At 32.8% G+C, this 71,066-nt stretch overlaps 8 protein-coding genes across 11 annotated transcripts; 5 read left to right on the top strand and 3 right to left on the bottom strand.

The window, feature by feature from the left end:
* The first annotated feature begins 1,941 nt into the window (after positions 1-1,941).
* LOC133293025 (gamma-glutamyl peptidase 5-like) lies at positions 1,942-3,481 on the top strand. Of its 2 annotated transcripts, none has more exons than XM_061491540.1 (4): positions 1,942-1,963; positions 2,378-2,679; positions 2,850-3,179; positions 3,270-3,481. In XM_061491540.1, the coding sequence occupies exons 1-4, from the start codon at positions 1,942-1,944 to the stop codon at positions 3,366-3,368; spliced, it is 753 nt and encodes a 250-aa protein (XP_061347524.1). In that variant the 3' UTR covers positions 3,369-3,481. The 2 variants fall into 2 exon arrangements, with proteins under 2 accessions (XP_061347524.1, XP_061347523.1); XM_061491539.1 differs by lacking the exon at positions 1,942-1,963 and adding an exon at positions 2,129-2,134 and having other exon boundaries at positions 2,309-2,679.
* Positions 3,482-13,839: 10,358 nt separating this feature from the next.
* Positions 13,840-16,293, bottom strand: LOC133293040 (AP2-like ethylene-responsive transcription factor At1g16060). Its single transcript, XM_061491555.1, has 8 exons — positions 16,133-16,293; positions 15,918-16,000; positions 15,777-15,785; positions 15,602-15,690; positions 15,418-15,491; positions 15,268-15,318; positions 15,020-15,096; positions 13,840-14,366 (listed from the first exon to the last, which is right to left on the bottom strand). Exons 1-8 carry the CDS (start codon positions 16,291-16,293, stop codon positions 13,840-13,842), a joined length of 1,071 nt encoding a protein of 356 aa, XP_061347539.1.
* A 9,098-nt stretch (positions 16,294-25,391) lies between these two features.
* LOC133293001 (heptahelical transmembrane protein 2-like) lies at positions 25,392-38,852 on the top strand. 2 transcript variants are annotated; one of them, XM_061491513.1, is made up of 4 exons: positions 25,392-25,743; positions 25,884-25,976; positions 26,088-26,157; positions 38,051-38,852. In XM_061491513.1, exons 1-4 carry the CDS (start codon positions 25,508-25,510, stop codon positions 38,684-38,686), a joined length of 1,035 nt encoding a protein of 344 aa, XP_061347497.1. In that variant the 5' UTR covers positions 25,392-25,507; the 3' UTR covers positions 38,687-38,852. The 2 variants fall into 2 exon arrangements, with proteins under 2 accessions (XP_061347497.1, XP_061347496.1); XM_061491512.1 differs by having other exon boundaries at positions 26,076-26,157.
* A 1,908-nt stretch (positions 38,853-40,760) lies between these two features.
* LOC133293053 (uncharacterized) lies at positions 40,761-41,365 on the bottom strand. The gene is made up of 2 exons (XM_061491572.1): positions 41,142-41,365; positions 40,761-41,046 (listed from the first exon to the last, which is right to left on the bottom strand). The coding sequence occupies exons 1-2, from the start codon at positions 41,357-41,359 to the stop codon at positions 40,914-40,916; spliced, it is 351 nt and encodes a 116-aa protein (XP_061347556.1). The 5' UTR covers positions 41,360-41,365; the 3' UTR covers positions 40,761-40,913.
* Positions 41,366-41,531: 166 nt separating this feature from the next.
* LOC133293008 (nuclear pore complex protein NUP43) lies at positions 41,532-45,205 on the top strand. Of its 2 annotated transcripts, XM_061491519.1 has the most exons (5): positions 41,532-42,183; positions 42,385-42,454; positions 44,137-44,374; positions 44,541-44,614; positions 44,821-45,205. In XM_061491519.1, exons 1-5 carry the CDS (start codon positions 41,555-41,557, stop codon positions 44,869-44,871), a joined length of 1,062 nt encoding a protein of 353 aa, XP_061347503.1. In that variant the 5' UTR covers positions 41,532-41,554; the 3' UTR covers positions 44,872-45,205. The 2 variants fall into 2 exon arrangements, 1 of the variants encoding a protein (XP_061347503.1); XR_009749003.1 differs by lacking the exons at positions 44,541-44,614; positions 44,821-45,205 and adding an exon at positions 43,138-43,577 and having other exon boundaries at positions 44,137-44,273.
* A 13,596-nt stretch (positions 45,206-58,801) lies between these two features.
* LOC133293027 (uncharacterized) lies at positions 58,802-62,208 on the top strand. Its single transcript, XM_061491543.1, has 4 exons — positions 58,802-59,046; positions 59,150-59,242; positions 60,693-60,859; positions 61,956-62,208. Exons 1-4 carry the CDS (start codon positions 58,917-58,919, stop codon positions 62,007-62,009), a joined length of 444 nt encoding a protein of 147 aa, XP_061347527.1. The 5' UTR covers positions 58,802-58,916; the 3' UTR covers positions 62,010-62,208.
* Positions 62,209-63,260: 1,052 nt separating this feature from the next.
* LOC133293019 (large ribosomal subunit protein bL35c) lies at positions 63,261-66,781 on the top strand. The gene is made up of 3 exons (XM_061491533.1): positions 63,261-63,621; positions 63,696-63,812; positions 66,419-66,781. Exons 1-3 carry the CDS (start codon positions 63,358-63,360, stop codon positions 66,494-66,496), a joined length of 459 nt encoding a protein of 152 aa, XP_061347517.1. The 5' UTR covers positions 63,261-63,357; the 3' UTR covers positions 66,497-66,781.
* A 1,025-nt stretch (positions 66,782-67,806) lies between these two features.
* On the bottom strand, positions 67,807-69,360 carry LOC133293039 (uncharacterized). The gene is made up of 2 exons (XM_061491554.1): positions 68,899-69,360; positions 67,807-67,950 (listed from the first exon to the last, which is right to left on the bottom strand). Exons 1-2 carry the CDS (start codon positions 69,358-69,360, stop codon positions 67,807-67,809), a joined length of 606 nt encoding a protein of 201 aa, XP_061347538.1.
* Between the last annotated feature and the right edge of the window lie 1,706 nt (positions 69,361-71,066).

The raw sequence follows: 71,066 nt of genomic DNA, 5'->3' as shown, positions 1-71,066 counted from the left end.
CAAAGATATGCGTGAACGGAGAGATCATCGCTTGTTGGCTCCACCACTCGGTATTGAAAGGAACATCTAAATCATACAAAGATATGTTTACCAAAAAAATAAAAAAATAAAAAATCATACAAAGATATGCGTGAACAGAGGGATCATCGCTCGCTGGCTCCCCCACTCGGTATTGAAAGGAACATCACCAAACCTTGAATAAAAACGACTTTGCCCTCTGTGCACTTCTTATTACGAATGTAAACGACAGGGAATGAACGATTTCACATTTAAATATATCTTCGCTTTTCTACCGTCAATATAGATAATTTATTTATGTTGAGTCTAAAATGACGTCATTTTGAGATATAAATCAGGATATTTTTGTAATTATAATTTATTTCAGGATTATAATAGTCATTTTTATTATAATTTTTTTATTTTTCAACCCAAAACGACATCATTTTGGGAGCGAATGTAGATTACTTATCTACATTCACTATAGAAACATTAAAGCCTATATAAGGGAATAATGTTTCTAAAATTATTTTAGAAAAATTTGTCTAATGTTCACCAAAACGACTTAGTTTTGAAGTTGAAAGATTAAAAATGATAAAGATTATTATAATTCTGAAATAAATTAAAATTACAAACACATAATGATTTTTGTCTCAAAACAACGTCGTTCGGTAAATATTAGACAAATTTTTCTAGAGTAACTTTAGAAAAAATGAATCCAAATTATAATTACAAAAACACATTAATTTCCATCCGAAAATAATGACATTTTGAATTTAATGGAGATAACTTATTTTCATTCATTACAGAAAAATAAGTATAAGACTTCTAACTCTTACACCAGTGTAAGAATATCCTGCCCTATATATATAAATATAAATCTTAACTGTTAGACGCAAACAATTAATGGTTAAGATTTGATGTAAGACTTATTATTCTTACACCGGTATAAGATGATCCTGCCCCATATATATATATATATATATATATATATATATATATATATATATATATATATATATATAGGGTTTTATAAGAGTTATGTTGTAGGAAAAATGATTGTGTAATGTTATAGAGATTCGTTTTACGTGCCATAATTCTTTTCTTTTCTTTTTTCTTCAAAAAGTGTGGGTCCCACAAAATATTGTGTGTGTAAAAAAATTTGTTGTGTCATATTAAATGACAAATGCAAACCCCATATATATATATATAATTGTTTGAGAGTACACTCTTGAGTATATGTATTCCTCAGAGTATATAGTTGAGGTTATAAGAATTGTAAATAAAAAAAAACTGTAAACGTAAGCTGACCAATAAATAAACAATCAAAATTCTTATAATATCCTTTATTAATTCTCCCAATTCCTCAAACAATATAATTTTGGAGCCGTTGGAAATAACTTTATCTACCGAAAAACAATAAACCCATAAGATAGTTTTAAATTAAAGAAAATAACCGGCAATAATTGATTTAAGTCATGTAACTTATTATTTGCATGTTGTTCAGAACTGTAATTCAGGATCAGCGTTTGATTCTGTAACAAAAAAAATAAAATAAAAAAAATACCATTGTGTTTCACGTGTTTGTTCGTTGCTGCCAAAAGCAAGATGAAGGAAAATTTGCTGAATACATTCAACGGCCGAGCTAACGCGGATCGCAACGCTTTGCGTGGTTGGGTAGAACGCGGATGATTACACTAGGAGTAGGCAATTTTTTCTTTAAAAAATAATCATTACTGTTTTATTTTAATAATTAGTTAGCATTAAACTACATTTTGATTTATCTATGCATTTATTGTAAGGAAAAATTATTTTCATGCTACATGAAATAAATTTTTTATCTTACACACCCTTCTATAATTGTGCCACCATTTTTTTATTTTTTCAGGTGGTGAAAGTCCACAAGTTTGTCTATATGACACAAGATAACTTATTTCCTTTAACATGAGATTAATAAAATCTTATCGTAATTACACAATATTATAATTACACAATAAATTACAAGCAAAGGGGTTGTATTCATTTGTGGCCCCACCAACGGGGAACCATAGCATTGAACTTCCCCATTATATGGTTCGAAAACTTCTTTAGGATTTCCCTATTAATCTATTATCTACTCCTCAATGATTAATAACTGGTGAGTTCTAATTATTTCTCCATTTAGTAAAGGAGTAATTAATACGGGAGTGCCCGAGATTTACTCTTTGGTCCATGCCTCAATTGCATCTATAAAAGCCATGTTTACTCTGAAAACTAGTATGCTACACACAATTTGACTCTCTCTTTCTGCTTTCTCTATTCCAAATCACAGGTTCTTATTGCTGCCAATTCAGCTTAATTTCAAGCACAGCTAGCTTGACGATGGTGATTAATGGCGAAGGAGGAAGATATGCTCTGCTGCAAGCAGTAAAGGATTCTGACTATGTGAAGAAAGTATATGGTGGATACTACAATCTCTATAAAGAAGCTTTTGGAGAAGAAGGTGAGAGATGGGATTTGTTTAAAGTCTACGAGGGAGAGTTCCCTGACTTCAATGAGCTTCATAAATATGATGGGTTTGTCATCACTGGTAGTATCAGTGATGCTCATGGAAATGATTACTGGATCCTCAAACTTTGTTTCATGTTACAAACTCTTGATGCCATGGAGAAAAAAGTTCTTGGCGTTTGCTTTGGTCACCAGGTATGTTTTCTACACCTTCACTTTAAATATATTTAATTTTTAAAGTATGTTTTTTGACTAGTTAATTTGGACCCTGATTAGTATCTAACAAGTATATAATACATCATATATTTCATGATTATATATGAAATAATATTGGTGACAATTTGTGAATGGCCTTGATCTTATAGGTACTATGCAGGGCTTTGGGTGGAAGGGTAGGTAGATCAAAAACAGGGTGGGATATTGGCATAAGACAAGTGAATTTTGCGAAAGATCTAGCTCCATGTAGTTACCTAGAGCGCCATGAAATGCCAGCAACACTCTCCATAGTTGAGGTACACCAAGATGAGGTTTATGAGATTCCTCTAGGTGCAGAAGTTATTGCGTCATCAGACAAAACTGGGGTGGAAGTGTTTGCAATTGCAGATCACATTCTTGGAATTCAAGGTCATCCTGAGTATACCAAAGATACACTGTTTGATTTGATTGATCGCCTTGTCAATATGAATGCCATAAAGGTAACATTAATATATTTCAAATCTACTAACTATATTAAAGGCAACTATATATCTCCAAAATGTCATATAACTTTTATTTCTGTGATACAGAAAGGATATGGGGAGGATTTGAAGTTTCGATTCGAGTTAGCTGAACCAGACAACAAGTGTTGGGAAAGGATCTGCAGGAACTTCCTCAAGGGAAAGTAGAGCTGGGGAACTCCTTATATGTATGAATCTCAATTAGGATTTGCATTCTTTGTTAGAAAACTAGGGAAGGATGTACGCCATTTGAGGTCAAATATTTCTATTGAAGGAATCAACAAAAAATTATTTATTTGCTTTTCTACAAATATAACAATTGGTATCATAAGAAAATGATTATCTTCCAGTATATAATTAAATTTGCCATTTTAATCAAACTAGAAGTTGTTCCTATTTTTCTTGAAAGAACTATTAGCAAAACATGTTATCCAAAAAAAAAAAAAAAAAACTATTAGCAAAACAGATGCACGGCATAATAAAGGTAATGATCTGGTCTACCAAAAAAAAAAAAAGTAATGATCTGAAATTAAAAAAGTATTTACGCTTACAAACGTTTATATAAAGGAGAAGCTTATAATAAAAGATAATTTTTATGGAAAAAATGAATATAGTACAAAATGTGATATAAAACCTATTATTAAGAAGGGAAAATATCTTCTGCATTTGTGGCAAAAAAAAAAAAATGAGGAGAGATATTCTTACTACCAAAATCTTTTACTACTAACTTATTACTTATCTAATCATCATTGGATCAACATTTTCTCTTTTTTCAAAAACTTTTTAGCATTCTCTCTCTTTGATTCAATGGTGATTAGATAAGTAGTAAGTTAGTAATAGAAAATTTTGATAGTAAGAATATCCTTCCTCAAAAAAAATTTATCTGTCACATAGAGAAAAAAAGAGAGAGAAACTCATAAAGAGAGAACATGATAATTAATGGATCCCATTTTCTTATTTCTCTTTGTGGTAGATAAAAATTTCCTGCCATATATGCAAACAAATATTTTTCCTATTAAGAATAGGAAAATCATTATTTCATTTTATATGAGATAATTATTTCATATTTCTCTCACATAAAAAGTTGTGCCATCATTCTTTTTTCTTTTTTTAATGGATGGTGGGTCTCACCATATCATGTGTCTATGATAGGAGAAATTTATTAGGGGTGGCAAAACGGGTCGGCTCGCCCCGACCCGCTCCCAACCCGCCAAAAGTGGTTGCCGCCCCCCTCTTGAATTTGGGTTGAAAACCCCAACCCGCCCCGTTTTATGGTGGGTTGGCGGGTCAACCCGTTTAAAAAATAAAAATTAATTAAAAAAATAAAAATTAATTAAAAAAATAAAAAAATTATATTTTATTAATATTATAATATTAATTATTTTCATATCACATTTCCCTTAGTTTTTTTTAATCTTAAATCTAATTGTATGTTAATATTTAGTCAGATATTCTTTACAAACTTGTTTTTATCTCCATACATAAATTTTCTTTGTCATAAATAAAGTTTTTCTTCTATATTTTTTTCTAGAGAGTACTAAGATAACAAAAAATTGGATATCACAAAAGCTTAAAAACAAATAAAACATTACCTAATAGTAAAAAATAAAAAAATAAAAAAATAAAAAATTTGACCTGCCAACCCGCCCTTACCCGTCGCCAACCTGTTTTGACCCACACAATCCAACGAGGTGAGTTGAGGCGGGTTGATGGGTTGAAATATGTAACCCAATCTGCTCCGTTTTGGCGGGTTGGCAGGTTGACTCGTCGAGTTCAACCCATATTGCCACCCTTAATATTTATGTCCAATGACAAGAGAAAAATAGAATCCAATATCATAAGATTAGCGGTGGAGGGAGGTAAAGGGTGGACAATCCCCTCGAGCTCATACAAGTCTTTAGGCTTTTTGTTTTTGTTTTGGAGATAGTCTTTAGGCTTTAGATATGAACTTCTTGTCTATTTTTTTTAAGGGTGTTGTTTGTATTCTGTTGTAGAAAAAAGCAACATTCTTTCTTTTCTTTTTTTTTTTGGAAATAAGCAACATTCTTTCTGATTGTCGTGATTTTTTATTTTGTTTTTTAAAATTTTTTTTAATGAGTGGGACTCACAAGTTTTTATTAGTGTATAAATGACTTTCATTTTTCCAGTAACATAACATTTATAATTTTTTTTTTTTTTAATCATATACATAGTGATTGACTGGCGATGAACTTTAGAGTAGGAGTAATGTTGCTTCTTGTGATTGGAAGATCACCATAACATGGGAAATAAGTTTTAAGTTTTTTACAAAATGTAAGAGTAAAACTGTGTATAATCGACACTCACCATTACACCCATATTCTATCTTTGCAAGTCGCATAAGAAGAATCATTAATGGCAAGCATAATTTATATTAGTGAAAAATATTTATCCTTTTAAATGATATAATTTGTGTCTTTTCACTCTCACAAAAAGGTGAAATCCATAACTTTATTTTTTTTTGTCAACTCTCTCTACTCCTTTATCTATCTCTTTCTCTTTCTTAAAATGACACAACTTTACGTCCTTTAAAATAACACACATTTCCCTTCATATTTTTTTATTATATAAATATTATAAGCTACGAAGAATAATGCACTTGTCATTTCTCTCATTTTTCAAAATTTTCTGATCCTGTCATTGCGCAAGAATATAAAATAAACAGAATAATACAACATATAATTTATGTATAACAAATAATAAAAACTTTTAACTCCGTGATTTATTTGATCATATTTTAATCTTTGTTTCTTATTTTTCTGGGGAATTTTTTTTTCGTTAAAGTTAAATTTACTTTACATAAAAATCGAAATAAAAACTTATTGCATAAAAATATAATAATAGAGCCTTAAAAAAAATATACTTCATATTTATGCTTTTAAAGAGAGTCACACAATTTCACCAAAAAAAAGTAAAAATAGAGAGTCACACAATCGAATGCTTCATTGTCTTTTAAATATCTAATTAAAGTAAGAGAAAATAGGCTTGAAAATGAAGTTTGTAGAACATTATGCTTTATAGATATTTTTATCTTCTTCAAATTCCTCAATCAAAAATGAAAAATTAAGGATCATTCTCAATTTCTTCATTATTATTTAGTACATCAATTATGAATTGTTTGAACGCATTTGATAAACTAATTTAACTTTTAATAATATAATTAACAATAAATAATGCAAAAAAAAAATAATCGCATTTATATGCAATAGCACCAAATTAATTGTATAATAAACAATAGCTAAGGGTATTATTTACAATAATCAAATTCAGAATACCAAATGGTGCACCACATATTTAAATATTACTTGTTATTAATTGTTTACGTATTAATGAGTTGATCTGATATATAAACTAATTTTTATTATGATAAGCATTTTAAATTGATTATATTCATTTCTGCTGAAAAAGAAATGTTAATGTTCTGAAAGTATATCAAAGTTTTAATTAATGTTTCAACCACCATTCAAAAAAGGGACCACGGTATAATTATAATGGGATTGCCCACGTCCTAAACGTGGAAATATACGTCAAATCAAATATTAATTAAAACCGAAAAAATAGAGGTAACTTCTTGGTAGTGTTATCGTAAAACCCTGATAGTTATTAATTTGGGGATGGCAAAATTTCATATAATTGGGTTATTTGAAAGAATTTTTTTTTTTTTTTGTCTATCTCTCTTAGTTAATGTTGACAAATTTTAATATAAAATATTTTACATAATCAAATCATATGAATTTTTTATATCAGAGAATTCATTTCTAAATAAAAATTTATTTTTAATTTTTTAAATTTTAATTATTGCTGTAATTTTATAAATTATATAATTATAATATTTTTAAAACAATTTTGCCATTAAATTTCATTAAAAAACTAGAAATTTACTCGTTATACATTTTTTTAGAAAATAAATAAATCCCATATCACAATGCTCACTAAAGTGAAATGGTGCCTATTAGACTTTTTACCGAAAAATGAGTATAAAAAGGACCTAGTGGACCTATTGAACTAACCAATTCATAAGACTATCACAATGTTATGATTGAAACTCACAGCAAATTTTGTTCTTGGAAAATATTTAAAAGTGTAAATACATAATTAAAAAATTATATTAAATTAAAAATGAAAAGAATAAGGGCAAAATATTTAAAAATTATAATTTAAATAATAAATTACAGAATTAATGTCATTTTTAAATATTTTACAGAAACTAACAAAATTAGTTACACGCAATGCATATCGATATGGGCGCAACTGCCACATGACACTAATGGTGCCTAAATTAGGCAAACGACCACCATTAGTGCAACACGGCAATTGTCCCAAAATTGAGTATAAAATATTTGAAGATGACATTAATTTTGGATTTATTATTTAAATTATAATTCTTAAAAATTTTAACTAAAGAATAAGACTCAAGTATCTGATATCTTGCATTAATACTTTATCTGCCACTGGTATATTTTTAACAGGTTTTGCATGCGGATTTTAATATTAAAAAAAAAAACCAAAATGCAGATTCTAGTAAAAATGTATGGCAGACAAATTTTTCTGCCAAAGAAGCAGATCCGATGAACCCATAATTATAATTCCAGGTCAAATATGAATAAGTTCATATTTTTCCGTTGATATGAAGTTTGAATAAGCAGACGTCTTTTCATACGAACTACCATGAATCCATGATTGGTTGCCTTTGCCTTATCCTTTAAACAAAATTGGATAAATGATACCTCAGCTACCATTCCACCTGAGCTTCAAACATGTAGATAGATACCTAGATGGGGTTCTTAAATGGAAAGTTTTCCTTTTATTTTTTCCAAGGTGAGCAGAAAGGTTTACATATTAAAAATTGAAACATCCAGTATGACGAGGATGGAATTCTGGATAACATGGTTGGTCACAATCTTGTATCAAGAAAGCTTGAACTCACTTCCGACCATTTCTAACACCATTGCCCATCCTCCCCTCCCCTGTTCGTGTTAATATTTTCACTTTCATTTTTCTTTTTCGAAAGAGTTGTATTCTGGATCTTATTTTTGCCTACATACAACAGTGATGACATTGACAACAGACATAAATAGAGGCAAATCATACAGTTGTCTTGTTACCATCGCAATGCATGCAGCTGACGTTCTCTTACACTAATAAAGCCACTAGTTGAGGCAACCCTCGTTGTGTTACAAAAGATTTGATTCTAAAATACCACAACAGATCATTGCTACTTCTTATTTCTGCTGAGTTGTGTTACCATATATATCCAGAATAGAGATATTAAAAAGTAGATGAGCATTGAAGTCTTGTAAGTACCAACCAGAAACTAGAAAAAAAACAAAAAACAAAAAAGCCATAATAAATACCTGTGATCATACATTAGTGGCTCCCCTACTTGTCCTGAAAGGGCAGCTAGGTTCCACCATAAACTTGTCTAGAAAACCCCGAAAGAGTTACACAGAAACATAGCAAGGTAGTTGGCATTGAATAAATAAATTGTTTCTTTTTCGTGATCCAGACAAGGTGAATCAGCCGTGGTAAAAAATTCAGTATCTGCTCGCAGAGTATGATGCCAAAACATGTGTATAGAGCAGATCTTATTTGCGTAAGCAGATCTTTTCCTCCTTGTGAAATGGCCTATTATTGCAATTTTCCCAGCACCGACAAGAGTTTGAGCAGCTTATGCATTGAACAATTGAACCTGATAAGTGTCACACGTTATATTTTCAACGTGAAATATAGTTCAAATAATAATTAATATGATTAAGAATATAGTGTTAATTAGTAAAATTTTAAAAGATATTAAAATATCTATAACTAGATAAGATTCTAATCCTTTTTATTATTTCAGATTATTTCAGACTTGAAGGAACAAACCACTAATCTGATGGGAAAAAAAGCAGTTGGCATCATTTTTAAATATAAAATAAAATAAAATAAAGATTTGATCTTTCTCGCTCTGTAGATCGCTTCAGCGAGCAAGGTGAGCGAGACATTCAATTAAGCTCGTTCTGTAACTCGTTGAGCAGTTCGCTTCAGCGAGCTTGCCCAGAAATAAAGACCCAATTTAATTCTTTAAATAGAACGAGACGAGAGCTATGAAAACACACTCGGAGGACGGAAGAAGGAAGAGACTCAGAAGAAGGCAAAGAAGAAGTTCTGGAGCATAATTGAAGAGAAAAAGAAGGAGAATATCATCAAAGCTTCATCATTAATCAAGTTTTATCATGAACTCTCTTTACTTCTCATCATTTGTTAATTCTGATTTCATGAACATGTTAGGCTAAATTTATGTAGGTAGTTAGGGCGAGACGGAACCAATGGGTTCTTAAAACTGTTTATCCTTTCTTATAATTTATATTCATGATTTAAGTTATGCAATTAATCTGTTTCCTCATGACTAGCTTTGTTTATGAATTGATCACTCATAGATAAACACATGAATCTTGCATGACAATAGGGATGTTGATGTATTGATTTCGATTGATTAATTTCTAAAGTTTGTATGATCTAGGGATAGGCTTACAAATTCGATAGGTTTTTGCGTTAATGCTTACTTTAGAAAAAGGTACTAAGAAATTAGGCTTTTGAATGAAGTAAATGATCAAATTACCAAGGAATTGGGATTTTATCAAATTTAGAAAGAATCGTTAATAACTTAATCTTGAATGTTAATTGAAAGAAGGGGTAGACTTGTTAGGAAAACATTGAGGAAGTCGAGTTCCTAGCTACGTCTTTTTGTAAAAGTTAAAAACCAATTTTCTCGTTTATAAATTCTATTTTTACAATTAATTCTCTCAATAAAATCATTTAGGATAGATCCAACTTTAATTGCGTAGATAAATTAGTGATTGATAATACTTTGTAATGTCATATGACAATACTTAATTAGATGATAGCGTGAAAAAGTTTAACATTAACAGTGGGTTAAAACAAAGGGTTTTATGTTTGTTATGTTACATAACATAAGTCTACTTTCCTACACACACATATAAAAAGTGGGATCTACATATTTTTCTTTCTCTTTTATCATTCCACTTTCTCTTTCCCTTTTATTGTGTGAGTAGGAAAGTAAACATATGGTATGTAACATAATAAATATAAAACCCTAAAACAAAACTCTATATCTACAAAAAGTTTCATAAAAAAATAAAACAAAATAAATACTAGAAGATGATTCACATGTACCTCCACACAATCCTCAAAGCAGATAGAACTGCAACTGATGCACCCTGCACCATCATCTGCATCATCACTGTTCTTCTTAATTAGGTGTCCATTTGATATTAATTAAGGTTTGCAACATGAAGATCAGCGCAATAGTCAACCCCTGTTAATGTGGAATCTAGTTCCTAACTGGAAAACTAGTGATCTATATTCCAACCAACAGAATATCTAATTATTTTACTTAACATTCTCATAGATATGATTATTTATTCTTTATTAAATATAGTAACAACTTCAGCATAACGAATAAGGTGATGTAGGATACCGCGTCTCATGTGCACACATGGTGGCAGTTCCATCTTACTATCCATGTCTTTCCAAGTAGCATCAATTTTGAACTCCTCATTGGCACAGGGAAGAGGCAAGCGACTAAATACCTCCTGGAAAAGGCAGGGAAAGTCAGCAAAAAATAGCCAGAGAATCAGAAATATTTAAAAAGTACAAAATACTAACGCAAAAGACATAGTGATTTAGTTTATTATTTTATAGTATTCTAAACATGCTAGGCACCTGCACATTCATGATCAAGAAAAGTCATTATAATACATAATCCTACAGAATTTTTAGCAGTTTAATATAAACCGCTTCTTTTGTCAAGTATACTATATGTTATCATTTGATATCAGGCATCCCAAAATGTAAACTATACTTTATGTAAAATTTGCCCTGCACTTAAATATGAAGCATATTCCAAATGTGACAATCTCTTTTAAGCTCCAAATAAGTTTGTGGTGTATCTTTGCCTTTGGAGTTTGGATCAATATGTAACAAAAATCTGATAGTGCATGCTCTATTAAATCTACGAGCAATTTCTTTCGCACAGAGTATAAGACAGATAAGTGAAGAAATCTACACATAATTAGAGGCCTCATAGTCTATAGATTTTAAAAAGTTATAAACAAGTGCCCAATTCCCCTTTCCACTCACTCATCCTCCCTTAATAGCTATAAGGGGAAAAAATTATAGAGACAAGAGAAGGAAAACCAAAGAAAGAAAAAGAAACTTGAGAATAGCACACAACAGCACAACAGCAATCAGAAACCACTTAGTAAAATGAGAGCATACATTAAACTGGAAAATTCCAAAACCTTAAAAAGAAAGGGAAAAAAAAAAGATATGCGGAGTAAAGAAAGAAACAAAATCCCAAACAGAACAAAATTAAAACTGAATTTGAATATAGCAGGGCATCTAATAAAAACATGCATTGCTTACAACGCATACAACGAATATAGCGTGTCTTGTATGATCTTTTAGAGGCGTCACAGATTCTGGCCATGGGGCACACTTATGATGAAATGCCATCGTGCAACGCATACAATACAACGCAAGTGTAATTATTGTTCGCAAATGAAGCATATCTCCTTGTTGAAGTACTTTAGGTGACTATGCAGCAAAACCGAGAAAAAAAATGAAAAAAACTGTTTCCAAGTTAGAATTTATAGCATGTGGAAAATAAAATCTTAATTATGAGTTGCAACTCTGAACACTTGTATGCTATGAAGCACCGATACGCGTTTTCGATACGTTATTCGATGATACATGATGTAGATTATCAAACAATACGTTTCCAATACGCGTATCCGATACGTTGGAAAAAAAAATTAAGGAGTATCGGTGCTTCTTATCTTGTATGTAGCCTACTGACAAACAACAGAGTTTTTGTCTTCATCAGCCAAAATAAAGAATATCTAAGCAAGCTCTTTATTTATCTGTCAAACGAAGCTAACTCTATTCTCCAGAAACTATACTGAATAGCTAGATTTGAGAAATGGGAGCGGGGAAGTCTCGCATAAATCCACATTTTAGAACTTTTGTGATCTTATCCTTCACCCGTATTACTCGTAAGGGAAAAGAACTTTTATGTTTAGCAAAATTGTGGATAAATAGCAGTAATTGACAAACACAATCCATACATATGTATGTGTATAAGTATAACACTGCTTGATGCATCCATTTGAATACATAGGTTTATGTATAAACAAATTTATATAATACTTTTGCATAAAGCTAAAAATAGAAATAGTCACCCAAACCCTTTGGCAGAGTTGGTCCGGAGGCGGTCTTTCCCTAACCAGTGGTTTCGAGTTTGAGTCTTGAGTATGGAAAAAAAGGATTGGGTAGAGCCGCCCCCACAAGGATCCTACGGTGCTCGGTTTGGGATTAGTTTCACCCCCGAAGGGGGTGGGGATACCCTTCAGTTACTGAAGAAAAAAAAATTGAAATAGTCAAACAGACATGCGTGCAGACCGATAAGAAACTCTGATTAAATATTGATTAAAATATACATAATTCTCTCCGACTATTAAGTTAATTATAAAAAATCATATCTGGTTTAAAATAAACCAACTCAACCACTAAACTTTTCAAATCTCATGGAATGTGTCAGATAAGAATATAAATCATTGATAGGCCTTATCTTAATATCTTAAAGTTTTGGAAGAGCCTCAGTGTTATGAGTCCGATCATCACCGTTTTTCATTTTTTTTTTAGAATTTCTTAACATAAAAATAGCTTCATACATCATTTCCTTTCAAGTCCAATGTACTCTCTTGGATTGAATTAATTTTTTACCGAATGATGTAAATTTTATCTATAGGATACGGCGAAAACTTTGTGAGATGTCAATATATATACTTCGATAAATCTACAGACTCAAATTTCCAAGTTTTAAATCACAAAAGATATTCTATAATTTGCTCATAGTTAAATGAATTTTTCATTTTAACCTTAAGACAATACAAATGCTTGAATGATGATGAAGAATTGTTTTTTCTTTTCCTTCCCTCTTCCGCCTCCTCACCATTATTTGAAGCAAATAAGTTTTCCCACCAATTCATTAAACCTCATCTTTATCACATCAGTAACAAATTATTTTTCATATTCACTTACTGAAAATAAGTCCACGCGCGTATAGGGGGTGTTTGGTTTGTAAAAGATGAAGGGCAGGATAGCACAAACGTACTTATTCCATATTTGATTTAAAAAAATGGTCGTGGGACAAACAAAAACAAATTAAAGATGATTCATAGAATAAAAGTTTATTACTCAATAAATTATTTAGAAGACAGGTTCTTGTCGCCCATATAACACCAATTAAAAGTAAAAAATGTCCAATCATTTCTTCGTCTTCTTGATATCCTTCTTTGTCAACTATCAAGCACTCCTCAACCCTCCTCCACTAACTTTTGTTCCCTTGTTCTTTGTGCGTCCCTCATGAAAATCAAACACAAAATTATTTGTGTCATGGACCACCAAGTACCTAATTAATTATAAGTTGTTCTCCTTGTGCTTTCCTTTCTAAAAGTTAGAAAAAGATTATGAATTTTAACATAATTAATAAATTAAACAAATCAACAAACATATCAGAATTTTCTCTTTCCATGCACTGTAGAGTGTAGACCTCTCTTCAACTCTCATCACAATGGAACATAGGCACAAAGGAATTGAGCTCGTTGAACATGACATCATCCCCCTCGTCAAATTTATTGGAATATTCACACTCAAAGTACGTCTGAATTTCATCAGGAAATGTGCATTGTAGCAACTCAGACTCCAGAGGTGTTGACATATTGGCAACAGATGTCATCTCCATCATTTCCTTGAACTTAGATGACTGAAGCAGAAGTTCTAGGGCTGATGTGGCACCAGCTGGCCGAGGCTGAACCAACATGGCTTCTTCTCCATTATTATTATTGAGTGGTTCCTGATTGTGCAAGAAGCTAAATTCCTGTTCTTGATTAGGGTTTGGGGTCAAGTTGGTATTACAATTAGGGTTAACGTCAAAAAGATTGTTACTGTTAATGTTGCTATTGTTGTTGTTGTTAGGCTTAAGCCACTTAATATAACGGCTGAGATCGAAATTGGTTACAGCATTAAGTCCACGATATTCAATAGCTGCCATGTCATAGGCCGTGGCAGCTTCTTCTTGGGTAGCTACAAAAATTATAAAGATGATCGATTAAAATTTTATATTAATGATAATGACATATCAGTATAAGCGTAATACGAAAAGGTTAAGTTAACAAATCAGTTAAAGTTGGACTCCCTATCCTATTGAATGCGACCGATAAAATCTTCCTTATATGACACAAGTATATCCGTCGCATGGAGATAATTTAATATAATAATAATAATTGAGCTGAATTGAAGTAATTTATTATAAGGAAAAACATTTCTCATATTGCAATAGACATTTCTCATGTTATGACCATTCAATTTACGTGTAAAGCTCTTTTTTTATAATAAATGTGGGATCCGTTAATAGTTGAATCACAACATGAGAAAATAATTTTTATGAAATATGATAAAATCAAAGCCCTTTATTATATGACATTTTTGTAAGATTTTGGTTTACAATAATTGGAAAAGTTCTTTCATTTATGTTTGAGAGGAAACAAACACCAAAATTTAGATGGATTGATCGATCACTCATTAGAGTTGTGCAACTTATACTACCAAGTAATAAGAAAAAAGAATGTGTTATATAAGTTCCATACAAAGCATTTACGTATATTGCCAATGTTAATGTACTTTCCCATATATATTTCATCGATGCTATAAAAGAATTTTAGGTGATGAGAACTTACCATAAGTTCCGAGATAAAGATATTTATTTCCAAAAACTTTGCCAATCCGAGCCTCCCACCTTCCATTATGATGATGTCTGATTATTGAAAAACAAAGTCATGAAATTTTGATTAGAATATGATGTCTGCGACTATAGTTGATGTCGAAGAGTGAATCAGCTTAGTTAATTGGCAGATACACTTCAAAATTAATTTGATTTTCAGTCCGTAGGATGAATAATGTGCTGATATATGCATAACATATATACCTTGCGACACCTCTGTATTTAGAAACTCCCCGAGAAAAACCACTGCTTTTCCTGCAAATATTTTTATAAAAATGCCCCAATTTAAGCTAAAATTTTAGCGAAAATCTTTTTGATTATAATAAAAAAAGCATGCTTATGATCATTAATTACCTTCTTAACGATCCAATATACTCTTCCCTTGAATGACCATCCATTTCTTTCAGTTCGTTCTGGTAGTTTGATAACTGCAATTTGAAGACAAATCTGGCGTGTTTAATTTTTTTCATTTTCTAAACCAATCTTACACCATAAACAAAAGAAAAAAACACCGTTAATAAAAAGTGCTTTAGAATACCGGAAAATTAAGAATGGTATCTTGGCCCCAGTATTTCAGTGCTGCTAGATCATAAGTATGTGCTGCGGCCTCTTCATTGTCATAAGCACCTGAATATATGCACAACTTGCTTAGTAAGTATAGAATGATTCTTTTGGTTTCGCTTAATAATCAATAAATTAAACAATATACGTACCAAGGTAAACTGAAGTAATTATATTTGAAGAACCACCATAAGATTGAGATGCCACAAGAAAAGAAATAAAAGTATTAATTAGCTAACTTCATCAAGCCACATAAATAAATTGATGCTATTGGCAAAGAGCATGAAATTAACCTTGTCTTCCTTTTTTGTTCTGTGATTCATTCCAGCAATTCTTGTCCCACAAATGAGCTTCATATCGACCTGTCCACCTGTGCCTGCAGATGGTGATGAACACCCGTTTTATTTAGCTAATAGGCTTAAATGGGACCAAGGAGTTGAGAGAGAGAGAGAAAGAGAGAAAGACAATAAATTAATTATATATATATATATACACAAGGAGACCAAACCTCGTGACTCCTCTGTATATTGAACTGCGTTGAGGTGGGGAGTCTCTAGGAACACTTTTCCTTGTTCGTTTCACCTTGGTGGTGACAGTGTTAGTTGCATTAAGATTATTGTTATTGCTTACATTGTTTTTTTGAGCTTGTTGCTCTGATATTTTCGCCATGGAAAATTAAGAAGCAAATAAATTAATGGTGCATAGAAAATAAGTTAAGAAGATATGAAATATAGTGATGGAGTGAAGAGGGTATTTAAAGGGATGGGTTAAAAGATGGGGTTAGAATAGATTGTGCTGGCAAACATGGGGATAGCCGGCTGAAATATGGTTGTTTGCATGCGGCCGTCTGTAAAATCGGCTCTATGTTAAATTCTTTCCCCCTTGTCTTCACTTGGAATTTGTGTTATGTACCTTTCAATAGGTTTCGGTATCTGTTTCATATTTCTTTTCATTTTTTAAGATTTATGTAAGTTTGTCCTTTGTTTTGATTCTCATGAACAATTATTTTCGGTTTGCATTATTTTCCCACTTTTTACCATTTTATACGGGGGGGTTATTATCAGGTCCTTTTATTTTTAAATTGTGGTATAAGACTATAAGTTGTTTTTGCAAATTTGAAATAATTCATTGTCACCGACAATACTGGAATTGTTAGTTAGGTTGTGTTTAAATAAGTCTAATTAAGTCTGTTTTTGTAAAATATTCACTTGACATGCTATTTATCTTTGTAAAAGCATAACTTAAAATTTTATTTAAAAACTTACATAACAATATTCTATTTGGTAAATATCCAAAAATATATATATATTCTATTTGGTAAATGATATCGTTTTGGGTATTTTTCGTGACTGGACAAACATTTTACCTTATAATAATATATAATTAATAAATTATATAAGTATTAGAAATTTTTAATTGTTTATCTAAATCATAAATAAATCGACTGATTTAGTATGGTAAATAGACCTTTTTATAATCCTAACCCTTAACTTACATAATTAAATAGATCTTTTGAAAAACTTAAACCTGATTTGTGTATTAAATTAACTAGATTAAAATTAATATACTAAAAATAGACTATGATTTAAATGTCTAATACGTCATCTGACTTATTCTAATTCCCAGTGGTTAATTCTTCAATATTTGAATTTTTTGTCTCAATTTTATTAGGTACTTCCATAAATTTATGCAAAGAAATAAATAAAGTATTTTATTAGTGTCGATAATGTAAAGGAAGTACTTAAATATAAATTCAAATGTACATGTTTCATTATTGATAATAGGTAAGTAGCAGCTCGAATTCACCACACAAGCATGGTAATCCTCAGAGAAACTAAGCTCAAAACTTTTGATCAATTAATAACATCCAAAAACTTTTGGGGGGAAATCCAACTTTTAAGATTTAGTTAATTTACACTTTAACTAATTAATTAATATTTTTATTTACTACTTTTAAAAAATTTCGAGTTGAGTAATTATCATTTAACTTGTAAAAGTCATAAGCTGGTTAATTAAGTATGAATAGTGTTAGTTAGACCGGGTAAACTTCAAAATATGCTTTACACCTAATTATTATTATTTTAAAATATTTCAATCGGTTCATCAGTCCTATTTAGAGTGGGTCCAAGATTAAGACATTAAATTTATTCTAAAAGTGGTACGGTAGAGAATGGAACACGTGCTCTTATCTCAGCTTAGCTTTCATACGCCTTTACACCTAATTATCACCATGTACATATGATTCAACCATTAATCCATTGATTATTTCTTTAGAGAAATTTCAAACGCGTCATGGATTGAGAGATATGGATAAAAGTTTTCACGTGACAAAGTTGAAATTTTAACATGAGAAATAATTGATTCGCGTTAGCTGGTAATGTCTCCTAAGAAGTTGGACTATAATCCATGTGGACACTTATAAAGGACATGCATGGTGGTGCTTTTAGGATTACGGGTCCCCTTCTATTCCCCCATCTCTGAATTTGCAAGCTTTCTACAAACTTTAATGTTGGCGGGGCCTAAAATTTAAATCATGGTAGCAGTAACCGTTTACTTCTTATGGTGGATGGAGATGCACATGGATTGCCATGCATACTTAATTATTAATGGGTAAACGACGACATATGCATTTATCACCAGAAAAAGACATATACATTACGAGAAATATTACTCTCCTTTCACATAAGGTAATTTATCTCGTTTTCTCTCACTTCGATTTTCGCACCCTACTTTTTTCTTCTTTTTCTTTTTTCTTACAATGGTGGGACCCACTCATTTTCTCTCTACCACATAAGATAACTATCTTATGTGGAAGGAGATTAATAAAACCCATACATTAATTAGTCATGCTTCAGTGTTTAGGAGAAATTTGGTAAGCAAACCATTGCTCACTTTCATACGCAAACACAGAGTTTCTTTGGGTCACCTAATAGCCAAAAACCATTAAGCAATCTGCCTAATACCAGTCTTCATTATTTTTTTTTTCAAAATAATCACATTTTCGACCTTAATTAAATAAATATTATATTCTGCGCTACATGCATGCTTGCGCTTACTTTAGATCTTCCTCTCATGCAGATGCTTTATACTTCTTGACGCTCTTATTAAAAATGAAAACTGAAGATCAGAGGAATGAACATATAAGATAGATATAATTTATAAATCAGAAATAGAATTACATGCCTATATAGTATATCTGATGATAGAATAAGGCAGTGGCGAACTTGTCTATATGCAAGTGTGTGTGCAAGTGCACATACAAATTTTTTGGAGAAAAAAATAAAATATATTTTGGGTCATCAACAAAAATTAGAGGACCCAATTTAATTTTTTTAAAAAAATTTGACTCGTGATCTTTTTAAATTCTAAAATAGACTCATGTTAGTCCTTTTGACGGATTAATGTGGATTTTTTTTGAATTTCAGAGATCATGATTTTGATTATCTACGTTTATTTTTTAATTCTGAAAGATCACAAGTAGACTTTTTTTTTCCTAAGATATTAAATCGAGGCCCGTAATTTTTGTTGAGGACCCAAAATGTTTTATTGTAACAGTTTAGTTGACTCTTGATTACTTTTTTTATATTAAGTTAAAGTTTTCTTTTCTTTTTTTGTTTATTTCTTTTGTATTTTAATATATTTAAAAAAAATTAAAAAAAAATTTCCTTTATTTTTTTATTCAAAGTGTACAGTATTAAAAAAAAATTTAGGTCCGCTATTGGAATAAGGGGAATAAACGAAAACGAATTGGGTAAGACATTTTCATTCCTTTCACAGCAAATATCTTTACCTGAATTTTATATAAAAAAATAGATAACCCAACACGTTAAAAGTAATATAACTATAAATATTTTCATTAGTTTATTATTGTGTGCAGACGTGCAGTTAAAACATTGCTTTCAATATAGTAAATGTCATAATTATGATAATTTTCTATTATTTCTCTATTTTCTCTCGAACGAGGTAATAGAGTTGGAATATGATATTTTGAAGGATTGAACGACATTAATACTAATACTACATATACTGAAAAAAAATCGACAAGAATAATTGTGAATTTGATACTCCAAAAATAATGTAACATCATATTATTTCTTCATTTACAAATGCACTAAATTATTATCAAGCATGCATGTGGATCAACCTGCTAGGATTGTTTTAACTTAATTAATGGTTTCGTGTTGGCGACCTGATTATTTATACTAAAAAAATGTACTAAATTAGTAAATTATTTTTTAATGTCATATTCTTGTAATTAAAGTAATTATTATATAATTACTGGGTTGTTAAAAATTTGATAGAAAATATTTTGTCATCCATATAATTCTACCCTACTCAATCGGATTACAATTTGATAAATAATAATAATTATTATTATTAAATAATGAAACTGATTACATTGACTACAAAAGTCAATTTGATTTCTCCATGAACAAAAGACCTAAGACAACAGATACCCTTATAGCAACTCTCAAGGTAGTGTTTGATTGGGGAGAAATTTTTTTAAAGTGGGTAATTGTCTTTACTAGGAAAGACGTTGGAAAGTTAGTTTAGTAGGAAAATGTAAAAAAAGTTATTTGGTAGCGTAAAATATTACTAGGAAAATTAGGTTAAATATCCTGATGTGGGTTTGGTTGAAAATAAAATTGTGATGGGAAACATAATGCAAAAGACGAAATTAACCTTCTTATAAAATTATGTATTTTTACTCATGTATTCTCGATTCTTTTTTCTTGGACATGTGCATTGAGGTCTCCATCCTGATGTGTGGATGATGAGGACCTACATTTCTATTCACATAGTAAATAATCACTGCTTTTTCTGGAAACTTTTTCTTCACCAAATTTATATTTTCGAAGATCAGAAAGTATTATATAATAAAAAGAAAATAAGTGGATGATGGCAAAATAGTATATGAGAAGATCAGATTTTTACAATTCAAGAAAATATCTCATGTGATACAAACATAAATTTCAATTGGAGCTACTGTTAATCAAACCAAAAAATTGTACTGGCCCAATCAATAATATTAAAAGAAACAACTAAATCCAAACATATTCATCGGATAAGAATCTGTTGCCTTGTTGAAGACAGAACCCAAACAGTAGGATTTTTATGAGCAGCAAGAGATACAAAAGAAAATTTGAAAAGAAAATAAGCCAAAAATAAGATGACAGAAATGATAAAGTGTTTTGGATTTCCTCTCAGCAGTTTCGAATCCACCCAAAAAAAGTTGGTATTATAACCTGTTTCAAAAACAAAAAAAGTTGGTATTATAACCTGTTTCATTTGCAACCTATACCTGATTCCATTCATCTATACTTTTAACAGAACACAAAGCTTAGCTCCTCGTTTTTTTTTTCGTCGTGGTTTAACAGGGAGAGGGGTATATTTGTCAACCCATTCTCCATCTTTTTCACTTATCCGATACCCTAAACGAATACTACATGTTGAAACGGCTTATTCAACAGTGTGGAAATCCAATTTTTACACTTCTTCTTGGATTGCAAGGGAAACAGTCTGATGGGAAAATTTTGCAAAAAAGTTCATCCAAACGTGATTGGGTCAGATTCTCACATGCACTTACTCACCAAAATTTTAACTTCTCCCTAACCAAACACTACCCCAAAGAAATCCCTGACGAGGTCACTACGTCCACATCCAAAAGGAAGAAGCCCAATAATACGATCCGCCAAAAAATAGTTGGACAGTAAATACTGGTTTAGCTGAAGTTAGAGCCTGGCCTAGCTAAATAGAGATGCAACAAAATCATAGGGGAAAAAAAAAATCTCAAAAGCGAATTTGTCTTTATAAATAAATGATTATTACTTTCCCCACATTCAAAGGACACGATTTGACACACATATTTTGGTCATTATAAATAAAATTATAGTGATAATTTGTCACGTAGTCACAATTAAAAATAATATTAGTGGTGATATAAAATTTAATTATCATGATATATGACCAAAAAAATGTGAGTTTAGAGTAAATAAGATATATTTTATTTTTAATAAGTTAAGATCACGAATATTTCAAAATAAAAACAAATATAACCTTATTTTATTTAATTTGAAGGAATTTTTACATAATAATTTTATTATTATTTTCACCAAGAGATCAATAACATAATCCTCAAATATGAAGTAACCTGTTACTTATATAAATAGTTTTTGGTGTGTTAAAAATTTAATTAATTTGTACCAGCAAAAAACGTTATGTTGATGTATATGAACTTAAGACTTGAGAGTTAGATTATATATTTATATTTCTTTTATATATAACTTATATGTTGTTTACACTTATGAAAAAGTAAGCTAGGTAAATATTATTTAGCACAAATCTTGAATTAATGTAATAAGCCCTGAAATAATGATTTCAAGGAGAAAAAAAATTCTGTCTTAATTATTATGAAATAACATTGCCTCTCCTTTTTATATTTTCAGTTCTGTTCTTTCAATAAAATATTATTAATGTAATATATTTTCTTTAATTGATAGTATTTTCAATTAATATTTTTTTATTAAATTACATTACTATAAAATTTGAGACGACCATTACGTGGGTGACCGGGGAGTCTCGAGGCACCATCTAACCTTATAATGAGAAAATAAAAACTACAACTATCCTTAATAAGTGTTCACATTGTCCCAATTAGGCCTTTCATCCATATTCATTCATCCATGAGTTCATTTCTTAGCTTTTGAATTGATGACCGTGAGTTTTCCATTTATTTAAATTCATACCATTGTAATCCGACAACTAATTAAGGGGGAATGAAGGGATGATGTTTGATAGAGGAATTTTTTTTTTTTTTCTAAAAAATATGATTACTGAGGATATGTTAGGGAAGTAAATTTTTCGAAAAATATGAGAAAAAAATTATTTGATAGGACGAAATATTATAAAAAGACTGCACTAGTGACGCCGGCAGGAAGAAGAAATCAACAAAATGAACTAGGCTCTAGCTTCCACACCACCGCGCCACTAACGTAAGAAGAAGAAGGAGCAATATGGACTTAGTGCTAGTGGCGGCATTATCGCACCCAGTGGCGAATCCAGAATTTTTTTTTTTATATCTGTATATTTTAGGGCAGGGATTCGGAGCGACGACCACGAAGATTTTTTAAAGAAAATTTAAATGTATTAAAAAATAAAAGAATATAAACAAAAAATATTATATTTGTAGGTTTTAGACATTTGAAATAAGTTTGTATCCCTCACAAATTATAATTTAACTTAAATCAATTATACTCATTATGTTATTGAAACAATTACAACCTAAAAATCCAAAAGTAAATATCAATTATACCATTTATTGCTATTAAAATAGTTATAACAAATAAATAAATATAGAAAGTTACCTTTCATTGAGACTTGTCAAATTACTACGAACCCAAATTTTTTTGCGCTCTCAATGTTTCAATATCATGATCCAGTTTTTGCTTCCACTTCAAAAGCAAAGCTTTGAAGAATCAACCAAAGTTTTAAAGAAATAATCGATAATGATAATTAAAAAATAAATAAACACCACAAAAAGACATTGTAAAATATAGTATAATTGTATGGGTTAATTGATCAAAAATTCACCTTTGTCGATGTTTATTTGATCTAAAGTTGACCACTTTTGTTTCACAAAAAAAACGTGAAAAATCCCGTGCGATTCTCCTCCACTTGATGAAGATTGAATTTCAGGAATCATCAATGTTTATTAAGATGTGGAGCTAATAAGGTTTATATTTCAAAAAAGAAAAAAGGAAAAATAATGAGCTAAGGTTTAAGCTTTAAGTTTTTTATTGTAAGGGTTGAATAAGTTGGGCCTATGTTTACTTTTTTCTTTTCAATATTTCTATTTTCTTTTTTCTTTTATTTTTACTTGATCTAAATCATCCACCCCTTTGATTTTTTTTTTCTCCCCAATTTTGTGTCTGCAAGTGGAGACAATTGCAACAATGTGTGTTCACTATTGATCGCGCCACTAGTGTGGAGGTCAAAAATACTGGGAATCTAAAAATATCACTCTCGCATAATAATATTATTGGATGCTATTTTGGCTTAAAAATTATTCAAAAGTAGAATCATGAAAAATTCAGATTTTTGAAAAATAAATTCACAATTTTTGTATTCAATATAGATAAATAAAATTATCAATCTCAGTTTTCTAGGAATTCAAAAAAATTTATTGTACCAAAGTGTCCTAAGGTTCATGCATGTGAAGAAAAAATATCAACTTGTTTTGGGAAAATGTCAAAAGTATTCATATCAATTACCAACTTTATTGAAAACATTTTGTCCTGGCTATTCCTAGATACGTCGTTAAATTAGAGGAGCATATGGAATTGGTGACAATGGTCAGTACACCAAATCTCACCAAATAGCAATGGCAGAAAAAGTGGCATGATTCGTCCGGTTTTCTGTGAACTAGATATGGGTCATAATCTTTTATTATAGTTGGCCCAATCAAATTGACTCATACCCGTTCGCAAACAAGATTGCTTGATTTTGTCACCTCTTAACAAAATGGATTCATGCCGTTCAAGTTGCTCAACTAACAAGGAGGAATAAGTTTCTCGTATTATAAAAAATAAAATTATTTATATATATATATATATATATATATATATATATATATATATTCATATATTTTTTTTTATATAAAATCATATGAAAAAAAGAAAAAATATATATGAATATATATATATATATATATATATATATATATATATATATATAAGTAATTTATATCATATATCTGAGAGAGATTAAATCCAATAACAAAAGTGCTTAATAATAATAACACAAGTTATAAGAAGAAATTGTTAAATCAATTCGGATAAATTAGCTACTAAATAACTTTTTATGTGAATAGGTTTTAGATTTAATAGATTATATAGAGTAGTTTTAATCAATTAATAGTTTTTGTAAATATACTGTGAACAAGTTTTTTCATTGTATATGTGTGTCTTGTGTATTTATTATGCAATATAAGTGAAAAGAAATTAAGTCGTAGTATTTACAATAAATTTAATGCCAACATAGTTGTTATACTTATGCATCCCTTATAAAATCTCATAAATCGGGACACATTGAACATTTTTAAAAACAATATATGCTAAAATTATTTTAAAATTTGATTTATCAATAATTAATGTCATGTTAAATTTATAGTAATTGATAACAAGAAAATACTACATAAACGTTTATAATCTAAAATTCTTAGTCAATCAGTTTTTTTATAATTCTAAATTTGAGTTCATTTTTTCTGCGATTAATATAGATGAGTTATTTATATTGAGCTCAAAATGACGTCGTTTTGGAATGAAAATCAAGATATTTTTGTAATTATGATTTATTTCAGAGTTATAATAGTCTTTCTTATTATAATTTTTTAATTTTTCAATTCAAAACAACATCAATTCGAAAATAAATGTAAATAATTTATTTACACTTAATGTAAAAATATTAAAGCGTTTAAATTTAAAGAAAATAGACGAAGCACACAAATATTTTGTCTTTTCATTTTTGTGAAAATGGAAATTGATCGATACAAGCCAAACGAATATTTTTTTGCAATAAATAAATTGAACTAAATTCTTTTATACTAGTTTTATTTATAAAATACAAAAAAATATTATTAATTCAATTTAAAATATATGATGAAGATGAATGCCCTTATTTATTAATTTTTAGCACAGTTTTTATGCAAAATTGAAGTGTTGAAATGCCTCTGCCCAAAAAAAAAAAAAAGTGTTGATATGTCCTGTTTGTTGAATATAAAATCTGGTAGGAGATCTGCCAGAGAACAACGAGTAGGCTAATTTTTCTCCCGAAACGGAGTCGTAAGAAAATTTCCGGCGAGGCTGCACTATCACGACGAACGAGGATGAACAGCCTTCGTCGGAGTGGCAACAAGAACAGCCGGAAAGAAGGCGAAAGCATCCCGGCGATTGAGGAAGTGAAAACAAAGAGATTCGAAAGGCGATTGGTGAAGTTCCAGGAGCTACCGGAGTACTTACAAGACAGCGAGTTCATCCTTGACTATTACCGCTCCGAATGGCCCGTGAAGGAGGCCTTGTGGAGCATCTTCGCATGGCACAACGAAACCCTAAACGTTTGGACGTGAGCAATTTTAACTTTCACCTCTCTCTTCTGTCCGATTCTGATCCTTTTATTCATTAACCGTTTTCTACAAACATTTGGCGTGCGATTTCCGCAGTGTTTGATATAATCATCCAAAATTTTATTCATGGTTGGTGCAGGCATCTATTGGGATTTCTGATATTCGCAGCGATGGCAGTGATAAGCACGACGGCGCAGCTCGGGCTCGGAGATTTACTCCGGAATTTGCTAAGGTATTTACGGTTTTATAAACGCAGGAACGCGGCGTCGTTTTGATCTTTGTTTGTAGCGTTTTATGGTATAAGAGAGAATGAACTGATGTTGTGTGTGAGGTGGACCACCAGAGCACCGGCGGCGCTTGGGTTGTTGACGACGGCGAAAGTGATGAACGGCGCTAACAATGATCCATTCGTGGTAAGTTTTTATATATAAAATTTAATTTAATTTTTTATTGGTACATATAAGGGGCATAGCCCCAGAACAAGAAAACAAAAATAAAACAAGAAACTAACAGAACAACTTAACAATATAAAATTTAATTTTAATTCATTGTTTGATATGATAACAGTGATCATTAGATTTTGATTATTTATATTTTTCTCTCCTCTTTAGATTCTGATCTAATGGTCTTTTAGAATGGTAGGCAGAGAGAAAGATAGATAAATGTTTATTAAGATTTTGATTTAATAGTCTTTAAGATTTTGATCTAATAGTCTTGTACAGTGGTAGACAAAGTTAGACAGAGAGAAAGATAAATGTTAATTAAGATTTTGATCTAATAGTCTTTTAGGGCTTGTTTCGTGGACTGAATAGGATAAGAGAGTTGGATAAGGGTGAGATATGATATGGGATTGATAAGCTTGTATCATGTCCTGTGTTTTGGAAGGGAGGTAGCGTGGGGATATATTGGATATCTAATATTGGTATCCTAACCTGTTGAATTCTAACCTAGCTCCCCCCATAGGATAAGAAATCATGTATTGGATAGGATAAAATGAGACAATAGGATAAGCTAATCATAATCATATCCTCTTGACCTACCAAACAAGAGATAAAAGTAAGATATGATAAGTTATCCTATCCTATCTTCTTTATCAGGTGCTTCAAACAGGCCCTTAGAGTAATAGGCAAAGATTAGGGGTGTGCAAAATAACCAAAAAACTGAACCGAACCGCCCTTAAAATAATCGGTTTTTAAAAATCGGTTCATGAAACGAACCGGTTTTTAAACAACCAGTTCATGAATCGAACCAGTTTAAGAACCGAACCGTTTTCAAACTGAACCAAATTGATTTTTATAACTTTATTTTTTTAATTTTTTTTTTCTTTTCAAAATAGGGTTGATTCGAACCAGTTCCCAACCGAACTGAACCGTTTCCTACCGAACGGAACCACTTTCGAACCGAACCAGTTTTGAACCGAACCACTTTCGAACCGAACCATTTAAACCAATTTGGTTCGGTTTTTCAAAAAAATCAGTTTGATTCGACCCTTGCACATCGCTAGCAAAGATAGACAAAAAAAAAGTTAAAAAGTAAGTAGAATAACTTGTAATTTGTGTCTATTGACTATTACTTCTCTAAAAGGGGACGCAAACGGTTTGAGAGAGTAAGAGTGAAAGTCAATTGTAGGCCCTCTTATAGTTTGATTCCTAAACTTGAACTCCACCTTAAGATTTTAAAAAGAACAAACTTGTTCTCTAATTAGAAAAAAAATCTAAAAAAATAAATATTTGTAAACAACAGATCATGGAGAACAAATTATTAAGTCATTACGGGCTAATCCAACCGGTTAAACTGGAATCGGATCACCAACCATCTGATCCAGCTGATGGATCGATTCTTCAAGTGGCACGGTATGAAATCGGTACCAATTTTTAAGAGGATTGATTTTTAGACTATTGATGCAAAATATTGGAAAACTGCCTATGCTAGATACCGAAACCGATAACTTTACATAATTAAGTGACAATAACTTATTACTTATAATGATTTTATTATTATATTTATTACATAATCATATATATTCAGTTTAAGTGATTTAATTAATAACACAATACCTTAATTGAGTTGATATTCGAGTTTAATAACGCTAATATTATTATATAAAATTATTTTATATCTTATAATCACTTTGCAGTCTGATTGATCATTATAGCCAAAAAAAATATTTATTTTAATAATTTTGGAAACATACTTGATATGCTGCGAGAATGACACCTGAGCCAATGAAACACGAAGAGACATTAGTCCATTTAGCATCACTCCCTTTAAAAAAAATAAAAAAATAAAATAAATGACACGTAGCAACACTCAATGGAAAATTTTTTCGGTAAAGTAAGGCAACATGAGTCCCACTTATTTATTTTATCTATTTTTTTATAATTAAGGCAACATGAGTCCCACTTATTTATCTTTTTGATAAAGTAATAGATGTTATGAAATAAATTTATGGATGTTTCACCTCCCTATCTCTACATCTTCTCTATAATGAGTAGTGTAACCATTTGTATACGCAGTTACTATTCATGGTTACGGTTCATACGCGTTTTATACGAGGCTACTGTTCATGGTTACTGTTCATACGCGGGGGCTACTGTTCAGTACTGTTAATGGGTATTGAGAGCCTCCCAATCCCTAAGTATCCATGGGTTAGTCATTTCATCCATCCTCGTCCAGAGCATTCCACGACATCACCCTCGCCTTTTAGCTCTTTTCCAGATGACTCAAACAATTATCACCTATAGATACTTAAAGATAGGATGATCGTAAAACACATGGATCATTACAAATTCTGCATTCTGATACACATGATCCTTTAAAATGGGCAAGTGTAGGGCATATTTGCTTCTCTAAGAGCGGTGACAATCCTGGTAACAACATTATACTTGGCTTTCAGAAAAAAGAAAGAAACTTAGAAAGTATTCTTGGATAAAACACACTACTTTATTTCTCAATCCAACTCTGAATCAAATTATGAGTTTTACAAACAAAAACTTCCTTAAAAACTTCCTTTTGTAGAAAAGGAAGTCAGAAACAAACAAAAATACAAACATCATCACTTACATCACAAGCTATCATGATTATAGACATGATAGTGACATCCTAACTACTACTTTTGACAAAGTAGACATGATAAGGACATATCATCAACTTCTTTTGACAAAGTACATAATAATCCAAAACCTAAAGATAAAGTTTGGTCGTGGAATGGACCAGAACGGGTGAAAGTGTTTATGTGGATGACTTTGCTTGCTAAACTTTCAGTGCGCAGCAGAACCAGTAAGTGGAGTGGAGGTTCAAATGTCTGTCCCAGTTGTCCAAATCATGAGGAAACTATTATTCATGTTCTTCGTGATTGTAGACATGCTAGGAAAATTTGGCAATCTTGGTTTACAGGTTCGATACCCAATTCCTTTATGAATTCGAATTTGCAGGATTGGTTGACTTTAAATATTGATAACATGTGGTCCTCCAATAAAGTGAAGGACTGGAGGGATATTTTCTTTACTACTTGTTGGTTTTTGTGGAAGTGGAGAAATTTGGAGATCCATGAAGATCATTTTGTCATGACGAGCAATCGCAGGCTTCAATTTGGATGTTTGTCCAACAGATTCTGCAAGCCCGAATTTATCAGCGCCGTGGTGATTCCAAGGATAGCGTTTGGATAGCCCCCAAGCAAGGGTGGGTTAAGTTGAATTGTGATGGAGCTTCTTCTAGTGGCATGAAAAAAGCTAGTTGTGGTGGTATATTAAGAGATCACAATGGATCTTTTTTGGGAAGCTTCTATTGTAATTTAGGTTCCTGCAATCCTCTTGATGCAGAATTATGGGGATTACTGAAAGGTTTGGAACTGATTTGGGGTACAGGATTAAAAAGAATAGAGCTAGAATGTGATTCTAGCCAAGCCATCCAGATGTTAAAGGAGCAGCATGAAGATCCTAGGGACTCTCAAGTCACTAGCAGATTGAGATTATGGTTAAAAGCAGATTGGACTATTCATCTTGTTCATACCAAGAGAGAAAACAACAAATGTGCTCATTGGTTAGCTAAAGCTGGGCAGACTGATAATCTCCATTTCAAGATTTTTAAAGATCCTCCTCCTCAATTGATGGAACTTATAGTTGCTGATGCTAGAAATATGTCTAGCTTGTTAGTTTCTGAATTGTAATTTCTTTCTGTTTCTAGGGCTTAGCCCCTCTTTTTTACAAAAAAATAAAAAATAAAAAAGATAGCCTTTTGACTAAGCAGACCAGGCTTTTGACAAATTACACTAGCCTTTTGACAAATTAAGCAAACATGATAATGACACGACAATTACTTTTGACTTAGCATACTAAAATCCATACCATAAAGTAACTTTTAATTACAACCTCAAACTACTAAATTAGCTTTTGACTGAGATGGCTCCTGAAAATGACTTTGAAAATCACTTTGTCTACTAGTCATTGCTGCGCAGGATTGATTGGTTGGGTGTCAGATTAAGCTCTCTCTTTTCTTTTAAATTGACACTACCATAGAAAGTATGAAACCAAGGCTTAGACTCATCAACCTTTGTCTTTTCCTTCATGATCTCATTCATGACTTCTGCATTAGGATCTTGACAATCTACAAAGAAAGGATCAAGATAAGGATCAAACTCTCCAGACTTATCTGATTCATCAACTGTGTTATGAAAAGGAATCTCCATTGGGCCTTGGATGAACTTGCTTGGTTGTAAGATTATCATCAGGGAACGTAAGATATCATCAATATAGATGAGTATACTCTCTAAGATGGGATCAAATATCTTGGTCTTTTCCTTTTGAAACAATGAAAGAGCAACCTTGATACCAAAAGGAAGTACTTTCCATTAGTAATGTGCATTTGGAATGCAGAATGCCATTTTGTATCTATTAGCAGGATTGATACCAAGTTGCCAAAATCTAGATTTGAGATCAAATTTAGAAAAAATGTGGGCATCTTTGATCAGTATTGGAAGTGTCGAGACTTTTGGAATAGGAAACTTATCATCTTGCAGAAATTGATTTAGTGCCTTGTAATCAATCACCAATCTCTTTTTGCCACGAAGCTTTTCAAATCTTTTTTCAACATAGAAGGCTTGACATGCCCATTGAGATTTAGTTGATTAAATCAAACCTTGTCTTAGGAGTTCTTGGCATTCTTTTCTAGCAAGCTGGAGATATGAAAGAGTCATTCCTGGATGAGTCGCCTTCGTAGGATTGATATATCCATTCAACTTAAAGGGAAGTTGGTAAAAACTCTTCATTTTTCCATAAAGGATTAGGATGTGAAAATCCTTCATCATTATCTGCACAAAGAGGCTTAAGTTTTTTTTTGATGTAGTCAAGATTAGGTGGTGCTTCAGAAAGTGCTTACAATCTCATCGTCTCTGATAGGATTTGAAATCCTTTTTGAATTTTATGCCATGTGGGAGAATCTGAAGTCTATGAGCAGCGGAATAGATATCTATACCAATAAGAATACCTTTGTTTGGTAGTTTAGTTCAAATGATCTTGGTCCAAACAATGCATTCAGGGAAAAACGTTATCCCAATAGGATTTCGGTGATCAATTCAGTTTTGAAAATCTTTCCATCAGTTGCAACAAACTAAGCTGCTTCTTTCTTCTATATTTTTTATGGTAGAATCTTTGGATCCATCATAGGTTTCTCAGCACCAGTATCCATATAAGCAATTGATATTTGGATGGAAGAATTTGAACTTCTACACGGGGTTGTGGTATAGTATGGTTGATCTAATGAACTTCGTGTGCTGAAAAAAACTGGTCCTCTTCTGAGAGACTAGACTCACGGGAAGAGTCTTGTAGAGCGAATATTATTTGTTTAGAATATAATGATTATGCATCATCATCATCATTAAGATTCAAAGCATTGATCATCTTTACTGCTTTGTCAGATTTGTTAGGGCAATTCTTTGCATAGTAAAGAATGCCAAGAACTCTTGAGACTAGGTTTGATTGAATCAACAAAATCTCAATGGACATGCCAAGCTTTCTGTGTGGAGAAAAGATCAGAGAAACTTTGAGGCAAAAAGAGTTTGGTGATTGATTACAAGACATTTAATCATTTCTACAAAATGATAAGTTTCCTATTCCAGAAGCCTCAGCAGTTCCATTACTGATCAAATACCCACATTGTTTTTTCAAATTTGATCTCAAATCTGGATTTTGGCATCTTGGTATTGATCCTATTGCTTGATACAAGACTGCATTCTACATTATGCACAGTACCAATGAAAAGTACTTCCTTTTAGTCTCAAGGTTGCTTCTCACTGTTTCAAAAGGCAATGAGCAGGTTATTTGATCTTATCTTAGAGAGTATACTCATCTACATTGATGACATTCTGCTATTCTCTAAAGATATGAAGTCTCATAAGAGGTTGCTTGATCAATTTGACGAGATAGTTCAAAAGCATGATTCAGCTGAGAAGAAGATTCACTTAGCCCATTCTGAAATTTATTTTTTGGGCATGTTTTTCTCTAAAAGAATGTATCAACCTTACCCACACATTGCTGAAGAACTTCTCAAGTTCCCTAATGATAATCTTATATTCTGGCAAGTTCAACAATTTCTTGGAATTGTCAATTACATCCGAGATTTCATTCCTCGTGCAGCTAAGTATACTAGCCAACTTTCCAAGCTATTGAAGAAGAATCCTCCTCCTTGGAGTCCTGAACAGACCAAAGCAGTTCAAGAGCTCAAGAAGATCGCTCAAAGTCCTCCTGCTTTGAAGATACCAGGAGCATATAAAAGAATTCTCCAAACTTATGCAAGTTATCATTTTTGGGATGATGTTCTCATTGAAGAAGTTGATGGCAAAAGATACTACTGTAAATATTCTAGTGGACAATTCAAAGATTCTGAGAAGCATTATCACACAACTGTCAAAGAAGCATTGGCGGTAGAAAATGGAAACAAGAAATTTGATTTTCATCTTCGTTGTCACAGTTTTGGAGTCTAGATGAATAATTCATCCTTTCCAAAGATATTGGAATTCAAAAACAAAATGCCCCCAGATCCTCAGACTTAAAGATTGGTTTTCAAGGTATGATTTTACTTTTAAACATATCAAAGGAAATCTCAATATAGTCCCAGATTTCTTGTCTAGACCTCCCAATATTCTCCAAGCCATTTCAAAATTAAACAGTTTTCCTCTGATATTCATACACAATCCTTTACCAAGGATAGCCAAATCTCAGAAAAGTTATCCTCATGAATTAGGGCAACCTGTTTTGGTTCAAAGATTTGCCAGAGATAACTATTTATATTAGCTTCACAAAACCATGAGAGCATAAAATGTCATACCTAGAGTTTTTAATCCTGAAGTTCATTATTTAGGAATTTTAGAAATATTTTGTCAACCAGGTTTTGATATATGTGAACTATGATGCATCGACACTTCAAAAAACCTAATGTGTCGTATTCGACACTCCGACACTCCAACAGGCATGATTTGTTGGATTACGATTATCATTTTAATGAGTTTAATATAAATATTTGTGATATCTTATGCTTCTTTGCAAAAATTGATGGATATTATAAGCTTAGTTTCATTTTTTTGTTAAATTTTGAATTTTACATATAATATACACTACATAAATTAAAAATGTTATTTAATATCCAAATTTGTCCTATCGTGTCAAAATTTAACATTTTTTAGAATTAACCTGTCAGAGTGTCGTGTCGTGTCCCGTGTTAGTGTCGATGCAACATAGTATGTGAATATACTCTTTGGAGTATATGGTGCATTACAGTTCAATATTCAGTTCCTTTAGCTTTGAAGGGTACTGAATATATATTGGATTCTCACTGATCCAGAGAAGGCAGACTATTATTTGCGGACACTCTTAGAATGCTATTCTCCATTATCGTGGTGGAGAAGAGAATTGTACAATATCATTCATTCTAGAGAAATCAATGGAAAGACACATGAACAAATTGCCAAGGCAACTACTATTGTCATTGTTCATCGTCCTTACTGGCAGACACCAACTGGACTCTTACGGTGTTAGAATATAGCTTATCTATGGAACACATTTGAAGATTATCCAATAGATCGATGCTATAAGATCCAATTGTCTCAACATCTGAAAGAGATACATTGATATGTTGTTACACTTGCTAATTGAGACGACCCAAGTTCATCACAAGGCCCAATGGAGATTCCTTTTCATAACAATATTGATGAATCAAATAAGCTTGGAGAGTTTGATCCTTATCTTGATCCTTACTTTGTAGATTCTCAAGATCCTAATGCGGAAGTCATGAATGAGATCATTAAGGAAATGACAAAGGTTGATCAATCTAAGCCTTGGTATCATACTTTCTATTGTAGTGTCAATTCAAGAAAAGAGAGATCTTAATCTGTCATCAAACCAATCAGTCCTGCACAACGATGACTGGGAGACAAAGTTATTTTTAAGGAGCCATCTTAGTCAAAAAGCTATTTTAGTAGTTTGTGGTTGTAATTAAAAGTTACTGTATGGTTTGGATCTTAGTATGCTAAGTCAAATGTAATTGTCGTGTCATTATTATGTTTGCTTAATTTGTCAAAAGTCTAATGTGATTTGTCAAAAGCCTAGTCTACATAGTCAAAAGGCTATCTTTAGGTTTTGGATTATTATGTACTTGGTCAAAAGAAATTGGTGATATGTCCTTATCATGTTTATTTTGTCAACAGTAGTAGTTAGGATGTCACTATCATGTCTATAATCATGATAGCTTGGGATGTAAGCGATGATGTCTATATTTTCTTTTGTTTCCTACTTCCTTGTCTATAAAAGGAAGTTTGATGTTTGTAAAACTCAGAACTTGACTAAGAGTTGGATTGAGAATTAAACAAGTGTGTTCTTAATCATGAATATTTTCTAAGTTTCTTTATTCTTTTTTAAAGCCTAGTATAATGTTGTTACCATAATTGCCACCTCTCTTAGAGAAGCAAATATGCTTTACGTATGCCTTTTTTAAGGGATTCTGTGTATCAGAAAGCAGATTCTGTAATGATCCATGTGTCTTACGATCCTCCTATCTTTAAGTATCTATGGATAATAGTTGTTCGAGGCATCTAGAAAAGAGCTAAGAGGCGAAGGTGATGCCATGGAATGCTCTGGATGAGGAGGCTCTCCGCTATATTGGCATCAAGGCCTATTTTCTTTCTCTGTATCAAAAACTCAATACATTTTCTTTCTTTCTAGAATTCTATTCCTTTCTCTTATATTCCCTTTCAATTTTATAACATGTTATCAACACGATATAGCCTCTACGATATCAAACTAAGGTTAACAGACCTACAAACAAAGGAGCAACTTGCACAATATTATCCATTTGCACTTATATTGACAACTTCAGGTGTCATAAATATTCATATTAGTTATAGAATAATAAAATATTAATAACTAAGAAACATTTTATAAACTCATAAGCATTTCAGTAATAATCATACTAAAAACAACAAAGATTAAAATACATAATACGGAAACCAAATAGAAAGGAATGGAAGAAATTAGTTTGCTCAACAGTCAAGAGCACAAAAATTAATTTTGAATAGGTAGTTTGCTCAACAGTCAAGAGCACAAAAAATAATTTTGAATAGGTAGTAAAGTGGCGTTGCCGGTATTGTTGTTGCAATACTATGTAGAGGCATCGAAGGTAGAGAATGTTTTCTAATAGTTCTGTTTCAGTCAGCTTGACACCGCATAATTCAAGCCAAGAGACAATGTCATATAAGGCTGAATTGTAATCAAACACTGATTTTAAAATCCTGCAGCCTTAGATGCTGCCAATCATACTGAGTCGGTCCTGGCTGATATGATCATATTGATCCTTCAACCTTGTCCAGAGGACTTAAGGACCCTGCATAGACAAATACTGAGTCTGTAGGCTTTCATGCAAATGGCGGCAGATAAAGGTCAACGCATTTGCCTTATCTTTTTCATTCGATGTACCAGGTTTGGAAATCGCAGGTGCGAGGCCTTGCCCTTGAAGGTGTATCTCTATGTCCAGGCACTAGGACAAATAATTGTTACCACTCACTTTCAGGATGTAGAACTTGGGTTTTTCAATATTTGGCATAATATATTTATCTTGGAAAAGATCCTTTAATTAACAGAAGTAGGAATGGGTAGAAGAAGATGAATTAGAAATCGATAAAGAATATCAACCTTGGAGACGCAAGTTGCTCCTTTGTTTGTAGGTCTATTAACCTTAGTCTGATATCATAGAGGCTATCGTGTTGATAACGTGCTATAAAATTGATAGGGAATATAAGAGAAAGGAGTAGAACTCTAGATAGAAAGAAAATGTATTGAATTTTTTATACAGAGAACTATGTAGGAAGCTCCTAAGAAAATTCACTATCTGCATAGTGATTTACGCATATGAACAGTAACCATGAACTGTACTACACGTATGAACAATGCTAAACAGTAACCCGCGTATGAACAATAATCATGAACTGTGCTGAACAGTACCATGAACAGTACAGATCATCATTGCTGAATATTCATTGTAGTCATATTGAATGACTCTGCCTCACTAAAAAACGTAAGCCTGAAAAATCCATTGGGACAAAAACTGGACAAAAGAAAGAGTACAGATCATCATTTATAATATTTCCCTCTCAATTGAGCCATATAGCTACTGTTGGAGCTAATTCATCTTTCATCTTATGTACTCACCACATACCAATGCCATATACTAACTTTTCAAAACTTGATGTTGGCAATGATTTGGTAAAAAGATATACAAGATTATTCATGCATTGAATTTGCTTTACATCAATTTGTCGACTTTCTTGAAATTCACGAGTATGGAAAAATTTCCGCAAGATCTGCTTAGTCCTATCACCTTTGACATATCATCCCCTAACTTGTGTAATACAAGCAGCTTAGTACTGTTCAGTATTGTTCATGGTTATTTTTCATACGCGTAAATCACAATACAAATAGTGATTTTTTTCCCTATGAATAGGGGCTTCCTCTATAGTTCTCTGTATAAAAAACTCAATACATTTTCTTTCTCTCTAGAATTTTATTCATTTCTCGTGTATTCCCCATCAATTTTATAACAATAGAGTAAATATTTAATACTACTCAAGTACGAACACGTAGAACACCTCAGGAGACACTAATCAACCTAATGCGTTAAGCGGCCTAGCATCTTTCTAGGAGTCTAGGGTGACTGCCTGACCGCCGTGTCCCACCTATTATAATAAAAATTATTAGCAATTGTAGCTTTAAATGGTGAGAGGGAAACAACCTCTCCTCGTTGGAAATTAGTCTCAATCTTCCTTCAGTGATAGTGGTCTAATGCTCCCGTTTCAATGAAGAGTTAGCTTTAGGGGCTATACTCCGAGGACGAGGTGGCTGGAGGAGGTTGTGTGAGGTACCTTCAAAGTTTCTAAAAAAAAAAAAGAAATGGTGAGATTTACCCTTTAATGCAAATATTACGAAAAATTCAGAACAGTAGGAACCCAAGCAAGACTCCCCATTGAGATTCCTCTTCTGTCCTGCCCTATATTGTGAGTCCCTCTTCTCCGGCAAAAACATCGAGAGCGATCTTTCACGTGAGAGGCACTGAACAACCATTAAAAATAGTAGCTTAAGAGTATTGGGAACGATCCGTCACTTGAGAGGTAAGGAACAGACATTAAACAATAGTAGGGAAACAAGGAAGTAAAATCTAATATACATTAATTGAGAGTGAGTCTTCGTTTCTCTTCCCTTAACCTCTCTTGTAAGTGTTAATATAAATTATAAACTGAGAAAGTTCCTAAAAAGAATTTTAATAAATGCATTAGAATTAGAAATGCTAACGGTTAATCATAAAATCATTAATATTTTTTGTTTTGTCATTTTGTATGAGTAGCTCAATGATTTAGTAAGTGCTGTCATCTTCTACTTCCAGATTTTCATTTAAAATTTGAGTATATTATCTTACATTACATGTAAGCTTATACATTCTCTTGGCTAGTAGCACTTTGTTCCGATGGATTTTAGACCAAATACATGGGCTCCTATTAGAGCATCATTTCAGACTTGCTAAGAAACTCGATGCGCATTCGTAAATCGTGTAATCATGTTTTCTATATCTGTACTTTACTACCATAATAAAGGTAATGTTTGACTAGAAAAAAAGATGTAAAAAACAACCATTGTTATCGGGGTGGATTATGTGAGCCCTAAACATAACTGAAGGATTCTAGCTATTACCATTGTTATCGGGGTGGATTATGTGAGCCCCAAACATAACTGAAGAATTCTAGCTATTCTATTTTTATTTATTTTTCAGGATATGCATTTATCTGGTGTAGAAACAATTCCTCGATGGCCATGGTTCGTTTTCTTAGCTGGAGGAATGGGCTGCCTGGCATGCAGTTCTCTTTCTCATCTTCTCGCCTGCCACTCCAAAGGCTTTAACCTATTTTTCCGGCGTCTAGATTATGCTGGCATTTCTCTTATGATTGTGGGTTCCTTCTTTGCTCCAATTTACTATGCCTTTTACTGCAATCCTTACGCAAGGTTATTCTATTTGACGTCAATATCTGTGCTTGGAGTCCTCGCCATTATTACCATTCTTGCACCTTCACTGTCCACACCTCAGTTCCGACCCCTCAGGGCCTACTTATTTCTCTGCATGGGCTTTTCAGGTGTGATTCCCGCAGCTCATGCTGTTGCCCTGCATTGGGGCCAGTCACATATATTTGTTGCAGTTGGATACGAGCTTGCTATGGCCATTCTATATGCCGCAGGAGCTGGATTTTATGTTGCCAGAATACCAGAGCGATGGAAGCCTGGAGCATTTGATATTGCAGGGCACAGCCATCAAATTTTTCATGTTTTTGTTGTTCTTGGGGCACTTGCTCATAGTGTTGCTACACTAGTCATATTGGATTTCCTATTGGAATCACCGACTTGTGCATTTTAGCCAATTCACAATTTGCTGACTGTTAAAACTATTGCAAGCGAAATATTTTGGATTATACTGTCTGTTGTCCCATTGCAAGAATTGTGCAATATAATTCTAGGTAATTTACAGAGATGAGAGTGGCAGGTAAACTTACCCTTTTAATTCCTCAGCAGAATAGCAGGTAATGTCGTGTTTTAGCATTTCAGATTTTATTCTGACAACTTATTTATTCGAATCTTGAGATTAGAAAGGGAATCTCCAATAAGCTACTAAGAATAGATTGGTAATAAGGGCTTTGGGCAGAAAGTCGCAAGTTAAAATGAATCACAAATTTAAATGTTAAGAGTTAAGACTCGGGATTCTGGGCCCCCTCACATTATTATTCTGCATCCTCTTTTCACCCCTCATCATCGTCTCTGTCTCTCTTTCGCAATCTTTATCTTGTACATGTACGAAAGCTACCGGAACGCACAAACAACTGGTCAGAGGGATGTCGGCTTCGACTCTTGTGTGATTTGGCTAGCACCGTCAAGCAACAACCATTGAGACCGGGTCATTCTGAGATGGAACGAAAAAAATTGAATTTAATGAATTCCATTTATACTACTTTAGGACAATTAAAAAATTACAAAAATAAAACCATTCGTTTCAACAAGAAAGGACGATTAATCAAGTACGGACAACGGGTTTTACAACAAACTTTACGGGGAGCTCGATGAAACCAAAAAAAAATAACGGATTAGTCCTTCAATTATACTAGACATGAATTTTTTCTGTCCTCATAATGAGTTGTTCAATTTATACAGATTATGAATAATTCTCATCAGGAGTTTGGTAATTAAACAACTTGGGTGGTTGTTACTTTTACTTGCCTCGGAGAAGAAAGACAATGTAACAAAAGGTGTCCTAAGTTACTAGTACATGCCTCTAAAGCACGCACACGAGAATTTTTTGAAAAATTACGTGTCGGACACGGACATGTTTCGACACGCGTTCGACACGCAGTCAACTTTTTAAGACACGTTGACTATTTCGACACGCGACTTTAACCGAGTCTGACACGTAGTCAACATTTTTTGACACTGGGACACGTTTTGAATTTTTTATAAAAAAATTATTAAAATTATAATTTAAAATAATGTAAAAAATGTTTAATAAAAATTAAAAACAGAATAGAACCCTATCTCTTTCTCCACGTTGACGCGTTGCAAACTGGCCTCCTCCTTCCTCGGTCGGCTGCTGCAACTGGCCTCCTTCTTCCTCAGTCGGCTGCTGCTTGGCTGTTCTTCTTCATCGTCCTTTTGCTTCCAAGTTGCTAAGTGAGTCAGTGATATAATGTCTCTTTCACTCATCCCTCTCTCTCTGTGATGTATGTTACCTTGGTCTCGTTTTACTGTTCCTCTTTTTTTTTCATTTCTTTTATTTTACCTTTCGTTAGCTTAGTTTCTAAAAGTAATCGAATGGATTGCTTTATGTTATGTCCTGAATAATTTTTCTACTTTAATTTTTATATTAACAAATTGACCCCCTGTTGAGTGATTCCTTCTTTCTTCACCTTGTCTATCAAGTTGGGTGCATTTTTCCACGTTGAATGCAGGAGCTATTTGATATTTTTATTGTTTTTTTTTTATATTTATATTATAGAAAATGAATATTTAATTAATTATAGGACTTGTTATGGACTATTATATGTATTAAATATAAATTATAATATATATATTAAAAATATTATTTAATATTAAAACATGTCCTGACGTGTCAGAATATGACAATTTTTGAAATTTACGTGTCGGAATGTAATGTCATGTCCCGTGTCGGTGTCCGTGCATCGTAGTTACATGCAACTATCAACCCCCCTTTTTTTTTTACTCTGATAGAATATTTAATTAGATGGACTTCTTGCTGAGAAATCCTCATTTTCTGGTGGCTTATTCGAGGACAGTGATAACAGACCACTACCTATTTTTCAAGAAAAGTGTAGCATTCTATGGATTATCTTTCATTACTACAGTCTACAGTTATTCGCGTGTTTGGAAAACTGAGTAATCCAACAAAGAACAATCACGACCGGAGGAAATTATTAAACTGCTGTCGAATGTAGTTTATAAGTCCATGTTTCCACCTTACAAATATTGTTGGACAGAGTAAACCAAGGAGCGTTTAAAGGAATAATCAGTTAACAATTTACGACATATAATCATTCACATCCAAATTCACAATTGTGTACATGTCCCAGTTGAAAAGTTCATGAATTTGAGTCGTTGGGCAGAGAAAAAATGAGAAAGATGCAAAAGGGAACCACTAGAAAAGCTGCAAGCTTTAGCAATTCCTCACTCTGCGGGGTTATCACTCCAATCCTTGACCAGTCTCCACTGTACCTGAAAGAACGTTTGAAGCATTCCTATGAATCAGAAATAGAATTAACAAAACTTAACTGATAAACTCCACGAGAAAGAAAATAAAGCATGCTGACCCGGCATCAATGAACCCCAATCCAAACACTCCAATGGCAGTGCGAGCAAGAATTGATTTTGAAACCCTCAGTGTGAAAGAGCGTTGCCGTTGGGACTTGCCCTTCTCTTGAAACTCCTTCTTTTTGGCCAATGTTGTTCCAAACCTCATGCCATTTTTCCTCACAGGAAGAGAAGAAGTGAGCCAGAAAACGCTACAGGTCCTTCCTGTGACTCCCATTTCCTCTTATCCACTTGCCATTGACCATCCCACAAAAACACACAAAAACATGAAGGGCAACCTCGTAATTTGGTTTAAGGTAATTAAGAGTAATGTTCAGGGGTATTTCAGTCACAAAAAACAAGTTCCCACCTTTTCCTTCTTTTGATCCTTGCAAGGTGCAATTGTCGCTGAAAAACCCTGTAAACCCTGGCAATGGCAGTGACGGCAAATTCAGAACACCCCAAAATCCATAGGTTCCCACAATACAAATACGTCGATGCCGTTCGATGGCTTCCACTGGTATCCGCATTCGATCGATTCGCGGTTCTCGCTTTATTCGACTTCGATTCGGATGCTTCTTCCATTGAAATCCACTCTTTCAAACCAAACCCAATTTCCTTAGAACCCCAATCTTCGTGGGTTTCGCCTTTACGCGTTTCCTCTCTCAAGGCCTCGCAGTTCCTTCAGAAAACCATCATCGTTGCCTCAACTCACTCGGGCTCCCTCCACTTCCTCTTCTCCGATTCCGCAAATGCGTCGCTTGAATCGGAGGTTTCGGTGCCCGAGGGTGCGTTGCACTCTGTGTCCGCGTCTTGCGTTGATCTAATGGATGGTGGAATGGAGTGTGTGACAGTTGGCGAAGATGGGAAGGTGAACTTGGTCAGTGTTGGGAATTCCAACTTGAATTATCGTCGGGTTTTTGATAGCAGTGGGTTGGTGTCGTACACTGCGGCGAAGTGGGCGTCGCCGATGGAATTTGCCACTGGCGGATATGGATTCAGTCTTCAATGGTGGGACCAGAGAAAACCGGGAGGACCAGTTTCTCAGTTTAAGGGTAATTGGTAAGTAAAATGCTCGGTGGGTAACAATTTAAAGAGTGTTGAAGAGATTAGAGTTATGTGAACTTAAAATTCGATTTTGCACGTTTTTTTTTTTAGTTATTGATATATCTCTACTAATTTGAAAATATGTGTTGCATTTCTTGAAATATATAACATTTTCTAATGCTTACAATAGATGTTTATTACGTGAATACGATGCAGGGATCAAAAATTGAGTGCTGGGATTGTGCACTCTATTGACATTCATCCATCAAGAAAGCACACTTGCCTGGTAAGATGGCTATGCCACATCATCGTTTCTTGTCATATTCAGATGTTTTTTTACATAAGATGAACAGTACATGCGGCTTTGTGAATGTTCTTATGAGAGCTGGGAGCAGCATTGATTTTAGATTTTAGTTTTACCCCATTACTGGTTGATACTGTAGCTTTACTGTCGCTTCTGCACATGTAATTGATGCTCGCGGTTGCTTCTTTTACATTTAGGGGACGTTTGGTAGAAGTTTTTTTTTTTTAGATTCCTATTACCCATGTTTGATAAAACTGTAGTAGTGGTAAAATTGTTCCTTCATGATTGAAAGGTTATGGGTTCGAATCCAGGAAACAGCCTCTTTGCAATTATGCAAAGGTAAGGCTGCGTACAAGGATTTCCTCCACCCCACACTCGCTAGTCGGGTTTAACGGGGAGTGGTTTTTTTTTTATTACCCATGTTTGGTATAAGATTTCTGAGAATTTTTCCGGGAATCTAATTTTCCTGAGATTTTGATTTGTGAACCATTGGTATGCCAAAATGCCATCCAAGAAGTGATGGGAAAAGTTTTCAAATATTTTCGGACCAAAATACCTTGTACTTTCCAACAAAAAAGCTCCCTCCCTCTCTCTTCCTCTCCGATCTCAATACCCTGTGTTTTCCAGTTCAGTGTATCCCTAATGTGCCCCTTTTCCACATCCAGAATCTGCAAGCCGAAGAAGTTGTTGGCACCGGCGGCGGCCATCGACGGCTAGATAGCGAGGAGGGAATCCACGGCGGTGAAGTGGGGGAGAATCATGGATTTGCGGCAGAGGGACCAATCGACGTGGAGGGAGTGGTTTGGGCGACGTGGAGGGAGCCGTAAGGGGTGGCGGCGACATCAAAGGGGGAGTCTCGTTCGTTCAAGGGTAAGACGACTAATTTTTGGAGGTTGAAGGGTTCCAATTGGGATGGGCTAGAAAGGGAATTGATGAGACGGCTTTCCATGCCGTAGAATTGGGATTCCAAGGTTAGGCCTTGGAGATCGAAGGCTTTGGCTTTTGAGGGAAGGTTACCGGTTCTGAGGAGAGAGAACAGTTCTGGGTCTCTGTCGATGAAAACTGTGTAGAGTGGAAATGCTTCGGCGATAATGGATTGTGATGGGTAAGGTTAATTTTGTAAAATTACCTCATATTCTCAGTAATATTTGACAATTAACCAAACATAGAATCAGTAATCTTGAGCCAATATTCCCGGTAATATTTTGGTCTACCAAACAGGTTTTTGGTAACATTCTCGGAAAATTCACTTTCTCACCATAGTCCGGGGAATCATGATTCCCGGGCACGAAAATATTTATCCTCTGTCAAACGCCCCCTTAGTAGTAGACTATTAGTTAAATATATACAGCTCCTCTAGCTGTGCAATAACCTGCTAAAGTTGAAAATATGAGTGTGACATTATGTCATGACAATTAAAAAAAGGTACGTCTATAATATAAATGTGCTTTATCTTGTCATTTATCAAAATTTAAGGCCAGTTTAATGACCTTATGAGAGCTATTAGCTGTTATTCGCTTCTGCAATAACAAATGCATTACATCAGTACCAGATAAACCGTTCTTAATTTCTTGTATTAGATTTTATTCAAATGATGATTTGGAGATGCTCAGTGCTATAACTTGTATGCTTCTGATGTTTCTGGAACTATAATATATTATCAGGCCGGAGGCTCCTTAGGTACTGTTTTTGCCTGGGATCTTAGGTGGCAACAACAACCGATTATACTCTCAGGAGCGGGAGCAGGGGCTGGGGCTGGCAACCCTGTAGTCCAATCAATATGTAAAAGTGAGGTTTGGGAGGTTCAGTATGATCGTTGCATAAAATCAAACACCTCATCTACCCGAATCTTGCCTTCCATGGTCTGCTCGGAGGATGGAATTCTCGCTGTGATTGAACAAGGTATGTATATGTTCATTCCAATTTGCAACATGTTAAAAATGCCATTTCATCAGGAATAAGATTTTATACATTGTTTCATCTACTTATGGAACAATTTTTTTTTAAATGAACTATAAAGTGGGATTGATTTGGTGTACCTGTGATGTTGTATTGTTAAATTGCATAGGTGAGGAATCTATTGAGCTGCTGGCAGAACCTTGTGCCATCAATAGCTTTGATATTGATCGACATAATCCGTTGGTGAGTGGAGACAGCTAAAATTGTTTGTATTATGTGGGAATATGATTTGATGGGGTTTTTTTGGTAGCTCTTCTTTTTTTATCTAACTGTCAGAAACTTTTATTTATTAAAAATAAACAGAATGAAAATATGAGAAAGAGAAAAATGGGAAAAAGATTGAAGTTGGAAAGTTCCTTTATGATGATTTATAATTGATTGTCATGCAGGATGTGATATGTAGTTTGGAGTGGGAAGCAGTAGCCATATTGACAAGATAATAACATTCAAGAGTTCTACTCTCTGGTGGCTTAAAGTTCAGAAAGGGATGCATTTTGTAGCTGATGGAAGAAGTGAAGCTTTTTACGTACTATTAATGCTTATGTATGCCGCAATGTTCTATTCCTTTTGTAAAGCCATTTCTATGCAAATGGATTTTGGGATTGTACAATATGCAGCATTAGCAGCATGTGTGAAAGAGACTTCAAGGGGCACATTGGTTCAATGCTATACCTCTTTTATCTATCAAGTACTTCACTCCTATGCCGATTTAACCTGATTACGTAAAGCAACGTAGTTGATATTGCAGTGGTATCGATAGTCCCATCTGTTGTATAGAAGCCAAGAAAATATTTTGAAATTTTGGAAGAACAAAACTAATTTTATGCAAATATTCATTTCTGGACATGTCCGACCAAGTCTGTTACTATCTTTATAAATAATTAGAGTAAGGTTACTCCGGTTTTTTATTTTTTATTTTATTTTATTTTAATTCAATATGATATTTTTATTTTGAGACAAAGAAATGAGAATAGGTATAAAAATGTTAGATCTTGTTAAGGAAATGGGTTAGAGTTAGAGATATGGAATCTTATTGGCTTGCACTACAGTGAAGGCCTAAAGGGTATGCCAATATTGGGCAGACATGTTTTGCATTGTTAATAAGGTTGAATAATTTTAAATTTTGGGAGTGGTTTTATCCAGTGTTAATAAAACCGGACCGACCTGGCCGGGTTGATTTGAGAATCGGTAAACCGGTTATATAATCAGTCCGGTTGAAGCAACGGACCGATCATGTATTAGAATCGGTGCGACCCGGCCGGTTAACCACCCGGCCTGGTCCAAAAAAAAATTATAATGGACATATTTGAATATTATTTTTGCTTATTGACTTACATAAATTATAGACCTACAAACTAATATTATTTTAATTATGCACTGTGCAGAAAATTTTGATTTGATTTATGTTAGAGATGTCGTTTTCTGAACTTAAAATCTCATATCATGATCATTATATTTTTGTTTGATCCTTTATTGGATAATAATATGTGATTTATTATTTTTTATAGTAAAATATTTGAAATTTTTATCATTTTTTTTAGATATTTGTGTATGTTTAATATTTTTTATTATAAATTATAAAATTACATATAATTACCGGGTCATGTGGTTGAACCAGTGACCCAATAACCCAGTACCTCGACCGGATCAATGACCGGGCAAGTAGAGGTGTAAATGGACTAGGCCGGCCTACGACCTAGCCTAAATTAGGCCAGACTTGACCTATTATAAGTAGTAAAATAGAATAGGCTGACTTTTAAAAAAAACCTATTTAGAAAACAGGTCATAGGCTTTTTTGTATCGACGCCTATAAGCCTACAGGTCGGCATGTATCATATTATTTATTTAAAATATAATAAATAAAATTATTATTTAATAATTTTGAATAATAAACTAATATTATTTTAGTTATTCATTTAATTGTTGAATGTTTAATAGGCTTAAACAGGCTAACAGCCCTAGGCCAAGGCTTTTTTTTAAATATAGATCAGGCCAGACTTGTAATTTGAAGCCTACACAGGCTAATAGGGCAGACCATACCCAATGTTTTTTTACACAGGCTTTATAATGACCCTCACATTTAATTATGGATTTAATATTGAAGAATAATTAGAAGTAAAAGAAATAAAGTCTCTTTTGGTGAAAAATGAGTTAAAATATCAGTTAAGGGGTAAAAATACAGGTAAATAAAGTTACCCATAAAGTGAAAGTAAAGATAGAAACATGACTAGAAAAATATTCTAGCCTATTGGGTGAAGTTTGGTAATGAATGGAGGTGTGTAGATAGATAAACGTATACCCGCTGATAAAGTGAATTGACTTAAGTGACTAAAAGTCACTATTCACCTTCTTAAATTCGCTGCTTGCACGGGCGACAAAGATGAAGAGACTGAGGAAAGAAAATGAAAATGGAGGTTTTGAATAAAAATCTTCCAAAATTCATAACTTGAGCTAGAGACCTCTAAATCACTCCGTTCCAAAATTAAATTTGTGAGAAATTTTGAGAAGAATCCATTGGTACCAGTATTTCTGGGTGAGGTTCACTGTAGAGAGAGATCTTCTCCCCCAAAGATTTCGAATTTTATGGAAAAGATGGATTTTGATAGAGCTTGAGGCCATGGGAGCTTAGAAACTCACTTCTCATTTGTTCTAGAGTGCATTGTGGTAAGAAATTTCCTTCCTTTTCATGTTTTTATGAAGATTGAATTTAGGTTTTCATTTTAAAAATTTGGTTTGATTGAGCATGTTAGAGCTTGATTCAGGTTTAGCTCATGTTGAGAAACGTGTTTAGATGAGAATTTTAACGGTGAAAATGTATTTGGAAAATTAAAGATACCTTATTTTTGAATAGTGTCATATACGTGAATAGTGACGTATACATGAATAGTACTGAAGAGATGAACAATACCGTATATATGAATTAATGAATCTTGGATTAGAGGTGTGTGATAAGCTTGAATTTGAAGAACTAAAGCAATGAAATCATGAAGTTGACATGATTTTCTTTATGTGCCTCTTAGCCATTTTCAAAGGAAGTATGTGCTATGAGTTACTGTTTTACAAAGCGAGCATACTTTTATGCGTGAAATAATAATCTAAGGTGTATGGACCTTCGCTTTGGTGAAATAAAAAAGAAAATAAGGTAGCTCCTTTGTATGGCCTTAAATTGAGTTTTGGCCATTTTCAAAGGAGGTATATGTTCGGAGATATTGTTTCGCAAAGTGAGAACACTTATATGCGTAAAATAATTTATATAGGTGGCTAAGCTTGGGCTTAGGCACTAGACAAAGAGAAATCTTATAGCTCTTTTGTAACGGGCATTCTGCCTTAAATTGGGAAAAATAGACTTTTAGGTGCTAAGAGGAGTAATAAGTGTTCTAAGGGCCTTTTGGGACTATCCTAAGACTAAGTGAATATGAGTAATTTTATGGGGATTTGTTGAACAAAGAACCACCCACTCATGACTTAATATGATTAAGTAAAAAGAAAATAAACAATAAAGTGTGTGTCTTGTATATTTACATGGCATTATATCATTTTATTGAGTTTTGTGTTGAATTCCTTCTCTAGGTGTGCCTAGGGACTGTGAACGTTTGGATTCTCGTGGAGCAAGAAAAGTAGCTTATTCTTCAAGTAAGCAAATTGTAAAGCTCCAAGAGGTAAGCTCTATGTTTATGGGGTTCGCTCCTACCTTGTGTTTCGCCATAGTGTACGGACTGTGGTCAGGTTGTATGATATGTATGAGATATATGATATAGATGCATTCATATAGAGCTATATGATGATGTGATATGATAGGTTTTGCTGTGTTTACTTTGATATGTTTCGATATGATTTCTGTAATGATCTTTGGATATTGATTTGTTTATGCACTGATGTCCGCTTGGGGTCCTCCCTTGGGAACATGTGCACTGATTTCCACTTGGGGTCTTCCCTTGGGATTGATTGTGTACACCTCTGTTATGTGATGATCTTTGGCCATTGATCCTATGTGCACTAATGTCTACTTGGGGTCATTCCTCGGGACTGATAGTGTACATCTCTGATATGTTTTTGGTTCTGCTTGGGGTCCTCCCTTGGGAACATGTACGTTGATTTCTGCTTGGAGTCATACCTTGGGAATGACTACGTACATCTCTGATATGATATGCTTTGTTCTGATGTGATTACTGTGATGATTTTTGTATATGATATTTGTTACGTGCGTTGATTTCCGCTTGGGGTCATCCCTTGGGAATGACTGCGTACGTCTCTGATAAGATTTGTGTATATGCTTTGTTTAGTTATGATATTTGATTATATGATATGTTATACGAGATATGTTCGGTATAGTATGATATATGATGTTTTGTATATGATGTATCTTACTGTCATGCAGGAAGTGAGCCCAGGGTATGGAGAGTTCTCTATAAACCTGGAGCTTACTAGAGATTCGTCTCTAACCCCGTTTGGAGATATGATTTCAGGAACACAATTAATTGAAGAGCCCTCATGGGACAAGGACACTACCTGTGGCTAGAGGTACTAGTATGAGGATATGGAGTTCTGGGTAGCCGGAGGCTACTTTTTATTATAGATGTTATTTTTGAAGAACATGTACTGTTGTATAGTGTTCTATTCATTTAGTGATCATGATGTCTGATCCTTTATTTTGTATATGGCCTGTATATGTTTTGCACATGTCTTTCAGTTGGATGCATGTACATTTGAGTATTCAGACATGTTGATATGATGATGTAGTATTCAGTTTATGTTTATGTGTTGGATTGCGTGCTGTTAGACATAGTGGCACGGAGCCAAGTTATGCATGCGCCCATGGATGGGTATATGATCCTATATGGATATCTGGTATGTCTGAAAGTATATACTGTATAAATTGTCTATCAGGGTACTTTGAGAGTGGGATTTGCAAATCCTCAGTTGTCCGATTTACAGAGGTTACTTTGTTCGAATTTTGTCTCCGTCAAATAAGAATTAAATTAGAAGAAGTATGTAATGTGATATGTCATGTGAAAAAGGATTAAAGAAAAAGAAACAGTTAGCTCGTATTTTCGTAAGTTAAGTCTTCCACTATTTCTGTTTGTATCGTATGTATGTTAATTGAACCGGCTCGAGACATGAATGTTATAGGCTTGGCCTATTTAAGCTAAAGCCTAGCTTAGCCCAGTCAATTTACACCCCTACGGACAGGTTTTAACAACATTGGTTTTAACAAAGATCTCGGTATACAATATGATGTCACTTGTCAGCCATAGATATTGTTTGTAAATATTTTTATTTTTATATTTTATGTCCCCAATCAATTCATATAATATTTAAAATTTATGTTACACCGACACAGGATACGACACATTAATTCTAAAAAAGTTAGATTTCGATATATTAGGACATATTTTGATATTAAATAATATTTTTAATATATATAATATAATTTACATTTAATAGACATAGTAATCCATAAATAAATAATATAATTAATCAAAATAATTTAAAGCCGAGATAGTTTTTATTTTACATTTTTGGAGACAGGTTTCTATTTTATATTATTCTTATATTAGCAATATTATATATTAACTGTTACCAACGTTCCCATGCAAAGCCGTCTAATTGTCTATTAAGATTTTGCATAAAAATTAATAGGAGAGATTATAGTTATTACCTCTCTTTTTTATTACCTTTTATTATTAAATCTTAACTGTTGATTTTCGTCAATCTAATGGTTATAACTTATTGGATCATAATTATTAAATAATTATTAATTTTCAATAAATTATAACCATTTCATTGACGGAATTCAACGATTAAGATTCGATAGTACGAGATAGTAAAAAAAAAAAGTATTAAGCACAGCGTCTCACAAATTAAAAATGTCATTACTTATTGATATTTATTTTTTTATTTAATGTGAATACTCAAAATCAAAATAAAACTTAATATATATTGCACTTTCACTTTACTCTCTTTAATTTCTATCTGCTTAGCTTCTGTTTCATGCTGTTGGTTCCACCTGGCCCATTTCCCCAAAAAAACACTAACATCAAATGAGAAAGAAAAAGAAAAGAAAATTCTAGAGAGAATAGAGGGATCAGCTTCACTCTTCATCTCTAAGCTCTTATTTACATATGTGCCTTGAGTACATAGTGATTCTAATATCAACAAGCAACAGTTCTCGTCGTTGAAGGGATCCGACGGATAGAGTTTGAATGTGAATCTTATTTAGGTTCTCTTTGCTCTGTTTTTTCCGACCGATTCTCTGCTCTCTTTTTTTTTTTTTTAATTTTATGTTTTATTTTAAAATTATTTTTATTTTATAAAAATTTCCAAAATTTAATATTTTTGCCACTGGATCGTGTCAGACACGATCAAAATTGCTAGTCGAAATAATTAATATATCTCAAAAAATTGACAACGTGTATATGTGTCTATGCATTATTATAATTTAAAATTATATAAAAAATTTCATTAGGAAAATAAAAATTATCAATTCAATACATTAATAATTTTGAATCCCCAAGTTGCAAATCCATAACTATTTGAACCATAAATCTATATATTCAGATTATTTTCAATGTTCCAAAGCTAACTTCCATATGTTCTACTAACTTTAAGCTAATAATTAGTATGTGACAGCCCGTTGGGGTTTTTATTGATGGATTACTACTAAGAAGACCAACAACAGTCGCTAATTGTTGCTGAGACTGTGATTAACACGGGAGTCTGATGCAGCATCGAAGCCCAATGTTACACATGCAGCAGCTCAAGCTTCTTCACACGCAGTTTCTCTTATTTAGTCACATGCTGATGCTACTAATCAAAATACTGATGATAACCACTTTATGTTATCATATAGTTCAGGAGTTAGTTGAGTTGTTAGATTAGCTTTTCTGTTAATTCCTTTTCTGATTCGTTCAAGATTAGAGTATGTACTAGCTCGTCTATATATTTGTGAGCTTCTTTGTAACTATTCATTATTCACGATGATATTCAAAGTTTATCCTCAAACATGAGAGTTTTTGGTTTCTGATAATGATGTATAAGAAGATTCAGTTAAGATTTAGGATACTTTTAATAAAATCTGTACATTCCTAATTAAGAACAGTTCAACTGCAAATACGTTCGCATTTCCTAGAGAGTTAACATACCGTGACAGCTGTAGGAGAAAGTCTAGGCTTATGAACTGTGGGTTTATTAGGTTGGAAATACTCCATCTTTTAAATCACAACACTCTTCATGATGTGTGCACGGTGGCGGATCCACCATTTTTTCAAGTGGGGGCAAAAAATCAAATATTTCTTTCTTTTTCACATTAAAATAAGATAAAAGTATTTCAGCCGGAGTTATGGCAGAAATACTTTGTTGCCACAGACACAATTTATTTTATAGCACGTTGGATCCTGATAATTTTTTAAAAAATAAAATAAAATTGATGGATCCTGTTTTTTTCTTTTTCTTTGAGGCAGACAAGGTTGGGAGAGTACACCCACCGATAAGCCTCCCAATACATGGAACAAAAGCTCTTGGCATTAGTGCTCTTTTGAAGATTGTCAACAATAGCCAACAATATATGATGCACACTAAGACAGTGTCAATGACATCAGATCACATAAAATACCCAACAATAAATGCAATTAAAACTCTGAAAATAAGTTGAATAATCTCTTCATGATTTGATATATTTTACTGATATTTGACAAAATAGAAAGGAATAAAGCAATAAGTAACAAAGAGGAGATGTATGAAATTATATATATTATCTGAAAGAACAAATTTTTGAATTTTGATGGCTTAACAGTTACCACTCTTATTTTTTTATATATTAAAAATAATATTAAACTCAGACTCTCTTAATGTAAAGGATCCAATGAGCCCACCCGAAAGAAGCTTTAGAATTGGGGGACATTTGTAGTTGTGTGATGCAGGAGGAGGAGGTATCTGGGTGCATTTCTTGGTGAGTGGGTCATAGACATAATAGTCAGTGCCATAAGTGTATCTATTGTTGCAGCATAAGAATAAGATATATTTATATCAAAATAAAAATAAATAAAAATAAGGTATTAAAACAACCACGTACATTTCTACTTACAAGTGTGTCCGGATAAAAAAGATTTTGGTTGTGGCCATTGAACCACGAACCCTGAGTGGGGAGAATCAAAGAGAAATTAGGAATAGAATCATGATATTATTGAAAAATCATGGGGTGTGAGAAATATGCATTCAAGAAAGATAGCTTGAAATCATCACTTGAAATCAATTTGGGTGGTGGCGCCCACTCTAACCCCCATTGGATCTGCCCAAGGATGTGCATGATGTGCAAAAATTTATTTTTCACATAATGAAAATGATAATTCATACAGTTTTTAATTAGTAGGTAGGTGATTTTCAAATGAATCACCAAGAGTATATTTTAAGTTTTCCTAATTTAAACTCTGGTCTCATGTTTTTTTTTTTTTTTTTTTTTGTACATTACCAGGAGTATCCCCATTCAACCTTCTTCGGGCACCATGCCCTCGGGGTACGGTCCGTTTGGGCTAGCCCCTCATTGTAACAGTGGGTGCACTAAGCTTCGCAACCGGAGAAAGGACAAGACTAATCCCCCAAAGATTTTCCAAGAAACTTGAGGCAGGGTTTGATCCCTGCACCAAGCAATCCCTTGGGACCTCAGCTGCCAACTGAGCTACCCTTGGAGTTAACTCTGGTCTCATGTTTTACGTGTGAATCAACATGAATATGTTGTTGCCACACAATTCTTGCGTGTTCATTCATAATTAATATAATTTTTTATAATTATTTTTTTTTAGAACATTTGATAATGATTTAAGAATTTAGTTGATTTCTTTTGTTTTTAAATAATATAATATGATTTGTTTACATAAATAAATGTACGGTTTTTTTTAACTAATGGAATGATAATGATGGATCTTGCAAGTTAAATAAATATGTCTCTTTCTATTCAAGCATATCATATCCCTATGTTCATTCTATTATTCAAAAGCATGAGGGGATCTATATTTTTTTAAAATTTATAGTTTTTCGAAGGGATATTGTGGCTCCAATGTCTATTGACAATCCTTACTTTTTAAATTTTTCGCTGTTTTACAAATTTATCCTTATTTAAAATTCAAAATTTGTATTAAATGTTTTACTATTTATTTTTACTCCTCATCATTTTTTTCCCTCATCAAGCATATCATATCCACCCCATTTTATTATTTAATAAGGGTTAGTTTGGTGGTAAGCACAAAGAATATATAAGATAAACTATCATATTATACTTTTCTTTGTTGTTTGATGAGTTAATATGATATGATAAATTTATTATATTCATTAATTTTATCCTACCTAGAGTATGCCAAACTATGCTAAGGGCTCGTTTGGTGGACAAGATAGGATAAAAACGGATATGATAAGAGAGTAGGATAAGGGTAGGATATGATATGGGCTGATAAGCCTGTATCATGTCTTGTGTTTGATGAGCACCTGATCAGCAATGTAATAAGATTATATTATCTTATCATGTGTTTGAGGGGAACCAGATATCATCAGGATATGATACAAATAGATTAAAATACCCTTTTTAACATAATGTCATATAATTTATCAAAAACTAATTTTTAAATTTTTTAAATTTATTTATACAATTCTAACAATGATAATTTTGAACAAAATATTTTTAATTAACTTTTTCACTCTCTTCAAGCGAGTATTTCCCTTTCTTCTTCCTTCAGCTCTGTTCCTTTCTTAAGTTTCTTTCTTTTGTTTCTTTTTTAAGTTCCATTGGCCAAATTTAATCACAAGAGGTTGTTGAGGATTCGGTCTCCACCGACCACCGCTTGAAGACTCTTCCTCTTCTGCGTTTTTTTTCTCCCAAATCTAAGCCGCCATAAATCTGGATTTTCCCCCCACTTGAATCGCTTCAATGGTGGAAACGTTTGTTTCCACTAATCTTATACGTTTACACGTCGATCCCAATCAGTTTGAGAGAAAAAACGATCTCAAGTACGATTCAGATCCTGTTGGGTAGCATGGAGATATATTGGGAAACCAATATTGGTCTCATGTCCTGTTGAATCTTTACCCAGCTCCCCCCATAGGATAAGAAATCATGTATTGGATAGGATAAAATGAGACAATAGGATAAGCGAATCATATTCTACTGACCCACCAAAAAAGAGATAAAAATAGGATATGATAAATTATCCTATCATATCTTCTTTATCAGGTGTTTCAAACAGGCCCTAAGGGTTTTAGGTTATAATTTGATTGAATATGATGTGATAGCAAATATATCATTTGTATTATTTTAAATATAGTCATTTACTCTTTTCCTCGAAAACTATCTTAGGAATATGAGAACCTCACATGCTTGTTGTCTGCAATCGATTACGACTATTAGGAATATGGCTTCCATACTCAAGAAAGAGTGAATTGAGTTTGACAAAAAGTTTACAATTGTCCCTTCTTGTTTCTAAATTATCTTCTTATTTAAATTTTGATATATGAAATATATTAAACCAACTCATAATACATACGCCCTCACAATAAAATAGAGTCATAGAAAGTTCAATAGTCTTTTGCTATACTATAGACTATCAATATATTCAACCAACTCATAATACATAGATAATCTATATTAGCACATACAAGATACCAAATAAGCATATAAAGTGCTATAAAATAAAGTTAAAGGTCTAAAAGATTGCAGGCATGATTTATCCTGGTTTACTCACCACCACTTGTAACTTATGTCCAAATTGCAAGCCGATTAAGTGTTTCTTCCACTATGGGTTAAGCTTCACGAGTGCTTGGAAACGTTACAATCCACTAAGTTTCATAAGTACTTAATAACCTTTCAACCACCAAGCTTCTTGAGTGCTTGACAATCTTTTTCAAATCCTCTAAGCAATAAACTACCTCTCGATCACTGAGGGTCTCATTACCCTTTAATTCAAGAATATAATGAGAAATTGATTTGGAATTGAATAAACTCTCCCAAAGTGTGGAGAATACAAATTGAAGCACTACGCATATATAATTTATGACAAGATGAGCTCAAATGATCAAATATGTGTTATGACTGTATGATCAATAGAATATTTCAAGAAAAATTGAAGGAATGATTGAATAGTGTTCAAGCTTGGTTGAATGAGTAATCAATGAGTATATATAAGTTTCTTATAAAAAATAATCATAGCTAGGTGTTACAACACTTATTACCTAGTTAGGATTCAAATCTTTTTCATGAGGGAGTTGACTCTGGCCTCAGTTTGTAGAAGAAAGAATTTGAATCCTTTGGTTCCAGAAGAAGAGATTTGAATCTTCATGGAATATTCAAATGTTTCTTTGACTGTAAGTGAAAATTGTAAAAAATACATTATTTTTTCACTCCATTTAACTTTTGAATTGGTCCCTAATATTATAAGAACATATAATTATCTATTGGAAATATATTCATAAGGTTAAACATGTTAAAATCATGTTCCATCTATCTTTGTAATATTTATCCAAAAATCTCATACACTTTCAAATATACAAATTGAAAATCACTTTGAACTCTTGCAATACAATATCGTGTATACCCTTAAATGTTAATCTAAATCCTAAAGGCATATTTCTCTAATGGTCTTGGATTTAGCTTCTTACATTGATTCTTGGATCTTGATATTCACTAGAGCTTGATATTGATTTGTTGGATTTGACGATATTTGTCACTTTGTTGGTCTTCATTCTTTTCATCATGACTTGTGATATTAAACTTATCTTGGAGATTGTTCATAACTTGTTGTCTTCAATCATTTTTTTGCTCTTCATCTTCTTTTTTCTTACTCTTGATCCATTGCTAACTTTCTTCAAAATGCATCCATGTTTTTGTCATTTTACTATGTCATTACTCTTTTTTGGAGTTGTATCATGTATTTTTATTTTTCATACATAGTTTTTCAAAACTTATAGTCGTGTATCTTTCGTGTGGAGTTGAGTTCTAATCTGGAATAAGAGTTCAGTTTAATAATTGTCTAAAAGGCTCAAATATAAAGGCGTAGTCAATAAGTGAACATATATATCATGCGTATATGCAATTCTGAAATACGCAGCTAGACTAACATCAACAAAGTACTCATAAGTCTCCTTAATAGCTAATGGCTAAAGGATAAATACAAGATTTCAATTAAGCCTATGCATTGTAGCCCACCAACAGGCATCCTGCAGACGAGATAGACTGACAAATCAACCTTAATCCACTAATAAAAACACATTCGCCATACTAAGGCTAGCAAGGCAACAAACATGTCATACAACTATTGTAAAAGAGAAACTCAAAACCCATGTATGATCACATTATTCTAATTTATTTAAGCTCATCACTCAAATATTGACTTGAGTATTAAAGTACCCTATAAGTACTCAGCCCATTTAAACACACTTCTACAACATCAACACCACGTCGGAAAGGAATCATCCCGTGTAGCTAAATAGCGGATCCCGTTGCAACAATTCAACAACCACCTCCATTGAACTAGGCCTAATTGTGTGTGAGTAGACTCAATCTCTCACACTAATCAAGTTCAACACCTCTTGTATGCAGGACTAATTGCAATAAATAGAAAATTAATTTAAAACATATTGAATTTGTAATATTTTGGGAAAAACGCATTAGCATAGTCAAAATGGCATATAGCATGTCAAATATATAATTATTTTGTTAGGGTTCGAATTCACTCCTTTTAGTATCTAAACCTGACCAAAAAAGAATGCATTTAAGTTTTTTTTTACATAAAAATATATTTAACTATAGTGGTTGGCATAAATTTGTGAACTCATTATCATGTATTGTTTAATAATTTATCTTGTATGTAATTCTCCTTTTTAATATCTTCTATACACATGTTATTATTTTATAAAAGCTTTCGATAAGTTCGATACTTCATTGTTTTTTTAAATCTTGATCATATTATATTTCTTTGTCTGCAATTCCTCATTCTTATTTTGTATTGAAGGTGAAACATGTTAAAGAGTTATACGAGGAATGAGAATAAGTAATAAAAAATCGTTGATAATTTTTTTTTTGAAGTTTTTTTTTTTTTTTTTTTTGATAACATTTTTTTTTTTTTTTGAAGTTTTAAATAAAGATAAATGAGAAAAATATCATGAAAACTAAGAATAAAGAGTGTGAATAAACATGTTAAAGTGCTAATTGTCCCACCTTTTTAAAGCCCTGGAGAAAATTAAGTGCATACGAAACCACTAGATCTTTTTTTAAAAAAAATTTAAGAGTCTTTTAGAGATAAAGAAAATTATAAAAAAATGGGCAAGATTTTTTTTTTTATCTGCTACTAAATTTTATGTTAGAAACTACATATCTTGACCGTGCATGGGTTATTTTATATTTTATATTTTTATTTTTAAGGAATTTTTTTAATATATTCTCACAACATTAGTTTTTTTTTTCTTATTAACAATTTCAACTTAATCTTGTTATACTCTTTAATTTCACTATTGTATTCAATGCTATACATATGAAAATATTACATTGAAGAAATTTTTTTGAGTGAACATTTTAAAGTAATCTAACTATATGATATCACAACTAATTGGTTAATTTTTTGTTGCTAATATCTAATTTATCTATGTTCTAATACCAATATCATTTTAATTTTACTTATTCATTTTTTTTTATTTCTCATTCCACAAATAATTAACATGCATTTATTTAATTGCAAAAAAGTACATTTTTAAAATTTTTATAATAATTAAATTAATTTAAAAAATGTAATTTTGAAAATTTTTATTTTAACATTTTTTAAGAGTAAAAAAATCGGGTTTGATGTTTGTCATTTTAAATGACACAAGTTATGTCAATTTAAGAGAGAGATAGACACAAGGAATAAAAATCATGAGAGAGAAAGTTATTGATTTTTTTTTAATTTAAATTTTAAATAAAAAATTTATTATGTGTCTATCTCTCTCTTAAAATAACATAATTTTATGTAATTTAAAATGACAAATACTTTTCCAAAAAAATCTTACTAAAATAGTTTTGAAAAAAATTATCATACGTAGCACTGATTAGATGTGGACCAAGATGATATTTAATATTTATTATCTATTTTATCTTACAACCTTTTAAGATGACCTGTTGAATTAAAATCAAATCAAAGATTCTAAAAAAATATTAAACAAAAATTATTAATTTGATTTTGATAAAAAATTAAAAAGATAATGGTAAAGAGGCAGTAAATATAGCTACTTAAAAAAAAAAAAAAAGAGGCAGTAAATATTATTTCACGCGTATATGTAAACGACAAAATATATTCATAATAAATATTTTTATTAAAAATTTAATTTGTTTTTATGACTCTGTACAAGAGATAACAAAATTGTATTTCCAAAAAAAAGATATAACAAAATTGAGATTGGGGACTAGCGCATGAGGGTGTAGTTTGGATTTGAAAAGCAGAAGAAGCACCGGTGACGGGTGAGAGTGAGAGAGATGGAAGGGGTAGATCTGAAGCGAGAGGGTATGGAGGATCTTAGTGGGCGCGTGCATCAACTTCCATGTTGCGTAAAATACGATGGTCCTGCTGCCTCTGTTTCCCACTATTTCAAACCCAAGCCCGCTGGTAAATTAATAATTCCCAACCTCATTCTCACTCTCACTCTCACTCTATGTCACCGAATATCACTTGCTAAGAGTTAGGGTTCTTTTTCCATAACTTTCTGCAGGCGTTGGGGACGACGGTTTACCATTACAACATGCGCATTTTAGGGGCAGGTTGCTACAAGGAACTACTCTCCAACTTCCTCATGGCTACTGTGGTATGTGATTCGGTGCAATTTTGAAATGTTTTGTTTATTCTTATGTTTTTAGTTTTGGTTTGAAACTAGAAACATGACCCAAATGCCACTTTTCATGGAATTATTTACCGAACTGCGATGCAAACATTAAATTTTCCCAAACTGTCATGTGTACAAGTATGCTGTAGTGGATAGCGAATCTGGTTGGCTGATGTGGGAGCTTTCTGGTGGCCACTTAGTTTGCTACTGATAATAATGAACTACGTGGTCAAAAAGTCAAAAAGTAACTCTGCTCTGCGTAGTGGTGGGACACATGGCAGCCCCACCGAAGTTCGGCTCAGCGAATTATGTGTAACCGTGAGGTGATGGTGATGGGGTGACACATACCTATCTTCTGAATCGACCAGCGACTCCCTCTTAATGTTGATGGAGTGAATGGAAGGGAGGGAATGTCGACTGCTTAACTGTCCACCACAGTTTACTTCCGCATACAGTTCGATAAAACTGGAGTTGTCTTGCTTTCGAAATGCATCTACTATTAATGTTACATCTTCGTCCTCTGCAATTTCCTCAACAACCCACTCCACTGGGTTACCCGAGGCGTATCTTGCAAACAATCGAGAGATAGATTGACTCCATTGTAATTTCAACTTCTTGTATATTATTTTCTTTAGGCTATTATAATTACACCGGGGGCTCATGTGAAACATCTTCGTATCTCCTTAAAAAACTTGACCATTCGGTCCAAAATATCTCCTCTCAAATATACAATAGCGGTTACAGCATTGCTACTATAGCTCATTATGTCAATTTGAAAATAAAACAAGTGGAAGGAAGAAGTAACTGAGGCTTCTTGAAAAAAAAAGCACAACTTCGATAAGATTTAAAGAAATGGAACATACAAAATGATGGGGGAGGGGGTTTAAATAACACTAAGTTCGCTGAATGTGATAGCTAACTTGCCACTATAGTTTGATGTACCCAGCGAATTTGTAGGTTGTTGCCATATGTCACTAAGTTCGCTGTACCATCAAGCGAACTTGTGAATGGTAGGTCACGTGGCATGAATGGCAGGTCACGTAGTTCGCTGTGCCAGTAGCGAACTTCTGTAAGGCTGCCAGATGTCCCACCACTGCAAGAGCAGAGTTACTTTTTGACCACGTAGTTCGTTACTGCCAGTAGCAAACTAGGTGGCCACCAGAAAGCTGGCACATCAGTCAACCAAGTTTGCTATCCACTGCAATGAACTTGTACGTGTGGCAGTTTGGAAAAATTTACTGTTTGCGTGGCAATTTTGTAAATAATTTCATCAACAGTAGCATTTGGGTCACTGTTTCTTGAAACGAAGGGTGTGACTTGTGATGCTGAACTTTGACTTTGAGACAAAGAAGTCTTCATCAATTGTTGCATTTTGAATGTTTACATGCTCAGATTAAATGGAGTGTGTTTGAAAATTTTCCTGACTCTGCAGGTTTTGTCTTAGGAAAGAAAAGTTTGCCTCACGCCTCTGAAGAAAACTCTCACTCTTGGGAGATGAATGCAACCTTTCATGACATAACGTATTGGAACCATGACTGCGTTCCTTGCCAGAATGATGACTTCTTGCGTGCTTTTCATTGGCTTACTGTTGCAAAAGCTGTAAGTTATCTGTGTTATATGTGATTTGGGAATAGAATTTTTGAGGCCCAGAAAAGAACTCTATTTCTTGTGCATTTTTGGTTCGTTGTGTTTAAAGGAATAAATTGCATACTTGATTACCGAGTAGAAATATGGAAGTTGACATTTATTAGAGGTGATTATGTGGATAATTTTTTAGACGTGCTGATTAAAATGATGTTTAATTGTTTCACAAAGATGAATTTTTTCGGGGTTGTCTTTCTTCATTATACAATCAGTGTGGATATAAATCATTTCAATGCTGTAAGGCGTACTGCAAAAAGTTGAGTTATTATTCAAAGTTTGTACCAATCACGTATTGTCAATGTAGAAATTATTTTTTAGTGTTAGCCTGAATCTTTTTAGGGGTTAATGTTTCTTATATTGTAGGAGATAATTTTATCTCCTACACATACACTTTTATGTGTATGTAGGAGATAAAATTATTTCCTACAATATGAGAAATATTAATCCTTTCTTTTTATGTTGTAACTTGTACTTTATGTAAATGTTGATGGGAGTGTGCATCTTGGATGTTCTTGTGGAGACAAAACTGTGACAAATAGGTTGGAGTGTGCTCAGCTGATTACCTCGAGGCAGTGTCTAGAAACATATCTTGGCCTCTTCATTTACGATTGTAAAACTTTATCCAATCTGTTTAGACATTTCGATTGGATGCATGTTAGGAAGATGAGAAAGGGGTAGCCCATGTACTATTGCATGCTTGGTCTCTTAGGCATGTCAGTTCTTGTTGGGTATTGGCTTCTGATTTCAGTTAATCCATCCAAGTGGGTGTACACCACGTCTCAACCCAAAACTTTAAAGTATTGGATTCATGAGTTCTTCCATTTATATGGACTTCACTTAGTCCATTATCAACAAAAAGACTTGTATTTAAATTATTCTGATTGCTGGCATCATTGATTGTGTTTATGACCCGAATATTGCAATTGCATCTACTAGTTGTAGCATATGACAGTTAACTTAATGATCCAAAAAGATGTTAAAATATGGAAATTAATGGTTTACTGCTAAATTATTTAAGGTTTCCTTACTAGATATTTGCTTGTGACTGCAGCTGCATAATCCTGTCACACCTGAGGAATTAGCTTCATCATCTATTGAACTCTAGAGGCGGTAGTACTCTGCGGTTGAAATGCTGTAGCTGTCATATTTTTTCAGCTAATTTATTGCTGCAGTATTTATGCTTTTGTTCTACGTTGTCTTCAATAGCCCCCATGTACTTCCCTCTTTGCAGTAATCTATTTGTTTTTCTCTATGTGAAATTGTGAACACAATTTGTCAATATATATATGGGTTTTGTTTTTTTACTGTAGCAGAAGATAACCAAATTTTCCTGCACATAGAAGCAAGTTGGGTCCTACTAATTTTTGTAAAAAAAAAAATTAAAAAACATTAAGCACGTTTTACGAGCTGAGAGTGACATGATATAAACAATTTACTGCAACAGAAGAATACATTTGTAAACATGCTATCTCGAACAACTCATCATGTTTAGTCTCTCTCTACTCTCTAGTACGTACACCCATCAGAATCGCATTTGTAGAGACAGAAAAGCAAAGATGAGCTCGAATACCTGAAAGACAGAAAAGCAAAGATCAGTTCCTTGAAAAATATTTATCTATCAGGAGCCAGCTCCATTATTTTTATTTTCTTCCTTTCATTATTAACGACTCGTGTTAACTTCCTTTACCTCGTTTTAGCAGGAAAGGAATATGCTAACTATGTTATACTACCACCAGTGTCTCATCGTAGCTTTTTCAGAACAATGGCTTACGCATATATAGACGGTTCTGTCATTTGGAACTAATAAGGGGACGTGCCGATAGGAATTAGGACTTATTAAATATACTTTTTATTCTCCCATCAACAACTAAGTGGCGTGTTGCAATTACAAAAAGCCTTGATAAAATAAAACAATTAATTACTCCAGTACTTTAAAAAAATGGCGCATGAGGGATACTGCCAATTTGGAAAAAATTTACGTGATGGCTTTTTGGGCAAATTGGAAAATGGTGAGCTAAGAAGGATAATCCTCTTTATAAACAATTATAATCTAGTAAAATATTTCAATTCCCAAAGTTAAAAATATCAAGTGTCATTAAGCACTGTTTGATTTTGTTTAATTTTTAAATAAGCCGGATTAACATTCGTGCAAAGTACGGAATTATACAAAAAAAACTAAAAGATTTTAAATAAATGTTCCGGGTAAAAGTTTTATTTGTTTAAGGCGAAGGCTAAATAATTAGCACGAGAAGCACAAAAATTCTAAGGCCCACAGTGAAAACAGAACAAAATTGTGAAAGCCCAAAACGAAAATAAAAGAAATTGTCACGATATATGAAATGTAAAGTGTCCCTAATGATGTGAATAACGAGAAGATTGTAAAGCTATACCATCTCTGCCTTTATCCACAGCCACAAGGTGTGCTTCAACATCTTTGCCTGAACCTCTGAAAGATGGCGTGTTTGACAGTTACGGTGTCGTTTGGCTTCAGACCTATACCATGCTCTTCTTCTTCTTCTTATCGTACCCGTGTTTCTTACGGCTCGGTTCGATTCCCTCTACTGAACAAGACCAACTCAGTGGAGCTCAGTTCGTCAGCTAGCATTTCTGCTCCAATTCTTCAACAAAAGCTCTGCACCGTTACTCCTCCTCACCTTCTAAGGCTTCACACTCTCACCATTGTATCTCATAAAGGCTACAAAATGAAAACTCACAAGGTCCCTTGCTTTTTGTGAATTCGGGTTAATGCTTTTTATTTGAACTGTGAATTTGAATTGGCTTTCGTTAATAGGCATCGGCAAAGCGATTTAGGGTGACGGGTCGAGGGAAAATAGTGCGTAGGAGAGCTGGAAAGCAGCATTTGCTCTACAAGAAGAATACCAAGAGGAAATTGCGACTCTCCAAAATGGTAGGATCACTTTTTAACTTGATTAATACTGAAAATTATATTTTGTTTATTTTTATCATCCTCAGAGGCTTCTCCTTATTAAACTAAATTCTTTGGTTTATTTGAATGATCTTGTGGGATTACTTTTTTTTTTTTTTTTTTTTCTTAACATAATTTGATCTGTCAATTGTTGATCATATTTAATTAATTATTAAACATTTATGGTAAAATCATGTAGGGGAACATTGGCACAACTGGGTTGTATACTTGTGTTGTTGCCATGTAACTCTGCGCTTAGCGGGAGTTTTGTAGCACCAGATTGCTTTTTATTTTTTATTTTTTTTAATGGTAAAACCAGCAACCAACAAATGTTGACAACTCACAACTTTCTTTGCTTGTGTGGACAAATATGTGACTTTCATTCAAGTCTAATTTCACCGGCAACAATTGCTGGATTGGGATGCTTTTTTTACTGATCATAATAAATTACTGATAGCCATAATTATGGATTTGTTTTCTTTGACTATAAGCATACTGCTTTGGCTACCAAATAGCTTTAAAGATGTGAAGTTCAGTTTAGAATTTATAGCTTGTTTTGTATAGTATGTGTTTGCTTTTTCCTCTAGCTTTATATCCTTGGGAGAAGATTCTTTCTGACTTATTGCTTGCTATGCTTTCAATCCGTTCTTTGTTTGCTGGATTTCTTTTGGTGTTGTTGACTCTGTTAGTTGGCATGTGAAGTCCGTTTATCCTAATGGTATGTTAGTCCTATACCCTTTCTTATGCAAGAGTATGTTAAGACTGTTTTACAAGCAGTTGGGTAGGATTTTGCTGTATAATTGGTTGTGCAGAGGGTTCATTTTACTTGTTTAAGCAGGGTTCCATTCTGTTAAAAAGGTTCTTCTGTTACTTTTGATCTCAGTAATTTGATAACCTTTGACTTCATTACTAGATGTCTTAGTAAACTTCTTTTCTTTGGGTTGGGGTTGTGAGAATAGAGGAATGGGGGGTGATTTTTGGGCATAGTATCAAAAGTTAGGATAAATTCCGTCTCCCAGCCTCCACTCTTTCTTTTTGTTATATGACATGAGGATGAAGAGGTGATTATGATATCAAAACATCTGCATTTACGTAACCCCAACAATGTTTATATGTTAATACCTGAAAGCAATGTTGATCTTATGCATTAATATTAAGGATAAAGGAAGTATAACAAGTTCAAAAGTACTAAGTTTAACTTCCCCCTCCATTTCCTATGGAACATCAATTATCTTATAATTGAGTTTGGTCCTTAATCTTTTTTATACCTCTCTCAACGATTTCTAATTTTGTGTAATACTACTGTTAATATTTCACCACATACCAAGATCATATCAAGAATTCACATTTCTTGTTTCTTATAAAGAGACTTTGTTATGGGTTTTTGGTCAGGTAATTATTGTTTAGAATCTGGAATTTACTTATTTTTGCACTCAGCAGGGGTTGTTGTTAAAAACTCTGTGTAACGGGCCATTCTGTTCAGAAGTAGCTATTTGACTTCGAGTGATCTAAATACTGTGTAATTTAAACATAGAGTAAACCATCAATTCGGTCCTTTAAATTACATTAGCCTTCCAAATATTTTTGTCTCCAAATTAGTCATTTTTAGATGAGCATGTCACCACATTAGTTTTCAAAAGATTTTTGTCCCCAAATTAATTAATCAAAGATACAAATAGTTACTAAATTTGTCTCTGTGTGTCACCAATTTAGTCTTCCACAAGGAAGAAAATCTTTGGAGGACTAATGTGGTGACAAGCTAAATTTTAAATTACTGATGACAAAATTTTTTGTAGGACCTATGTGGTAACACACGAATCTTTGGAGGACTAAATTAAGAGTTTACTCTTAAATTTATCAATTTAAAGATTAAAGCATAGATTGAATTTGATATGTATGAAAGTCAGCCTTATGGGGCATCTGTATTTAAACCGTGTCATTCATTTTTTGATTCTCCACATCTGTGAATTATGACTTGCACAGGCAAAGTAACAGACTCATATATGTCACCCAAATGCCTTGAGTGTATTCCAAGTTGCACCTTTTCTATGGTCATTTCAAAACCTTTTCTATGGTCTTGAGTGTACTAAATTTTTTTCTTATTAATTAATATGAAGAGCTAAAATACAGCCAGCTATGAAATGCACGTATCAAAGTGAAGTCATATGGAACTTGGTAAACTGATTGAAATTATCAGTTGAAGTGATGAACTAATGTCACTGTTGTGGCATTCCAATTGATTGCTTTGTAAGGGATAAAATGAATATTACACTCATTAGAGAAATCCAGTAATTGGATTTCTTCTCGTGTTGAATTCGGGACTTCTACCAAACCCACATCCATCCCAAAGGTAATTGGATTTCTAGAATTATGCTAAATATCTGACTTGGATTCAATTGAAATGTTGCATTTGACTTGTCAGTTTTTTATACAGGAAATCCCGTCTCTGAAATTTTCTTACTCTGGTCTGAAACTGTTTGAATGAATAAAGTTTTGGCTGGGTTTAGATATATACCTCTGTGTGTGTAATTGAATTAGAATATGGGATTGGCTTTCTAACTCTTCTTCTTTTTTTGGGTGATGCACAGAGCCAAGTTGACAGGGGTGATTATGACAATGTTATTGGAGCCATGCCATACTTGAAAGTAAACAGACTAGCTCAATAGATTTCACGTTTGCAAATCTGAGTCTAAAGCCTAGCTCGTGACGTCTCCAATATGCTTTTACACCATCTGAAAATTGTTTTATTTTTCATATGAATTAAAGTAGTTTTTGCTGATTGAGATATAAGTACCTCATGAAAATGGTGGTACGCCTTCCTGTATCGTGTAACAATTGGTATTTATTGTCATCATTGTATTGTAACTTGTATTTACTTTTTACCATCTTCCAGTGTAGTTTGCAATTGTTTGCAAGCTATGGTGAATTATGTGATCATCATAATCTATTCCGTTAGCTAAGATTTAACACTATATAATGGATAATGTAAAACTTAGTTCATTAGTTAAGATTAACGTGACATGATGGATAATTTAAAAATTGGATCGATTAGTTAAGGTTTAGCATTATATAACGGAAATTTGAAATTTGGTGATCCAGTTAGTTTTGGTTTAACATTACATGATTAATAATCTGAAACCAGGTCAATTAGTTAAGATTTATTGATAATTTGAAACTAGGTCGATTTGTTAAGGTTTATTGTTATATGATTGATAATTTGAAACCGGTTTCATTAGTTAAGATTTAGTGTTGCATGATTGATATTTTGAAATCAGGTTATCTTTAAGTTTAAAATTATGCAAAAACAAATATACCTATTATTAATATTTTGCAACACTCTTATCTTTTGATTTTCTTTTAAATCATTTAACTAGTGAATTACCCGTGCGATGCCCGGGGGAAAAAGAACAAAATCGTTGTCGCCGTCGTTGGTGTGTCGTCTTACTGGTAAATCCACACGTTGATCTTGATATGAAACTCTTAATAATAATATCATAATAAAAAATAATTGTATTGTTATAATTTTTAACTTGAAAAGGCGGTAGCATTCAGAAAGATAAAAAAGTAAAATAAAATTTTGTAGGATGAAACGTTTAATTGTATCGAGTAACCTTCACGTCCAATTGCAAAAGTGATAAATAGAATAATGTCAATGTAAAAACAATTTAAATGTCATAATGTCAAAACTGCTCACAATTAATAATTCACAAATAACATGATACAATTCGGTGTTCTAGCAAAATATCTCTGACATCAGCCTGCTAACTATAAAAGAAATATTGTCAGAAGTATTATTCAATGTGGTTTTTTGCTTTTGAATTTCAGAATCATATTTCAAAAATACAGTATAAAAATAATCAAAATCCAACGCTAATCAACATTTGAAAAAAATATAACTTAAGGAATGCAGATTTTACCTGTACCAAAGAGCAACGTTATATCCAATCGATTGAAGCAATATAAATTACAGTAATCTCTAAAATACTTCTTTGTAGACTATGTTAAAGGTACTGTTTGTTACACAACCATCATCATCAACTATCAAAATCTTCAATCCCTTTTTGCTCTTTACTCGGGATAGTGCCACATATAATTGCCCATGACTAAAGACTGGCCTGGGTAGATAAATTCCAACATGAGAAAGCGATTGTCCTTGACTCTTATTGATTGTCATGGCAAATGAAACGACGAGGGGAAATTGTCTTCTTTGGAAATTTACAGGAAAAGAATGACTTGAGGAGCTCATTGTCATTCTAGGGATTAACACATTTTCTCCTATATTGCTTCCTGTAAGAACAGTTGCCTCAACCACATGATTGCCTAATCTTGTAATAAGCAATCTTGTTCCATTGCATAAACCTCTTGATTGGTCAATATTTCTTAATAGCATGACTGAAACTTTGACCTTCAAAATTAATTTATGATCCGGAAGCCCAGAACAGGAGAAGGTATTTAAGATCTCAGGTGAGAATTCATCATCCTCAAGGGAAGAATTACCGTCTTGCTTCAAAATATTATCTTAACTTAAATATATTCTTTCCTCACCTGGAATCAAAGACATTAAGTTCTCATTTAAAATAGAAACATCTGCCAATTTTGGAGTCAGAATGGCGCGTTCTTTAAAGAATGTGGGTTCTAAAATATGATCCAAGATATCAGGATACACAAAATCCATCAAATCTGAAAGTGGATTCAATGATTTTTTAATCAATAGTTCATCTGGAATTGTTATAATAGATTCTCCATCCACATCATCTCCAAGAACACCATCCCCGACTTTCAGAAGCCAATCAGAAAATTCCTTTATTTCCATTAAATTGTGAATGCCACTTCCAGAACTAAGCCGCATGTTCTCGGTCAAAGTTAATAAATGACAATGAGACCAAAGACAAGAAGAATTAATGGTTGCATGGACTATATCTTGTCTGCTTCCATGAGGAACAACAGGTAAGATTTGCCTGAAGTCACCCCCAAGAACAACAACTTTCCCACCAAATGGTTTATCAACACAACTTGAATCAGAAAATATAAGAACATCTCTAAGTGTTTTGTCTAGAGCCTCGAAGCAAAATCTGTGTACCATTGGAGCTTCATCCCAGATGATTAGCTTTGTTTTCGCCAGCAATTCGGCAATATTAGAATCCTGTAGTATATTACAGGTTGAATCCTCAGTGATCTGAATTGGAATACGAAATCTAGAGTGTGCTGTCCGGCCTCCAGGAAGAAAAAGTGATGCAATCCCGCTAGAAGCAACATTAAGTACAATTTCGCTTTTTGATCTAATGGATGCTGACAATGTATTCCAAATAAATGTTTTTCCTGTACCACCAAAGCCGTACAGAAAAAAGAATCCCCCTGTACCCACTGAAATTGCTGAAATTATCTTGTCATAGACAACTTTTTGCTCATCTGTAAGGGAACTCAGTAGTCTTTTATGTTCTTCAACCAAAAACAATCTGTCATACAGTAATTCATCAAGCACTAAGCGATTGTGCATGCATTGAAGGGTAATCAGAAAGGCATTTTCCATTACTCTGTAGCACTTTATCAATTCCAGCAAGTGTTGTGTTTTTTATTTGTTCTTCAGTAAGATTTGCATCTGTAGAAACGTGGAAAACAATGAAAAAATGACAATTGAAAGTATAATTCTAACAGGACTCATGGTACATTATTTTTACCACAAACAGCGGTATATTCAACAGAAAAAAATAATGATAAAAAAATTATAATGCATACGATATGTTCATAATGAATACCTGGATGTCCTACTGTTGTTCTATGTCGATAAAGAACATCGTCAGAATGCGCAATTTACCTTCACATTGGAATTGGACATCTCATCTAATGAGTCAGCTGATTTAAAATTTGGAATTTTGAAATGGAATCACTCACCTGTTTTAATGACTCAGCTGTTTTTACATTGGAATTATTAAATATTTTAAAATACAAAAAAGCGGACAATTAATTTTTATTCAATTAATTTTTTTGATTTTTCTTTAAAAATCAAAAATCAATTTTAATTTCTAATAATTTAAAACAAATATGGTGGCAGACAAAGCATTTAATGTGCCACTTACCTTCACATTGAAATTGGTCATCTCATTTAATGAGTCAGCTGATTTAAAATTTCTAATAATTTAAAACAAATGAGGTGGCAGACAAAACATTTAATGCGCCAGTTACCTTCACATTGGAATTGGTCATCTCATCTAATGAGTCAGCTGATTTAAAATTTTGAATTTTGAAATGGAATCACTCACCTGTTTTAATGACTCAGCTGTTTTTACATTGGAATTATTAAATATTTTAAAATACAAAAAAAACGGACAATTAATTTTTTATTCAATTAATTTTTTTGATTTTTCTTTTAAAAATCGAAAATCAATTTTAATTTCTAATAATTTAAAACAAATGTGGTGGCAGACAAAGTATTTAATGTGTCACTTACCTTCACATTGAAATTGGTAATCTTATTTAATGAGTCAGCTGATTTAAAATTTCTAATATTTAAAACAAATGAGGTGGCAGACAAAACATTTAATGCGCCACTTACCTTCACATTGGAATTGGTCATCTCATCTAATGAGTCAACTGATTTAAAATTTTGAATTTTGAAATAGAATCACTCACCTGTTTTAATGATTCAGCTGTTTTTACATTGGAATTATTAAATATTTTAAATATTTTAAAATACGAAAAAAACGGAAAATTAATTTTTTATTCAATTAAGTTGTGGTGTAAAATTTTGAATTTTGAAATGGTATGACTCACCTATTTTAATGACTCAGCTGTTTTTACATTGGAATTATTAAATATTTTAAATATTTTAAAATACGAAAAAAAACAGAAAATGTCAATAGCTCCTCGTTAAAAAAAATCGACCAATCTACCGTTTTTATTGGCATTTATTAATTTGTTTAAAAATTTAAAAGTCCAACACACTAATTCGAAATTCAGGGGAGCATTAAAAATAACTTCAAACGAAACGTCAAGCAATTACTAATAATGAAATTAATTGTTAACAATTGGTATAATGGGGAATTTCAAATGACATCCTTTTTTTTTTTGGAAATATTTCATCGGTTCATCGCTTCGCGATTAGTCCGATTCGGGGCGGGTCCAGGATTAAGGCTTTAAACCCCTCCCAAAAGTGGTACTGGGGAGATTCGAACACATGCCCTCACCCCCACCTGCTCAGCTCCCATGCGCCAACTGAGCTACCACCATTTGGTTTCA

The sequence above is a fragment of the Gastrolobium bilobum genome, unplaced genomic scaffold, assembly GCF_033153095.1.
Source record: "Gastrolobium bilobum isolate Gb01-03AN ecotype WA unplaced genomic scaffold, APGP_CSIRO_Gbil_v1 utg3588, whole genome shotgun sequence".
Taxonomy (NCBI): Eukaryota; Viridiplantae; Streptophyta; class Magnoliopsida; order Fabales; family Fabaceae; genus Gastrolobium; species Gastrolobium bilobum.
Note: the sequence above shows the minus strand (reverse complement) of the source record. Positions and strands in the feature narration are given on the sequence as shown.

Coding starts and splice junctions, on each gene's coding strand:
- LOC133293040 (XM_061491555.1), bottom strand. CDS start 16,293: ATGGCGAAAATATCAGAGCAACAAGCTCAAAAAAACAATGTAAGCAAT. Junction 15,492..15,601: donor ATACCATTCTTAATTTTCCG/GTATTCTAAAGC, acceptor TTCAAATTGCAG/TTATCAAACTACCAGAACGA. Junction 15,097..15,267: donor AAATACAGAGGTGTCGCAAG/GTATATATGTTA, acceptor TTCAATAATCAG/ACATCATCATAATGGAAGGT.
- LOC133293001 (XM_061491512.1), top strand. CDS start 25,508: ATGAACAGCCTTCGTCGGAGTGGCAACAAGAACAGCCGGAAAGAAGGC. Junction 25,977..26,075: donor TTACTCCGGAATTTGCTAAG/GTATTTACGGTT, acceptor GTTGTGTGTGAG/GTGGACCACCAGAGCACCGG. Junction 26,158..38,050: donor CTAACAATGATCCATTCGTG/GTAAGTTTTTAT, acceptor TTTATTTTTCAG/GATATGCATTTATCTGGTGT.
- LOC133293053 (XM_061491572.1), bottom strand. CDS start 41,359: ATGGGAGTCACAGGAAGGACCTGTAGCGTTTTCTGGCTCACTTCTTCT. Junction 41,047..41,141: donor TTGGGGTTCATTGATGCCGG/GTCAGCATGCTT, acceptor ACGTTCTTTCAG/GTACAGTGGAGACTGGTCAA.
- LOC133293039 (XM_061491554.1), bottom strand. CDS start 69,360: ATGGAAAATGCCTTTCTGATTACCCTTCAATGCATGCACAATCGCTTA. Junction 67,951..68,898: donor CTCCAATGGTACACAGATTT/TGCTTCGAGGCT, acceptor GGAATTTATCTA/CCCAGGCCAGTCTTTAGTCA.
- LOC133293027 (XM_061491543.1), top strand. CDS start 58,917: ATGGAAGGGGTAGATCTGAAGCGAGAGGGTATGGAGGATCTTAGTGGG. Junction 59,047..59,149: donor TTTCAAACCCAAGCCCGCTG/GTAAATTAATAA, acceptor AACTTTCTGCAG/GCGTTGGGGACGACGGTTTA. Junction 59,243..60,692: donor ACTTCCTCATGGCTACTGTG/GTATGTGATTCG, acceptor CTGACTCTGCAG/GTTTTGTCTTAGGAAAGAAA.
- LOC133293008 (XM_061491519.1), top strand. CDS start 41,555: ATGGCAGTGACGGCAAATTCAGAACACCCCAAAATCCATAGGTTCCCA. Junction 42,184..42,384: donor TCTCAGTTTAAGGGTAATTG/GTAAGTAAAATG, acceptor AATACGATGCAG/GGATCAAAAATTGAGTGCTG. Junction 44,615..44,820: donor TTGATCGACATAATCCGTTG/GTGAGTGGAGAC, acceptor ATTGTCATGCAG/GATGTGATATGTAGTTTGGA.
- LOC133293019 (XM_061491533.1), top strand. CDS start 63,358: ATGGCGTGTTTGACAGTTACGGTGTCGTTTGGCTTCAGACCTATACCA. Junction 63,622..63,695: donor ACAAAATGAAAACTCACAAG/GTCCCTTGCTTT, acceptor TTTCGTTAATAG/GCATCGGCAAAGCGATTTAG. Junction 63,813..66,418: donor AATTGCGACTCTCCAAAATG/GTAGGATCACTT, acceptor GGTGATGCACAG/AGCCAAGTTGACAGGGGTGA.
- LOC133293025 (XM_061491540.1), top strand. CDS start 1,942: ATGAGATTAATAAAATCTTATC. Junction 2,680..2,849: donor GCGTTTGCTTTGGTCACCAG/GTATGTTTTCTA, acceptor TTGATCTTATAG/GTACTATGCAGGGCTTTGGG. Junction 3,180..3,269: donor TCAATATGAATGCCATAAAG/GTAACATTAATA, acceptor TCTGTGATACAG/AAAGGATATGGGGAGGATTT.